The sequence below is a fragment of the Apium graveolens genome, chromosome 1, assembly GCF_009905375.1.
Source record: "Apium graveolens cultivar Ventura chromosome 1, ASM990537v1, whole genome shotgun sequence".
In the NCBI taxonomy this organism is placed as follows: Eukaryota; Viridiplantae; Streptophyta; class Magnoliopsida; order Apiales; family Apiaceae; genus Apium; species Apium graveolens.
This window is the reverse complement of record NC_133647.1, coordinates 176,849,357-176,921,262: the sequence shown is the minus strand read 5'-3', so window position 1 is coordinate 176,921,262 and position 71,906 is coordinate 176,849,357. Positions and strand designations below refer to the sequence as shown.

Sequence of the window (71,906 nt, the reverse complement as noted above, 5' to 3'; positions counted from 1 at the left end):
TGTGCTTTTTATGCATCATTTTCTTTTTGTGATTTTATGAGATGGGTATCTTTGATTTGTGCTTTTTATGCATCATTTTAATTTTTGAATTTATATGTTATGTTGTGTTTTGCCTGTTTTATTGGTTTAATTGAGGTGCTAATGTGAAAATTGAATTTTGTTTGTTTGAGAATGAAAGATGGGTTGTTTTAATTGTTGTCGAAAGATCTGTATATGAATTTATGTTTTTATTTAAGCTAGATCTTGTTATGTTTTTAATTTTTGACGAACAGCTTGTAAGATGTTTTTTTGCTTGTGTTACTATAGATTTATGTTGTTTGTCATGTTGTAGATTTTGTTTTTTTATAATTATGTGGGTAATCGACAGAAACTAATTTTGATGGCTTAATCGTCTGTACTTAAAGATAAAATTTTAGGAAAACAAATAGATTAAGACCTAAGAAGCCGGTTGTTCACCCCCGAAGCTCAGTTAAGCTCTTAGTTTGTGCTTTGTTTTAGAAAAAAAGGGAGTTTAACCTTGACTTGAAGGGAGTTGCTAATATGTTTAATGCATTAATGTCAATATTAATTAACAAAAGTTATAGCATACCGATGTAAGAAGGATCTCAAGAATCTGGTAAAAGACGGTGGTTGACTAAAGAACCAAAATCGATATAATTAGAATTTATCTTTCTTCATTATTATGAAAACGAGTAGTGTATTGTTGACTACTATCTACTGGAGCTTTAATACCTTTGGATTATGTTACTTTCCTACGAGATATGATAATATGTATGATTTATCTATTGCATAATAATTTTGTATATATATGTGTGTGTGTGTGTGTGTACAAACATGTGTTTGTTTCATCAAGTGCACTTCTCTTCAGTAGTGTGCACTCTCTTTGTGTTTAATCTCTGCAGGCTCCTTTTTTTTTCATTTTAGCAACTATGTTTTTTAGCTTGGTGGTTTTTGTGGTATTTTTAGCTGCTGCCTCCTTAGATGTCCCTTCTTAGCGGTTGACTAATCTTTTTATTTTTTGTCATCTAGCTGGACTTATTTTACCATTTTCTATGAATGTTAAAGTGTTCTTACATAATTACATTTACTTGTGTTTAATCAGTGGACATGGACCCCATGCCTGAAGAGCAGTTAGATTATGAAGAGGAGGAATATGGAGCACCACAGAAGATGCAGTATCATGGAGGTGGTGCAATATCTGCACTTGCAGAGGATGAGAATATAGGAGAAGATGATGAGTATGATGATCTTTATAATGATGTTAATGTTGGAGATGGTTTCCTTCAGTTTCAGAGGTCTGAGGCATCAGCTCCATCTGCTGGCGGTGCTGTGAATGGGGGATTTCAGACTCAAAAAACTACTGTTCCTGAACCTAGACAAGAGAATCCGCTGCCGAAAGAGGTAAACATCCATGGAGCACCGAATGATGGAAAGTTTACGAACTCTGGAGTGCCGTTTACGGACCCAAAGGAAAGGCTAATCACTGATATGGTACCAAACGTTGGGGGAAACAATACTTCTCAAAAAGCAATGCCTCCAGGTTCGATTCATGATGCTCAAGCATCGAACATGGGTTTTCGTGGCCCCACACCTGTGGCACAGAATACTGGCATCGACCCTGCTGACATGTCAGGTAAAGTTACCAATGAGCCTCAGCCTTTGCTTAATCCCAACACAGGTGTCCCAAGAGGTGTTTCACAGGTGCCTGCTAATCATTCAAATGTTAATGTGAATTTGAACCGCCAAATTGCTAATGATAACCCAGTTAGGCCAGCTGGAGATAATGGCGCGACTATGCTCTTTGTGGGGGAACTCCATTGGTGGACTACCGATGCGGAAATCGAGAGTGTCTCGTCTCAGTATGGGCCGGTTAAAGAAATTAAGTTCTTTGATGAAAAAGCTAGTGGCAAATCCAAGGGATATTGTCAGGTCGAGTTCTATGACTCTGCTGCTGCAGCTGCCTGTAAAGAAGGGATGAATGGCTATGTTTTCAATGGGAGACCTTGTGTAGTGGCATTTGCTTCTCCACAAACTATTAAGCAGATGGGGGCTTCTTATATGAATAAATCACAAGTCCAACCCCAATCTCAGCAACAGGGAAGGAGGCCTATGAACGAGAATGCAGGAAGAGGAGGCGGGACAAATTATCCCAGTGGAGATTCAGGTAGAGGGTATGGAAGAGGTGGTTGGGGGAGAGGACAGGGAGTTGGTAACAGAGGGGGTGGGCATATGAGAGGAATGGGTGGCTCTATGGGACCAAAAAACATGCCAAATGCCCCTGGAGTTGGAGCTGGTGGAAATGCTGGAGGTTATGGGCAAGGAATGGGAGGTCCAGCATTTGGTGGTCCACCTGGTGGTTTCATGCATCCTCAGGGTATGATGGGTGGTGGGTTTGACCCAACCTATATGGGTCGAGGATCTGGTTATGGAGGTTTTCCAGGTCCTGCTTTTCCTGGGATGATGCCTCCTTTCCCTAACGTTAATGCGATGGGAATTGCTGGTGTGTCTCCTCATGTCAATCCAGCATTTTTTGGAAGGGGAATGGCCGGTAATGGAATGGGGATGATGGGCAATGCTGGGATGGATGGACCCCATCAAGGAATGTGGAATGATAATAACATGGGTGGATGGGGAGGGGAGGAACATGGGCAAAGGACGAGAGAGTCAAGTTATGTCGGCGAAGACGGTGGTTCTGAGTACGGCTATGGAGACCAAGGTAATGACAAAGGTGCGAGGTCAAATGCTGCTTCACGCGAGAAGGAACGGGGGTCGGAGCGTGACTGGTCTGGGAATTCTGAGAAGAGACATCGTGATGAGAGAGATCCGGAGAGGGACAGGTATGATAGGGATCACCGGTACCGGGAGGAGAAGGATGATTATCGCGAACATAGGCAAAAAGATCGTGACTCGTACAAGGATGATGGGGATCGTGGACAAGCTTCTTCAAGATCTAGGAGCAGATCCCGTGTTGCGCCAGAGGATGATCACAGGTCTCGTTCTAGAGATGCAGACTATGGGAAGAGGAGACGTCTACCATCGGACTGATGTAGTCTGCATTCTTCTTATCAGGGGATCTATGAGACCGACATTTCTGTTTCCTGGTGCCCATCAGATTCCTGGATGCACCTGCAGCTGGTTTTTTGATGGTGATGCATGCAGAATGCTTCCCCATTTAGAAAGTAAGTTTTGGCAGGATGCTTTGGAGGCAAGAATAGTTCTTAATTTCTTTCTTCAGCTTTTATAGACTGCATCACTTAAAAACTTGTGCTTGCTAAAATACATTTTTAATGCGGTAGTGTATCGTAATATTTGCTTTGGGATATTAAGTGTTAATGCCCTTCTGCTGGCTTTTTAATAGTTTATTACCTATCCTCTGTTATACTCTCTTTTGAGGTCGTGACTTATGGGACCGGGAAGATTGAGATTCTCTGACTCCTTAATTGAATGACTATGCATGTTTGTCTTTGATTTTCATGATCATTACTTGTTTAATTTATTCCAGTTGGTTTTGCTGCAGTATGTTCTAAGTCTGCCCTGATAATTGTTTTTCCTTGTTTGTCTATGTCACGAGAATTCACACTGATATTTTGAAGTGCTTCTTTCATACCAACTTATATTGTTATATTCTTCTATACTGTAATTCTGCAAGTGTGATTGATCGTACGTCGGTTAATTGATTTAAAAATGAGCTATCCGAGCTAGTGGTTCGTCCCTGTTTATCCATATTCATTTGGTTATGCATATAGGTTACTTGCTAAACTGAAACATAGGCCGAGGTGAATATTGTATATAAAACATTGCTCTTTGTAAAGAAGCAATTTTTGAAGTAGAAGTTGGGTGATGAAAGAAATAGGTCTATTGATGCATTGCACAAGTCTGTTAATATAATTATAAAATATCACTTAATATAGAAGTCTATTTTTGGCAAGAATAATTTAGCAATCAGATCTGTTCTAATGAGAAAGAGAGACATTCATTATTTAGTGCCGTGACCAGTCATTTAACTTCTCTTTTTGTGTTAAACTATAGCTATTGGTAGACAAGTATTATAGGTATGCATGGATATCAGATTTATCAATTGTTGGAGTGGTTAGAACTTGTCCACTACAACTTATATTTTCCGGTTTGCAGACAATTATATCTTTGTGTGTCTGCTATTTTATTATGACTAGTACTACTACTTGCTAGATTTGATGTTCGTACAGAGTTAAGTGTTAATATTTATCTATTACTAGTACATATTCAGAGGTCTGTATCTTTATTATGTAACCTAAGGGACTACATTATTATCCCTGAAGTTTCAGCTTATTAGTTAGTAGTTGCCGTGCAACTTTGCATTGCTTACTCTAAAGTTGGTGAGGGTGCATCGTTCTATATTGCGGTATCTTGTTCTACCGGTGCTTGTTTTTAGAAAAAAAGTTATGCGGGATATACTTTTCCTTGATGGCTGTGCGTAGTTAGGTAACTGTAGACAAATTATACTATATATTCCAATTGAGCTGGATATCTAGCGCGATTATATACTATTACTACCTTCTATAATTTTTTGGGTATAGATATATTTTGGTATTTTTCATCTTTCTTTAAATTAAAATAACATGAGTTCAGCGTGGGTAACCTTTTGTTTTGTTACTGAATCAGCCCATGTGGTTATCTGGAGAAAGATGTGCAAAATTTGCTGCTTTCATTGGACTCCTCTGAAAACGGTTGTGGTCTGCCAAAGCAGCATTTATGAGATTGACCATCATTGTAGACTTGTAGTTATATGGTGGGAACTCTATATTTTATAATTGTATTCCTGCAAAAAAGATGTTTAGAAAGAGGCTCTGTTAATTTGTGTTTGTTGTTGATTGTAATGTAGTAGTTTCAAAATTGTAACACATCTCACATAGCGAGCTTGTATAGTCTGGTCACCATATTTAAGGCTCCGGTTTTGTTCTGTTAATACGGTTATCATGTTCTTTTGTGGAGTTTATGTTGTAAAATGGTAACCATACATGTAAACCTGCTAAAGTTGTAATAGGGGATAATGGTGTTGTGTAGCGCTCTCATCCTGTAAGCTTAAAATTTTCAGATGTAATCCGCCATAAGAATGTAAATCCATGAGTAGTTTTGTTTAGTTTTCTTGCTTGTCCATATGTTTGTATATCAAGGTGCCTGAAGCCAGAAGTCTTATAGTCCTTGATGAATGGAGGCCTCCAAGGTGCTGTATTTGACTCTGTTCATCTATCAGTAGGAGTAGGAGTTTTGCTCCATGTGTATATCTCAAATTTTTATTTCTATATAGCATCATCAATGTATGTAGACAGCCTAGTTTCCTGTAAACTTAGTTGAATTCAGATTTACATCTATTCTAGCTTTTGTATCATGAGGTTTTTTACAGATTTTTTTAAACGAACCGCTATACAGCATGGTTGTAGTTGAGAGGATTATATAATCTTCTGCTTTATCTGGAGTGGTAAAGCTTGATACTTGATAGTTTGAGCTCACTTGTAGATTTATTGTGTTGGAAGCTGTTGGGCAGCTCATTTTTGCGTGTGTAAGAGTATTGATTTGAAGTGGCCTGGTTGTTGCTCCTTGGCCCTAATTTTGAATGTCAGAAATATACATTTGCACATAACTACACAAGGAGGCTAGCTCTGGAAAGTGTGTAGTGATTTAAGCTGCGTAGTTATGTACAAGAAAATTTGCTGGTCAAATGTAAAATTGTCAATGAGGATGTTATGGTTACATTTAATTTTTTGTTTGCTAATCCAAATATTTAAAGCACTGGTGTGTGGTGTATTTTGTTTTCTTTTGTGGTAGGAGTAAGATGCATGATGCATTGCTTAGGAGTAAGATGTGTGATGCATTGCTTAGGAGTAAGATGTGTGATGCATTGCCATTTGCTTGGGCATCATAATGGTAATCGTAGAGATCTGAAGTGTTACGGATCGTATACTAATTTGGTTATACCAATTACATTCAGCCGGGTTGATAAACTTAGGATTAACCAAGTTTATACATAAACTTGGTTGATGTTCATGATATGAATGCGTATTTTGGTGTTCTGTGACGTTCTTTTGTGTTGTCATAATGTGATTCCCCCTGTTTGATGTTCCCACAGGGTTTAATATATGTATAATTTTAAAAAAAATTGTGTGTTTTATGTTTTGATGTGACACTGTTTATAAATATTTTTCATGCGTCTGTACATTTAATTTATGTATGTTCTTAAGCTCTTTTATGGGTTTGTTCTTTCTCCGAAAATTTGTCGGGTTCTTGCTTCTGTTGTGTTTTTTTTGTTAGTGATGAAGGTAGGATCACAGCGTTGTATACTTGTTGCATATTTCTTGTGCATTCAATACTCAATAGTAGCCATTTGAACAAACAAGCTAAGAACAGAAAGACTAATGTAAGAGCTTCTCTTGCTATGGCACAATCAAGCAGGTGAGTTAATGTTTCTATTTAAAGGACCTGCTACCATGGTTATAGAAATTGGCCTATTCTTCGAAAATTGCCCATAAATCCTTTAAATCAGAACCTCGATCAATTAGTTAGGAATTCTGAAATCTGTAAATTAAAGAAAACTTTTTAATTTAGTACTCCATAACAATTTTATAACTTGGCAGTTTTTAGACTTGTTAAATTAATATGAAAAACTCTCGAGGAACATTACAATATTCGTTAAAAATAGTTCATGAGTCCAATTTAACCAGAGAAAAACTGATGGTTTCTGATGATAATAAACAAGTCAATTGATTGTCTTAGCAAAAAACATGGGCTAATGCCAAAACTTGTACATACTTGCAGCAATTTAGCGATGTTCACGCTTCAACACAAGCCAAAACATGTCAAACGTTTTATATTTCTAGCATTCATTTCACTTGTCTGATTTATTCTTGGCTGCAGTTTTAATTCTCTACCCTATCAAGAGAATTTTTGCTGCATTCAACAAAATTATTCAGGCTTCGTACGAATAATAAAATGGCTAGTCGAATCATCGTCCTTGGACTCGTCCTTTTTGTCATCATTGGCATGGCCTCTGCTGCTAAACCTGCGGAACATTCTGACCATGGTAAAGAAGCGGCTGGCGGGCCTTCTGATCATGATGTTGGCGAAGTGGCTGAAGGACCTTCTGACGATATTGGAACTACGGATGCAAATGATGATGCAGCACCAGTTGGAGGACCAGTACCAGCTGGAGCTTTCCCTCAGAGCTCTACCGATGTTCAATCGAATACACCTGGTTCTAGCGCTGCCTCTGCCTTGGATATCTCCACCATTGCTGGCATTGCTACCACTGCCGCTGGTGCAGCCTTCTTCTTTTGAAACTGACTAGATGAATTTTACATCTAGCTAAAGAAAGAAGAGTCGAAGATAGCTATATAAAAAAGCATATGCCTTGTTGTGACAGATGTTGCATTGTTTAATTATCGTAGCTTTGGAGGGGGGGAAAAGAAAATATTTGATTGCTTTCTATTAACTGCTTCTCATGATTCACTAATCACATATATAATTTACACCTTATCTGTACTAAATATGCAGAAGATCATCTTTAACCAAGTTTCAAGTTATAAACTTTTACCTGCGAAGGCAAAGTAATTACATGGAAAAGATCGTTTATGTTCTCTTTTAAGCGCTTCATCCTATAAAATTAATAAAAATAGAACGAGTAATGCTACATTCACATCAATGGATACAGAACTAGTTACTGTACAGAAATGAGCCGGACGTTGCATTAATGCTTGTCAGCTATTTATACGTTATAAGCTAAAATGTGCCTGAAATCGCTTGATGTGTACTAGTGCTCTTGGTTAAATGTGCCGGTTGTAGCTTAATTAGCGGCTATGCTAGATTTTTAGCGATGTGTATCCCCTTTTCTTACTCGTTCACATGCACATTATTGTGCATAAGTTAGTAGTGGTGTAACATCATCTGCATTATTATTGTGCATAAGTTAGTACTGGTGTCTGCATTATTTTCTTAAATCAAATGGTGACTTAAGTCCTTGTCCACTAACTAATGGTTAGGATCTAAAATTTATTATTCCTTCCATAATTTATTTTCACTAAAGGGCATGTCTTTGATAAGTGGCATTTTATATTACTTAGAACGTCTTAAAATGGCTTAAATTTGTGTCTTGAAATCAAGTATTTTGTGTATTTGATGCGCTTTTCTAGTGTTTGTACATTTCAGGGTATAAATTGCATTTCGGAGGAGTAATCATCAAGAATAAGCTTTGGCATGTGTTAAGCATTGTGAGAGGAAAGAAAGGGGCAGATTGCAGCGAAGAAACGGAGCAAACTCAGGAATTTTCTAGTAGGGTCCTGAGCGCCCGCTCAGCTATGCTGAGCGGCCGCCCAGAAGGCTGAGGGCTGCTCAGTAATAATCTGTTTTAGACTTCTACTTCTATTTGGCTTCCAACTTCTATGTAATCTGAGTTTTATGGGACTATTATATAAGTAGATTTGGAGACGTTTTCACAAGGTTGGATCGTTGTATTAAGCAAGGGGCGAAGGAGATAAGGAAGAAGACCGTTTTAGCACACCGCAACGAAGAGGAAGCATATTTTCTTGTGATTCTTATTTAGTTGTAACGTTGGATGCTAGTTTTCTTGCTTTTGAACCTAATTACTCTTGTGACGTACTCTGGTTTAATATAATTAGTTTAGTTATTATTTTCTTGTGTTTATTTATCATGTTTTCATATAAACCCATGATGACGATAAGTGCTATCATGGGCTAATCGTGATCATGGGGTCGTAACGGATTTGCTATGGAATTCTTTAGTTAATTGTTTAATACCTTAGTATGTGATGATTGTATGATATCTAGTATTGGTTGTGCGTATTCGTCTTATGTGCGTCACGAACATATAAGATAGGGTGTTAATCTCTTGTGAAGCGACGGTGGAACTTGAGATTTAGAACTTGCCATGCTAGCATAGGTTCATGTATGATGTGCATGATTAGTGGGTAACTCTAACCGTTTTATTCGCCCTGTGTAATCAAAAGGGAATAACTTGCGCTTAAATCATTATGTTGTCAATTTCTGTAGAAATATAGGGACTCAACATAATTGATGCCTATTCAACTTCTATCTTAATTGTGGATGTTTGGTAAAATGGTATTAGTACAATAAGAGTTGGCTTTTATCAGTTTCGTGTTATTCGATTAATATCATCACTGTTGCATGCTAAGGGTAATAACAATAACTATTGAAGGAAGTAGTAATGAAGTTGTGATCTCATGAGTGTTTTAATATTGTTAATTCAAAGTGTTAATTATGTGATTAATTAAGTAGTTAATTGTAGTTAATATTTAGTCAATAATTCTAAGTGTTAGTGTCTTAATATTGAGAAGTAATCATAAATTGGTGAGTGAGTTTAATTGAACAATAATTAGTCTGAGTCTCTGTGGGAACGAACTAGAAAGTATTTTATATTACTTGTGAACGCGTATACTTGCGTGTATTATTAGCGCGTGTTTTCGCCCTAACAAGTTTTTGGCGCCGCTGCCGGGGACTCGGCGTATTTGTTTAGTTTATATACTTACCATCATTGGTCGTTAGGACTCAGTGATTAAGACGTATTAGTTACTTATTGTTTCTGGTTGTGTTTCAGGTACTTTAGTGAGCGTTTATGCAAACTCGTTCTTGTACTCGCAAGAGGACTTTAGATACAGCTGAGGAGACAGACGAAGTTCTTGATATTCCGGAGAAGATAGATTTTGAAGATTCGGATTCAGGAAGTGTGCAGAAAGAACCAGTAATCATGGGTGATCGTATTGTTCAGACCGATCCAGCTCTTATGTACTTTTCTCGGCCTAAAATTGATGACATTCAGTCAAGCATTTTTCATCCGGCTATTCAAGCTAACACCTTTGAAATCAAGCCGGGCACCATTCAGATGGTGCATAATTCTGTTTCTTTTGGAGGTGCTGCGACTGAAGACCCCAACATGCACATAAGAAATTTTGTCCAGATCTGCAGTACTTTCAAGTATAATGGCGTGACTGATGAGGCTATCAAACTGAGGCTTTTCCTATTCTCACTAAGGGACAAAGCTAAGGACTGGTTACATTCTGAACCAGCTGGGTCCATCACTACTTGGCAAGATCTTGCGCAAAAGTTTCTGGTGAAGTTTTATCCGATGGCAAAGACTGCTGCTATGAGGAGTGCTCTTACTCAGTTTGCGCAGCAACCTACAGTATCTATGTGCGAAGCTTGGGAACGCTACAAGGAAATGTTGAGAAAGTGTCTACATCATGGAATGCCCGATTGGATGGTGATCACTGGTTTCTATAATGGTTTGGGGGCCCAATCTCGGCCCATGCTCGATGCAGCAGCTGGAGGCGCCTTGTGGGCCAAAAGCTATACAGAGGCGTATAATCTTATCGAGACTATGGCTGCAAATGAGCATCAAAACCCAACTCAGAGGATGATGCATGGGAAGGTAGCAGGTATTCTGGAAGTCGATACAGCCACTGCTATTGCAGCGCAGCTCCAAGCGTTGTCTATGAAAGTCGATTTCATATCCTCAACAGGGAAGTGTAGCTGTACCTACTAGTGCTGATTTTGAGGAACTTAAGCTGTTATGCAAGAGTCAGGTGGTTTCTATCAAGACCTTGGAAAATCAAATCGGTCAAATAGCCAATGCAGTGCTCAATCATCAACCGGGAACACTTCCCAGTGACACGGAAGTGCCAGGCAGGAAGGAAGCTAAAGAGCAAGTCAAGGCTATTACCTTAAGGTCTGGGAAAGTTGCTGATGCTGAAAAGGTAAAAGAAGGAGAAGCTGAAGTTAGAGATGAAGAAGCTAAGCAAAAGGAGAAAGCGGCGGAACCAAGGAAGACTACTGTTGAACACACTCTGCCTGAGGGTAATACAGGGGAGAAACAGCTCTATCCTCCACCACCTTTCCCTAAGAGATTGCAACAACAAAAGCTGGATAAGCAGTTCGGTAAGTTTCTGGAGGTGTTCAAGAAACTTCACATCAATATACCTTTCGCTGAGGCTCTGGAGCAAATGCCTAGTTATGTGAAGTTTATGAAGAGTATTCTTTCAAGGAAGGTAAAACTGGATGACCTTGAGACCGTTGCTCTAACGGAAGAATGCAGCGCTGTTCTGCAACAAAAGTTACCTCCAAAGCTTAAAGATCCAGGTAGCTTCACCATTCCTTGCACCATTGGCAAGTTGTCGTTTGACAAGTGCCTTTGTGATTTGGGAGCAAGCATCAATCTGATGCCGTTGTCGATCTTTAAAAAATTGGATTTGCCTGATCCAAAACCCACCTTCATGTCTCTACAATTGGCTGATCGTTCTATTACTTACCCAAGGGGCATAGTGGAGGATGTGGTAGTCAAGGTGGATAAGCTCTTCTTTCCTGCAGACTTTGTTATTCTGGATTTCGAGGAAGATAAGAAGATTCCCATAATCTTGGGAAGACCTTTTTTGGCTACTGGTCGTACCTTGATAGATTTGCAGAAAGGTGAACTTACTATGCGGGTGCAGGAGTAGGATGTGACCTTCAATGTATTCAAAGCAATGAAATTCCCTACAGAAGATGAGGAGTGCTTAAAAGTGGATGTGATTGATTCTGCAGTTACGTCAGAACTCGATCATATGCTAATGTCTGATGTATTAGAAAAGGCCTTAGTGGGGGATTTTGACAGTGATGATGAAGATGGCAATGAGCAATTACAATTTTTTAATGCTTCTCCCTGGAGGCGAAAGCTGGACATGCCGTTTGAATTTCTTGGTACTTCTAACCTCAAAAATGCTGAAGAAAAGCTCAAACCATCAATTGAGGAAGCACCTACCTTAGAGCTCAAGCCATTACCTGAACACTTGAGGTATGCTTTTTTAGGTGATGCATCTACTTTACCTGTTATTATTGCATCTGACCTTTCAGGTAGTGAGGAAGACAAGCTCTTAAGGATTTTGAGAGAATTCAAATCAGCTATTGGATGGACCATAGCAGACATCAAGGGGATCAACCCTTCATATTATATGCATAAAATTCTGCTAGAGGATGGTAGTAAGCCAACTGTTGAGCAACAGCGCAGACTGAATCCTATCATGAAGGAGGTGGTGAAGAAAGAAATTCTGAAATGGCTGGATGCAAGCATCATTTATCCTATTTCTGACAGTTCTTGGGTGAGCCCCGTACAATGTGTGCCTAAGAAAGGAGGTATCACTGTGGTAGCAAATGAGAAGAATGAGCTCATCCCCACTCGAACAGTTACAGGATGGAGAGTATGAATGGATTACCGAAAGCTGAACAAGGCCACGAGGAAGGATCACTTCCCTCTTCCATTTATTGATCAGATGCTTGACAGGTTGGCTGGTCATGAGTATTATTATCTTCTGGATGGCTACTCAGGGTATAATCAGATTTGTATTGCACCAGAGGATCAGGAAAGGACTACCTTCACTTGTCCATTTGGCACGTTTGCTTTTCGCAGAGTTTCGTTTGGGTTATGTGGCGCACCGGCCACTTTTCAGAGATGTATGATGGCTATATTCTCTGACATGATTGGGAATAATGTTGAGGTGTTCATGGACGACTTCTCCGTCTTTGGACATTCGTATGATGAATGTTTGAATAATCTTCGTGCGGTGCTCAAAAGGTGTGTGGAAACTAATTTGGTGCTCAATTGGGAGAAATGTCATTTTATGGTGCGTGAAGGCATTATTCTGGGGCATAAGGTCCCTAGCAAGGGTCTTGAGGTGGATAAAGCCAAGGTGAGAGTCATTGAAAATCTTCCACCACCTATTTCTATGAAAGGAATCCGTAGTTTTCTTGGTCATGCGGGTTTTTATAGGCGGTTCATCAAGGACTTTTCAAAGATATCTAAGCCGTTGTGCAACTTGCTTGAGAAAGATGTGCCTTTCAAATTTGATGATAAATGTTTGACGGCATTCGAGACTCTCAAGAAGAGTTTAATCACTGCACCAGTTATTACAGCACCGGATTGGACAAAGCCTTTTGAGATGATGTGTGATGCGAGTGATTATGCGGTAGGTGCAGTTCTTGGGCAGCGTAAGAATAATCTCTTTCATGTGGTCTACTATGCTAGTAAGACCTTAAATGGGGGCCAGATGAACTACACCACTACTGAGAATGAGCTCTTGACTATAGTCTTTGGTTTCGAGAAATTTCGATCTTATCTGCTTGGGACAAAAGTGACAGGATTCACGGATCATGCGACCATTCGCTATTTGGTTTCCAAGAAGGATTCGATGCCGAGACTCATTCGTTGGGTGCTCTTACTTCAGGAATTTGAGTTAGAGATCAAGGATCGAAAAGGTACTGAGAATCAAGTAGCTGACCATCTCTCTAGATTGGAGAATCCCGAGTCTACTTCACAGGATAAGTGATTGATCAACGAATCTTTTCCGGATGAGCAGTTGTTCGCAGTTCAGGAGGAAGAGCCATGGTTTGCCGATATTGTAAACTATCTTGTCAGCAATATAATGCCTCCTAATTTGACCTCAGCTCAAAAGAAAAAGTTTCTGCATGAGATGAAGTGGTATATGTGGGATGAACCATATTTGTTTAGACAGGTTGCTGACCAGATCATCAGGAGATGTATCCCGTCCTGTGAGACGGAGGGGATATTACGAGACTGCCACTCCACAGTTTATGGTGGACACTATGGTGGTGAGAAGACGTCAGCTCGTATTCTGTAAGCAGGTTTTTTCTGGCCTACTTTGTTTAAGGACGCTCATCAGTTTGTTTTAAGGTGTGCTCGTTGCCAAAGAGTGGAAAATTTGACGAGAAAAGATGAGATGCCGTTAAATGTGATGCTTGAAGTCGAGGTCTTTGATGTTTGGGGAATCGATTTATGGGGCCTTTTGTCTCGTCCTGCAATAATCAGTACATCTTGCTGGCAGTCGATTATGTCTCAAATGGGTAGAAGTCAAAGCTCTACCAACAAATGATGCAAAGACAGTGTTGAATTTTCTTCATAAGCAGATTTTCACAAGGTTTGGAACGCCTCGGGTAATCATAAGTGATGAAGGGTCGCATTTCTGCAACCGTAAGTTCACTTGTATGATGCAGCGTTATAATGTGAATCATCGAGTTGCTACTGCCTATCATCCGCAAATAAATGGTCAAGCGGAAGTGTCTAACAGAGAGATCAAGCGCATCCTAGAGAAGGTTGTTTGTCCGTCAAGGAAGGATTGGTCTTTAAAGCTCGATGAAACTGTTTGGGCTTACAGAACAGCATATAAAACTCCACTTGGTATGTCCCCGTTTCAACTGGTGTATGGTAAGGGATGTCATTTATCTGCGGAGCTTGAGCATAAGGCTTATTGGGCGTTGAAAAAGTTGAACCTGGATTTAGATGCAGCTGGTAAGAAGAGAATGCTTCAGCTTAATGAACTTGATGAATTTCGACTTCAAGCGTACGAGAATAACAAAATGTACAAGGAAAAGGTGAAGAGGTGGCACGATAGGAAGCTACATCCTAAGTTATTCATGCCGGGGCAACAAGTTCTCTTATTCAACTCTCGTCTCCGACTTTTTCCTGGGAAGTTGAAATCAAGGTGGTCTGGAACTTTTATTGTCAAAACTGTGTTTCCACATGGAGCGGTGGAGATTTTTGAGAACGATCCGGACCAAGCATTCAAGATTAATGGTCAGCGTTTGAAGCACTACTATGGGGATACGGCAAACCGAGAAGTGGTTAGTGCCGTTTTATTGTCAACTTGAGGAAGGTACGCAACGTCAAGCTAATGACGAAAAAGAAGCGCTGTGTGGGAGGCAACCCATGATTTGTTGCTACAGGAACCCTTAGAAGTTAATAACCTATCCAAAACCACAAAAAAATCAGAAAAACCGGGCTCGAAATTTTTTTTTCCAGAGACCCCCTGAGCGCCCGCTCAGCTCTGCTGAGCGACCGCTCAGCAAGCTGAGCGTCCGCTCAGGTTTGCTGAGCGACCGCTCAGGGGTCGGCTGCCAAAAATTTTTTTTAGTTCAAAAAAAATCCAAAAAAAATCAAAAAATCAAAAAATAATTTACAGCCCCATTACCCACGATTTCTTTTCCCTATTACCTCATGATTTTATCCCTCAAACCCACTCCTAATCTTATTTTAACCTAATCCATACCCTATATATACATACACCTATCCCATACATCTCCCACACACTTTCTACACTCAAACTCTCTCCCAAACACAAAAACACTATTCTCAAGCACTTTCATTCAGATTCAATGGCACCCAAGAGAGCAAGGACTATTAATAGCAGCAGCACAGTCCCTACTGCTGATTCATCGAGGGGTACTGTTGCGAGGCCTCGGTTGAATGACAGAGCTGCGGAGGAGGAGTACACTAGGCTTTTGGGGAAGCCGATTCTGAAAGAGAGGGGGGTTTTTACCATCGGGGAGGGATGGTGAGTTGGTACCTATGATTGCAGAGAAGGGGTGGATAGCTTTCTGTGAGTCGCCTGAAGCAGTGCCGATGAGCGTGGTTCGCGAGTTCTATGTGAACGCGAAGGCCGAGAAGAATGGGTTTTCTGTGGTCCGAGGGCTGACGGTTGATTATCACGCAGCGGCGATTCGCCGTGTGATTGGGCAGCGAGAGAGGAAGCCCGAGGAGGAGAACTGGAATGAGAAGACTGCTGAGGATTTCGACTTGGATTTGATTTGTGCTACTCTCTGTAGGTCGGGCACAGTTTGGACCTTCAGGACATGAACTAATGAGTATCGTCACTTCCCGGTGATCGCTATGAACAGGTATGCCCGTGCATGGAATGCGTTTATTTGTGCTAATATTCTGCCTTCTTCGTATGCACATGAGGTCACAGTTGAGAGAGCAAAGTTGTTGTGGGGAATTTTGAATGAGGAGTACTATGTGGACCTTGGTGAGTTCATCTACCAAGGGATTCTGAAGTTTTTGAGGGGAGCTAAGCACATGAACATCCCTTATGCATCCACGGTCATGAAGCTTTGCCGAGCAGTGGGAGTGAACTGACCGTCTCATGAGCAGTTGCAGTTGCCGGCCGCTCCGATTAATTCTGGGACTCTGAATGGGATGCAGGAGTGGACCGGTGGTGAGCCCGAGGAGCATGGGCTGGGTTATCGTCTTCCAGGAGGGCGTCTAGCACGAGATGCTACTATGGCTAGGCCTAGGCGTGATGAGGCTGGTTCTTCGAGAGCTCAGGAGGGTGCTGGGATGGCAGATACCCAATATAGGAGGCTGTCACGGCGGATGGATGCCATGTACGAGACGCAGAGCATGTTTGCTCAGGAGCTCACCCTTGCGTTAGGGACTGCTTTTCGGGGCCTTGGAGCTGACATCCAGTGGCCAGTTTTTGGTGAGGACTCTGCATACCCGCCGCCTGATACTCCACCCACTGAGGGTGATGATGACGATGACTCCGAGTAGGTATACCCTGTGTTCCTTTCTACTACCTTCACTGGGGACAGTGAAGATTTTAAGTTTGGGGGTGGTAGTTAAGGAATATTTTGTGTGTGTGTCATATAGCTGCATATTCATGATAGTTTAGTTCATATAGTTGCATAATTTTTGCCATATAGTTTTATTTATTTATTTATAGCTTTATTTGTTTATCATATCGTATAGCTCATGTATATGCCATGATCCCTTTTGCGATGATTTATCGACTAATTTGTGATGTTGATACGAGTGTAGTGATGGCATTAAAGTGATGATTGAGTCGTGTAAGTTGATATGCATGCTAGAAGCACTTGTATTTTCACTAAGTCTTAGAGAATACTTAAGGACTAGATTGTTGTTATGATCTGATTGTTTTCGAGGTTAATCTAGTTATTATGCTTAAAATTTGATAATAGGTTCTTAGTGATAAAGGCATGAAAAAGAAAAAATGGAGTAAAAATGGAATTTGTTGCTAGTTGTGGCTAGGCATCAATTGGCTAGTAGCCGGCTCGCATGTTATGCGAGTAGTCTAGGGTTGAGCAAGATGGAGCGAAACACACTTGCTCAGAAATTTTGAAAAAAAAAGGAAAAAAAAACAGAAAAAGAAAAAAAAAAGAAGTATGTGTTTATGCATAATTGATCACGAGTGGGCTCTTTGGTATTCGAGTTATTAAGTTCTTAGGGGACTTTGTGCCTAGTGACCTAAGTTTTTTAGAGTCTGGGATCCGCATGTGTTAAGCATTGCGAGAGGAAAGAAATGGGCAGATTGCAGCGAAGAAACGGAGCAAACTCAGGAATTTTCTAGTAGGGTCCTGAGCGCCCGCTCAGCTGCTCAGCCGCCCAGAAGGCTGAGGGCCGCTCAGTAATAATCTGTTTTAGACTTCTACTTCTGTTTGGCTTCCAACTTCTATCTGAGTTTTATGGGACTATTATATAAGTAGATTTGGAGACGTTTTCACAAGGTTGGATCGTTGTATTAAGCAAGGAGCGAAGGAGATAAGGAAGAAGACCGTTTTAGCACACCGCAACGAAGAGGAAGCATATTTTCTTGTGATTCTTATTTAGTTGTAACGTTGGAAGCTAGTTTTCTTGCTTTTGAACCTAATTACTCTTGTGACGTACTCTGGTTTAATATAATTAGTTTGGTTATTATTTTCTTGTGTTTATTTATCATGTTTTCATATGAACCCATGATGACGATAAGTGCTATCATGGGCTAATCGTGATCATGGGGTCGTAACGGATTTGCTATGGAATTCTTTAGTTAATTGTTTAATACCTTAGTATGTGATGATTGTATGATATCTAGTATTGGTTGTGCGTATTCGTCTTATGTGTGTCGCGAACATATAAGATACGGGTGTTAATCTCTTGTGAAGCGACGGTGGAACTTGAGATTTAGAACTTGTCATGCTAGCATAGGTTCATGTATGATGTGCATGATTAGTGGGTAACTCTAACCGTTTTATTCGCCCTGTGTAATCAAAAGGGAATAACTTGCGCTTAAATCATTATGTTGTCAATTTCTGTAGAAATATAGGGACTCAACATAATTGATACCTATTCAACTTCTATCTTAATTGTGGATGTTTGGTAGAATGGTATTAGTACAATGAGAGTTGGCTTTTATCAGTTTCGTGTTATTCGATTAATATCATCACTGTTGCATGTTAAGGGTAATAACAATAACTATTGAAGGAAGTAGTAATGAAGTTGTGATCTCATGAGTGTTTTAATATTGTTAATTCGAAGTGTTAATTAGGTGATTAATTAAGTAGTTAATTGTAGTTAATATTTAGTCAATAATTCTAAGTGTTAGTGTATTAACATTGAGAAGTAATCATACATTGGTGAGTGAGTTTAATTGAACAATAATTAGTCTGAGTCTCTGTGGGAACGAACTAGAAAGTATTCTATATTACTTGCGAACGCGTATACTTGCGTGTATTATTAGCGCGTGTTTTCGCCCTAACAGTATTGCTCGAAGAAGACTACTGTTTGTTTTGCGTGGCCAAAGTAACTAATTTTAGGACAGTGCTTGGTATTGAGATGTTTACTGGTAATATCTTGTTTGTTTAGATCGGTGGCTTAGGCGTTTCCTATGTTATCGTTATGATGTGGATGGTTAGTTGTATTGGTAGATTGTGGACATCGAAATTTCTTCTCAGTGGGGAATGCCCTAATCGTTAACGCATTTTGATATAATTATTCAATTAGCAGAAAATAAATACTGAAATTTTCGAATCTTTGAGTAACAGAGCGCTACAGAATAAGTAAGCAAATAAAGCACTCTTTAGGCTCTGATATGTTTATGATAGGAATGTGTATTTGCATGAATATTTACATGGTAATCTCTATTCATATCTTCTTCACCTTATTGCTACACCTAACAAAAGGTTCTGTACTTTCTTTCCTTTCGATTTTTAACCAACGGAAAAATGGCCTAATAAGTTTGCACGAATGCATGCCAAAACTGCAAAGCTACGAGTGAGTGAGTGATCATTTAGAACTATAGAATGGTTGCAATTTGAAAGACGTACGTAATCCCTTGGTTCATGAAATGTGGACAGAATTAGTTATATAGTTTGGTGAAGTAGTACTCCTAACAGCTGCAAGTGGTAGTTTGATAAAATTCGAAGTGCAGTGCTTAGGAAGGATTCTGAATGTATGAAATGTTTTTATGAAACTGTTGGCAGGATAGACAGACAGCAGCATAAGCGTAAGATGAATGCATGTTAAGTTCCTTTTACTTTTGCACATGAGTCAGGTTAAATCTGAAACCAACCAGATCCCAGCATTATTTATACTTTAGTGCAACTTTGACATTTAGTTGTGGCCCTTTAAGCTGTTTACCTCTTGTCGGGAGAGCATTGTCCTACAATTGTTTTGTAAAAGACTCGAGGTGTTCTGCTCTTCGTAATCCCCATGTGATTGTGTGTGATCGAGCCCAAGCGAACACTTAAAAGCTCCAGCCACTGATGCCAACACTTACATGCTCAAGCTCGGCTCTTTGCATAAGTTTTAAACCCAAGTTCTACATCAATCAAAGTCATAAGCAGTGCAGTGGTGGGATCAAAATAATTTTTGAGTGAGCTAGATTGTCCTTTAAGTTCAAAGTTCGTGTCGCCTTAATTAGTTTAATATACTCGGGTTCGACTTGATTAAATACATAAAATTTCAATTAGTTATGAATACATATGCCATTGATGAATTAAAAAAAAAACGTTATTAGATCGTAAACTTGGGTTGATAAACAATTTGGAATTGAACTTGCTTAATTTATTAGAGTCGATTATTTAACGAGTAGATGTAGATGTGGAGTTGCTCTCAAATAATTCGACTCTTGTCTCACTTTATACTATTCTGGCCTATGTCAGTTGTGCATGTAATACTATATGCGTGGGAGCTTTTGTAATACTCCGGACACAAGTAGAAACTAGATATATGTGGGAGGCCTAGTGTAATTGTTGAACTCCTACTCAGGTTCAAGATAATAACAGTTTATTGTCTATAATTTACAACTTCACAAAATTACTACATTGGAACTTACAAGTTGAACAATTCTACATTTGTTACTCAGGAAAGACGAGTAAATTGAACAATTCGAACAAGACGACTATATAGAACGTATTAGCTGAACTGTGGAGTACATACAGTGGACTTGCTTATGGTTTCACCATAGACATTTTTGCAAACAACAATCAACATTTGGAACCTTTCCTGCATATAAGAGCACCTGCTCCCCCTGTTAATGAGCTCACCAACGAAGATGGTCTTGCACCAAGGCTAGAAGCTCTGGCGTAGCTGCTAGAAGATGCACCTGCCCCTGAAGGCGTGAAAAAGGCTCCGTTGAGCATTAAGTCTCCTTCAGACCTCCAGTTCCATCCACGCCATTCGTCCTCTGGTGCATCCTCGTGTTTAGTAACCTGAAAAACAAGTTACTTCCCCTGTTAGTAGTTTAAATTCATTAAAAGACTATTTTATACTCAGTATCTCATGCTTCTCACCTCTTTGTCGAATTGACCGTTGGGAGCAAGAAACCTATTTCCTTGACTGTTGATAGTAGGAGCTGCACTTCCCCCAATTGCATACATTTCCCAATGAGTATAGTCATTATTCACCACATGAAAGTACCCATGTCTACACCTGCAATAGATCGAATATTTGATTAAACATCTTCCAGAAAATATAAACAGAATTCAATAAAAAGTGAAACTCCATCAGTTAAGAATGTTTTTTCACGCACACATTGCTTTAATAATCACCTTGGCATCCTTTGAACAAGGCCTTCTCCAAAGTGGTTAAAGGCAATAGTCACTTGCATGTTCTTGTCTTGTGTATAAGTATCACTGTGACCCAATAACATAACCTTGTTATGGTGTGTCATATAGTTGTTAGATATTGTGATTGCTGTTGACCCTCTAATGGCATCAATCAAACCATCATTACAATTCGACAAAGAACAATGATCAACCCAAACATGACTTCCTCCAAAAATCGAAACCCCATCACCATCAGAAATTGTTCTGTATCCAAAATGGCTGGGAGAGTCTCTCACATCTGTGTTTCCTCCTTGCTTGCAATCATGTATATTCACACCATGAATTATAATATTAGTCACATATTGAATCGTAATGCATGGCCCTCCAGCAATATGTACACTCGCGCCACGCCCATCTATAGTCTTAAATGAGTTCATCATCAATTCTTCTCGCAGTTGAATCACCATATCGCGTTCAAAAATGATCCATAAAGGCTCATCTTGGATGACACCATACCTTAATGTCCCTGGCTTCGGATTGACAGGATCATCATCTTTAGAGTCAGTAACAACATATATATCCCCATTTCTTCCTCCAATAGCATTTTTGCCAAATCCTATCGCGCAATCTGCTAAACGCTGACGATTCTTTTCCCAGTTCTTGTCACACCGCCAGCAATCATCGATGGGATTTCCTGTACCACATGACAGAAAACTCAACTTCCTTCTAGATGCATTGATACTCCTGTAAAACAAAGATTACCGCGATATTGAGTAAGCACATTTATAGTTACACTGCAACATTTAACAAGGGAATAAGGTGTAATAAAAAGAAAAGCTTTGTAGTATTTCCTTACTTGTGTACTTCATGTACTACTAGCTCAGGATCTTGAACAGGTGAAGACAGAGTAAAGCTTGGACCTACAAGAAGAACGACAAATAAACAAAAGAGAAATACTAAATCCATCTTTAATATCGAGCTTCTTTTTCTCGTAGAAGGAGATAGTAATGTGTGAGGAACTTGAGAAGGAGAATGATATTAATATAGAGGATGGGAAGTTGATGAACAATACTTTTGAAAGACCTGTAGCAGTGTACCCATCTTGCTCCCTAATTATTTTTATTTTCCTATCTGATTTACATATATTAAGTTTTATAACTTTATTTGAGTAATTAGTATAACCAACTTAATAATCCTCAAGTATATTATGTTTCTAACTTGTAATGATGTTATGCAGACAGAAAATGAAAGAAAGATATGACCAGAAAGTAGTAGATTAAGGTTAGTTGATGTTAATAATGTATTAAGACTAATCAGGTTTCAACCGACACTTGTTTGAAATATCTGTCGGTAGTGTTGGATATGAAGTCCATATATATATATATTATTGGAGTAGACATGTATTATAGAGTGTGACATTACAGTGTTCTGTTGCATTTGGTTAAGTTAGTTATAATTGGTTTCAATTAATATACCTTATTTGTTAAAATCTTCATCAACATTGTTATGTGTCTGTTTCATAACAAAGCCTGTTTTGAAGGCGCTTTAATTCCATGTACCTTTAATGGCATTCTTTCTTATACTTTGGCTTTAATATTTCTACCCTTTTGGCCTATATTTATAACTATATAAACCATAAGGTCCGCAACGTCTGCAAGGTTTTGATGAATCGAGAGAATTTGAGGACGTACGCAGGGTACTACGTTCCCACAAAACTGACTTTTAGTCCCTCTGCCACATGCAATGTCTGGCCTGTCTCTACTGCATACTCGTCTACCACGCATGTTTCAAATGTCTATTTGCCATCCACTGAGGCGTTTGAATTCCTGAAAACGGACTCATTATGAAATACAAGGGTAAAACTGTGTACACCGTGAGTTTACATGCTTTCTGCAAAAGGTGATATGTGGTTAGAACATTCTCATGTACCAAAATGCTGGTGTGAAATAGCCCAGGATTCTGATTCAACTATAAAATCTAGGTGGGATGCACTGTTGTGTTTGAATATAAGTCGGCCCTATAAATTTCCCGGCTACATGGAATACAAAGGCATGTTCTCCCATGTGATGTAGGCCCTGTTTTCTTTCAGGATTCTGGTTGTTCCGCATCATATACCTATCTGCTAAGAATGACATTCGATCATCACATATAATTATACAAATAATAATTGTTTAAAACTAGCCCCCCCGCGTTCCGGACTAAATATAACTCCCTATTAGCTAATTTATTACTTGGTCGCTTACATAGTTTATCCCTGCTTATTTTATCTCTTCCGTCAACAGGTAGTAACCCACTGGCCACTCGGAGATCTATGTAGTCTGTACAGACAAACTCATAGATCATCATCTGTTTTTCACAGTGACCATGTTTTTGTCCTGGCAGTGACCCAATAACATTGTCTTTCTTTCTAGGCAACAGGAAAGATTGTAGCATATGTTGCTATTAATTTTCTGAATGTTGAGTACCAAATAGTGTCTGAGAACCTTGGAACAGATGTGAGATAATTGACAAAGTTGTTAAATTGTTCATGGGATTGACCTGAAACAAATGTGTTTCAACTATTTGGTGAGACCCCTGTGCTACATCCTTACAATCCTTGTATTTTTTAATGTACACGCTGATAGAGATATTATTACGGAGTTAAGAGCTTTCTACACAAAAAACGCACAAGAATCATTACATATTTTTATTGATTACAAAAAATTCACTTTTAAAACATTTGTAAATATATTTTAATTATCGTATTAATATAGCAATTACATGAAATTATATATATTTACAAAAGTACCCTTACAATTTCATACTAAAATACAATATAAAAAGTTATAGTGTATTTACAAAAACACCCTTAAATAGTAAAAAATTGTTCATAAGATTATCTACTTTCCTGTGGTAGCGTATTTTAGTATAAAATAGTGAGGGTGTTTTTTAAATATATATAATTTCAGTAAATTTGAGGGAGTATTTATGAGACAAACTCAGGAATATCAATCTCTTAATAATTAATAATGACTAATTTGCACTTTGCACCCCATAACTTTCGCTGAATCTCACTTTGGTATCCGAACTTTGGGACCTTACAGTTTGCACCCTAGACTTAGGAAACGCTGACAGTTAACATCCCTTTGACAGATTAAATGTTAACCCAGACGTTAACGTTATCTTCCACAGGGGTATTACTGGAATTTTAAATTTCAACGAATATAATTGTAAAATGGGTGTATATGTACCTCAAAACTGATCTATTCTTTTACTCTTGCATATTCAGCCATTTTATTTCATTTCTGTTAGTAAAAAAATGTCAATTAAGTGCAGCTGTAATCAATGGACGGTAGAGAGGACGGCTTGGACTGATGCAAATGCGGGGCGTCGTTTTCTTGGTTGTGCTACATATACCTGTAACTTTTTCCGGTGGGTGGATGCTCCTCTATGTGGACGTGCAAGAGCTATCATCCCGGGTCTAATTCGACGAATCAAGGCACTTGAAGGTGAACAAAGGTATCTGGAGGCTTATAATGTCAAGTTACAAAATGAATTGCAGAAGAAAAGGGGCAGCAAATTGGTTTATGTGTTGCTAATATTGTCATGGGCAATTCTGTTGATCTTGAATTTACCCGGAGGTGGGGATAACCAAGACAGGGTTGGGGACAAGCAAGGACATGAAGATGTTTAATATGTAATGTTAATGGATGGAGTAATATGTAATGTTAGTAGTTGACAAGCACATTGAATGTATTACTTGAATTTGGCTACTGATTAATGCATTACTTTAATGTTAATCTTGTTGTTTGATGTTAGTTGATTTGAAAAACAAATGATCATAAAATGACAAACAAAAGTTATGCATTCGATCACAAATCATGTTTTACATAAGTTTTGCATCAGATGGTTACAATCAAGTTTCAAAGATGGTTCATAGTGACTTGATTGAAACACCAACATGTGATTTGTAGCAATCATATTGTTGGACCAAAAACAGAAGTTCAGTTTTGCAAAATAAGTCGCAAAAAAAAACATCAACATCCACAGTTAGACTACTTTGGCTGCTTTCCCATGGTCTTTTGTTTTTTCATGTTTGGAGCTTCTAGTTTTGTGGAAGAGGTGCACTGCTTCTTTGTGGCTTCTTTCACTGTCTGACCTCCAAGTGAAGAACCAACCTTTCCTGAGGGTATGAATGGCTTAATTGTGCCACCATGTGTACCCGTGGCCGGATTGGGTTTTGTTGAGTGCCTTTTGACAGTAACAGCTTTCTTTCCAGCTTTCTTAGCTGCCAACTCTGTATCCTCAGCAATTCTTTTCTCCAAATCATGTTGTATGTCCCTAGCTGCTTGTTCTTCTTGTTCTTCTCTAACCTTTTCAGCTGCTGCAGCCTTCTCTTTTTTCTATTCAGTAAGTGATAACACAAGTAAATAACTTAACTTTCATCTAAGTTGACATCTAACTTAACTTTCAAGTACCTTTTTAGGGCATCCTCTGATATTGTGACCCAACTTCTGGCAATGAGAGCATGTAACATGTTTTTTAGTAGCAACATTGATTGTGTCCAACTCTTCTTGTAAATCCAAATCTATACCACCCTCTTCCTCAACCTTTTTCTTCATATCAACTTTCTGCGTATGAAAAAAACAAGAAAATGGTACTATAAAAGGTAAATTATTTACAAGAAAATAAGAAAACCCAATTTATACCTTTGATTTGCAGCTTCTTTGGTTGTGCCCCCATTCATTGCAGTGTGAACATCTCAATGAAGTTCCACTCCTCTTTAGCATATATGGATTAGAGGGTCTTGTCTCAATGATATCAGTCCTTGTATCTCTCTTTTTCTTTGGCCTTCCAGGGGCTACTTTAATGACTGGGGGTAAAGGTGGGAGTTCTGTAGTATCTTCCCAGAATTCCTCTCCATTGGCTGGGTCTAACACATGATTATAGACTTGCAAGTACCTTTCTTTGGAATAACATTCATGCATGTAATCCACAGGGGACTGTTTTTGGAAAAAAATACAGGCACATGCATGGAAGCATGGAATACCAGTCAACTGCCACTTCCTACATGCACAGTGTTTTTAACTCAAGTCCACAACAATTTGGTGGCCTCCATCTGTCATTGTGACAGAGTATTTATCTCCACCATTCCAAACCGGTCTAGCATTTGCAGCCATCTGCATGGCTCTAGTATAATAGATGTATGTATTAGCATGTAATATACTATTGACAAGAAAATAACATATAAAATAGGGTGTAGCATTTATTAGAGAACATACTTGTGCAATTTTTTCATTGGTCTGGTACAGAAAACATTAGTACTAGCTTCCATTTTTATTTTCCTTCTTTGAATTCTTTCCATGCAGCTGAGGTGAATTGACTTGAACATGGTAATAATACCCATTTCTATGAAATTGTTAATTGCATGGTTGAATACCTCGCAATTATTATTTACAAACATATCTGACTTGCAAAGTTCTCTAAAACCTGTCCTAGTCCATTGAGACCTAGGTTTTTCACTTAACCAATTGTATGCTTTGTTTGATATCTAGTATAAAATAGATTGTTAGAGCATGTTCAACATAATACATGTTTTTACAAGAAGTTCTATGTCCATAGAAATACTCATTTTAGAATGTCCATATGCTTCTTAAAAGTGAACTCAGTAGTTGACCTAGCAGCAAACCATGATGCTTTTCTGATTCCAATCCCTCTATTTCCATGCCATAAATTCCTGTAAAGGTGCATGACACAGAACCTATGTTCTGATGAAGGCACCTGTTTCTCAAGAGCATTAACCAAACCCTGCACAAGTCAGAAGCATTATATACTATATAAAGACACATAGTCTATTAACCTACTACATAAATACATTAAAGACTTACTTTTTGCCTATCAGATATGAAAGTGAAGGATCCTGAATTTTCAATTCTCAAGTCAGTTTTAAGTAGTGACAGAAACCAATCCCAGCTGTCATTATTTTCAGCCTCCACCTGTGCCCATGCCACAGGATAAATGCCATCATTAGGGTCAGTAGCAACTGCAGTTAACAAAATTCCACCAAAAGGCCCTCTAAGATGACACCCATCTAACCCTATTAATGGCCTACACCCTTCTCCAAATCCTTCTTTCAGTGGTTCTAGACACACATAAAACCTTTTAAACCTTCTCCTATTTGTTCCTGTCTCTGGGGGGTCAGTCATGAGTTTGATGGTACTAAGAGGCATTGATCTCTTTAGCTCATTGGCATACAAATACAACTTACCAAACTCTTCCTCATGCTTACCAAGTATATTATCCTTTGCCTTCTTCATGGCTCTGTAGATCATTGACTGATTAATGTTGCACTTGAGATCATTAACTACTCTTGAATGAAAAGCCTTCACTGGACAAGTGGGATTCATACGAATTTCATTCTCATACGCCTCGGCAATCCATGTCGAATTTACTTGTTTTTGGATCCATGTGGGATTGCAAGTGTGGTGGTTATACAATGTCTTTATTTGGAAACTGGTACTCCTTTGTTGCTGAATGCCATAGCACTTCCAACTACATCCATCAGCACAAATCCATTTTATCTTTTCCTTCAAATTTTTTTTCAATCTTATGCCCCTCTGATGAAGAATGGCATGTTGTCTGACAGCTTTCCTAAAAATTGCACCACTGGAAAATAGCATACCAAGGGAAAATTGAGGATCTTTCATGTATGTTACCTCATTAAATTCAGGATATTGCATCTCCTCCTCATCACATGAACTCCATGCCATTCTTTCATCTGCACTGTCAAACCCATCAGAACTACTATCACCATCTTCTACATTATTTGGGAAATGTACCTTCTTGGCTTCTTTAGCATCTTGTCTCTCAAATTCTTCTTCCATTTTCTTCTTTTCTTTTTTCTTGCAAATCCTTAAGCATATCAGGCACTTCATTATCATCATATATATCATCATGATCAACATCTTCACCCTCTCTTTCATCATCTGCATAATCATTTCCTACTGATATATCAGTTTGAGAGGGAGGAGGAGCTTCATTGTCATCATTGTCCAAGATAACAGGAGTTTCTTCAGTATTTTTGAACAAACCCTGCAAATACAAAATATTAACCACACAATATAGAAAGTTCAGAATAATATGAAATTAAGCTCAGTGGCATTCTTACTCTTAGCATAGAATATCTCCCTCTTCTCCTTGTTCTGTAGGGAGGGTTGGGAGGTGAAATTCTTTTAACTCTTCTAGGTGGTGCAGTCACCTCAATCTCACTCGAGTCTAAATTAGAGCTATCTCCATGGAAGCTAGCTTCATCAACATCATCCTCCCTTTCTCCCTCACTATCATTACCAAGAATTATCCTCTCCTCAATTTCTTCCCTTATGTCATCAATCCTAACTTCTTTCTCATCCAATAACATTTGAGTGAAGGAGAAATCATTGTAGTCAATATCACCACCATAACCACCAGGACAACAGTAAATAACTTGCAATCTACTATATGCAACAAGCTCTAGCATCATATCAACATCACCATCTACTGTAATTGGAAGTAAAGCATCGGGCAATTCAGAATCTGGTATATGCATATACAAGTCAAATGTCCCTTTTTGTATCCCTAATTCTGATAACATTGCTTCCAACTCAAACATACTAAGCTCACTCTGACTACACATATCAAAATAACTCAGCACACCTCCTACATACTCTGTACTGGTTTCATTTAGGGAACCACCATGATAGATTTTAACACTGAAATATGGAGAATCATCTGTATAATAGACAACAGTCAATATAATTGCTATAATACCAATAAACAATTGTAGAAGGTGACAATCAGGGGACCACAACCATATTTTACTATACAAAATATTCATATACATGTATCAAAATCACATAAACAAATAAACCAAGTAACATGCATGCAACAATAACCTTAAACATATTCCTCATCTATTAAACTCATCACAGGAGGTAGTATCAAATAAATAAAACACATGTATCAAACACATACTAATAGATATGTATATTATAGAACCTGGATATGGCGGTATTTGGTCCCCTTCATCAGCGGTAACAACATCCCTTAAACGACCTCTCATCTTCGATCACAGATTTTAGTATTTAATCAAGAACTTAAAAGCAGCAATTAGGGTTTTTGTGTTATTAGGGTCTGTAAAATTGGGGGAGAGGACGCAGATGTTATTTTAGCGCCATTTTGATGTAAATGGGTGAATTACATATAACGTCCCTGTCAGATAACGTTAACGTCTGACTTAACGTTTAATCTGCCAAAGGGATGTCAAATGTAAGCGTTTCCTAAGTTTAGGGTGCAAATTGAAATGTCCCAGAATTCTAATACCAAAGTGAGATTCAACAAAAGTTATGGGATGCAAAGTGCAAATTAGTCATTATTAATAGACAAAAATTTTAAGAAACACGTGTTTTTCTGAATTTATTAAGAAAAGTTATATAATCTTAAAGTAAGATTGTTGTGATCTATTTTAGGATGCCTATGTTATATTCAATCACCTCAACGCATGAATTACAAGATTGTGATCATTAAGTGGAACCCTTCGGAATGCAAAAAGGAGCAAAAAGCAATGACAAACTTCATAATATGCTCCGTAAATAGAGTAAATTGTATAGGTTTGGCCGTACTTTACATTCAATTTTAAAAAAATTACCATAGTCACAAATTTTCAAAATAGATGCCCAACTTCATTTCCGTCTTTTAGAATAGTGTCTTCCGTTAACTCCCGACTAACTGGACTAACAAAACGGGGGTAAAATCAGTTTTTTTTATAAAAAACAACAGTCATATTGTGTCTATATATATGTATAACTTATATGCAGAGCCGTGCCTGAAATTTTAAGTGCCCTGTTCAAAATCTAAAAAAGTGCCCTACTAAATTTTTTTTAAAAAATTTACATAAAATAATAAAAAACTAAAGTTTATAAATAAAATATAATAATTAAAGTACAAAAAGTAATTTTATTACATAACAAAAATTACTAAAAACAGTTATACATGTAATTTTTAATATGTTATACTATATTTTAGAAGTTAAATATTTATCTTAAAGAGATAAGTTATACATGTGACTTATGATATACTATTTTTATAAAAAAGTAAGATATAATATTGATAAACAAAAAAGATAGTCAAATAAAAACTAATTTAAACATTAACTTGTAATTTAGATCTTCTAAACCCATTATTTAATTTATTTTATATAAAATTGACTTATTTTTTTATATAATATATACATTAAATATGGATATATTTAAGATGAATAATATACCTTAAATTTGAATCATTATTTGAATGACATAATAATGTATATATTGTCACCAATAGAAAATAAGTATATATAATTATATTAGTTAACTATAATTTTTCATTAAAAGTAGTATTTTACCTCATCATACTAGAGCATTAATGGTGATTTACAATGCAATTTTCAATTTTAAATGATTTTTATATTAGTATTTTTAGAAGTAATATGATTTATTCAAGATAATAATTTAAAATTATTTAAATGTATAATACTTTCCAATTATTTTTCATTTACAAATTTTTAATATTGAAAAAAAAATTACTAAACATTCTTAATCATATTTTAGTATACATATGTATACACACCTGTATATAGAAAACTGTGCCCTGTCATATTTTAGGGCCCTGCGCGGTGGCACCAGTTGCACACCCTCAGGCACGGCTCTGCCTATATGTTAGTGTTTTCTAAAGCTACAGACTACATCTTCAACCTAGAGAGTCTAAAAAAATGGCTTATTGTTATTGCAGGAGGTTTGCAGCTGAGAGATGTGCTTGGACGAATTTAAGAGTTGTTCCCATGGGCAAGCCGGCTATAGATTTTTTCAATGGGTGGATGCTCCTCTATGTAATCAAGCTAAAATTGTGATTCCGGGTCTTGTGAAAAGGTTGAGAACCATGAAAGATGAGCATTTGGTTCAGTTACAAGAAGTTCAGGATAAGGAAAAAAAGAAATGGATGTTTAGATTTGTGTTTGTGTCTGTCATTTTGTGCATCTTTTATTTGTTGAATAACATAAAGGTGCATGTGTAGGTGCAGATCTAAAGTAGGTGGAGTTGTAATGAATTATGGGTGGGGGAGTTGAGATGTAATGAATTGTGCTTCCTGCATTTTTTTTTGTAATGGATTATGTATGGCTTTGATGGTAAACTGCTAGTACTTGGTTGCTACATGCCTTTATTACACTTTTTTTTTATGTACAGCAGATACAATAGATTAAAAAACAACCATGGCATTATAAAAGGATCTCCAAATCAAAAGATTATCCATTACAAAAGGCTGTTTAAATTATATCTCAAAAGTTGTTATACTAATCAAAAGAACATATGACCAACAGTTAGAACTAGTTCTCAATTGGTACCAAAAACAACAGTCAAATTGTGAAATAGTAGGTATGTCTTCAACTAAATAGGATCAATCTTGATATCTCTTGTTAGCCTTCTTCTCTCTAACACTCCTTGCCCTGAGGATCTTGGCTCTTGTTATCACAGTCTTTTGCTTCTTCTGCCATGCTTTTGGTGCAACACCACATGCACCAGTTGGTTGTGTAGCAGAAGTTTGCCCAAAAATTCCTCCCTGCCTATCATTAACTTCATTTGTTGGCTGAGATTCACCAGGTGTGAACTCAGTTGCATTGTTAACCTCTTCAGCCTCTTGCTCAATAAATACGCCTTCCTCTTTGACATTGTCTTCAGCATGTTCAACTCATTCCTCCTCCAGCTGCGCTTGATAATCTCCTTCTTCGGTTGCAATGTTAATATGTCCATCCCCTTGCTCAGTTGTCTACATATGACATGATAACATTCTTGTTCAAACATGGACTGTGTTAGCATAAGCTTATGGGAGGTGAATTTTTATACCTTATTCTTGCAGGTCCTTCGATTGTGATCCCATTGCTGATATTTTCCACATCTCAAGCTTGTTTTCATTCTTTTCAAGGAGATTGCACCAGGTGGAGCAGGTGTGTCATTCTTCTTGTTTCTTTTCATTTTGGGCCTACCTGTGCTAGGCTTCTTATTAGGAGGAAGGGGCTGTGTGTATGCAGTTTTTGCCCAAGCTTCTTTACCATTCATTGGTTCAACATGATGAGAGTAGACCTAAATGTATGATTCAAAATTAGACAATACTAGGATAGTAGTTGACATGAAACTAATGTATGAGTAAGAATCTCTACCTTTTTAAATATGTCAATAGTATAACACTTGTGCAACCCACTCTCTAGACTAATTCCCCTAGAATTCATACATGTTACTGCATGAAAATATGGCACTCCAGTAAGCTGCCACTTCCTACAATGACATGTTTTTGCTTCCATGTCAACTAAAAGTTCTTAACCTCCTGAAGAGGTTTGAACTAGAAACCTTGGGCCTCCTGACCAAGTGACATGGCAACCAGCAGCCTTCTTATTTGCCCTATCACAAGCATAAAATGTTAAAAAAAATTTACATGCTCTAAATTTTATGTGAAAATAATTTACTTACTCATTTAGCTTGTCCAATGAGTTGAGAGTAAATGTCCCATCCCAAGCTTCAGCCTCTAACATTCTTCTCTGAACCCTACGCATAACAGCTGAGTGTATACTTTTAAGCATTGTGATGATTGACAGATGTCTGATTTTGTTAATGCTTGAATTGAAGACTTCGCAATGATTATTAACAAATAAATCACTTTTGCAAGTGGTTCTAAAACCAGATCTACTCCAATGCTCCTTTGGCTTTCCAGCTAGCCATTCATAACATTTCAAATTTAACTGCAGCCATGTTTAATAGCAGCCATGTTTAATAGCAACACAAATGCATTGAAATTAGCATATTAAGCTTGACTGTGTTACCTTTTTAATTGCAGCCATATTTTTCTCAAAGTGATAGTCTGTTGTAGACCTTGCAGCACTCCACATCAGCCCTCTAAGTCCAATTCCCTTGTGCAACTTGCTCATGTTGTTGTACAAATACATTGCACAGAACCTGTGCTCTGTATTTGGACATAACTCCTCCAAAGATCTTACAAGACCCTGCATACAAAATGATAGTTATTCTACTATGGTGAGATGAATTTATGCACACTCAAAGATTAAAAGAGTGAAAAGATGCATACCTTTTGTTTGTCAGAGATAAAAGTCCAAGATCCATCATTGTTCATGTTTAAATCATCTTTTAGCTTACTTATAAACCACATCCAGTTGGCAGTGTTCTCTGCATCCACTATAGACCAAGCTATAGGATACATTCCATCATCTGGGTCCATTCCAACTGCTGTCAACATTTGACCACCATATGGGCCTCTCAAATGACACTCATCCAAGCCCACAATAGGCCTACATCCTGCAATATAACCTTTCTTATGAGGCCCAAGATATATGTATATTCTCTTAAATCTACCTCTATCCTGTCCAGGTTTAACATCATCCAACTCAATTGCCACAGTGGAGTCCGGCATCACCCTTTTTAGCTCATTTCCATAATCCCAAATCATTGCATAAGAATCTTCATGTGTTCCATTAATCACCTTCAAAGCAATATTTTTAGCCCTGTACAACATGGACTTGTTAACATTACACCCCAAATAATTTACCACCTTCTTCAATGCATCACATTCCTAGGTAGGGTTCATCTGTATATCATTCTCGTACTTTTTTGCAATCCAATCTGCAGTTACTTGTTTCTGTTGCCAAGTTTGCTGACATGTGTGCTTTGAAAAATATGTCCTGATCTGGTAAGTGTCACTTTTTTGACATTTATTTGCATATATTTTCCAGCTACAAGGGGGTGTGCATTTATACTGAACCTTGTAACCCATATTTGGACACTTAAGTACATGCCTTCTTTCAACAATAGCATGACTTCTAATAGCTCTCCTCAGGACATCTGCACCACTAAAGAGCATGTCAATCTCAAATTTTGGGTTCATCATATCAATACGCTCATTAAATTCTGAGAAAATAGCATCAACCTCATCTTCACTATTGACAGCCATCTTTTCATCTTCACTACTGACAGCCATCTTTTCATCTTCACTACCACCATTTGTCTCATCATTAAACTCAACCTGATTTACATCACACTCTTCACTTATGTAATCAGTCTCATTTACATCATCTTCTACATCAAATTCCATCTCATCTTGTGTGGAGTTTCCATCATTTGAGCTATCAGGATGCCAATCTGTGTCTCCTTCACTATCTTCATTCCCTACTCTTATTTTCAATCCCCCTTCATTCACTTTTCTTTCTCCATCCGCATTCTCTTCATTTTCCTCATCATTCACTTCATTTTCCCCATTTTGATCATCCACAAAGATTGATCTTTTCACCCTTTTTTTCTTAAGCTTAGGCGTTTTTTCTCTATCAATACTCCCTTCCCAACTAGAACTATCAGTACTTTCCTCTTCACAACTCACATTATCATCAACTTCTATAATTGATGGACTTGAGAGTGGTGCAGTTGGCGTGGCTCTAATTGGCAAACCTTCAATACTAACAGGTTCTATAATGACAGCAAATACTTCTACATACTGAACTTCCTCAGATACAAGAACAGTCATGACCAATATATCACTATCAGTTTCTAATTTTCCTAACTGATCCATGCCCTCATTCGGGGCTTTAAAATACAATTCAGCCCCTGCAGAAATACGACCAGTAGACTCGGACACCATTGCACCAATTTCAAACATTGACATCAAATCGACATTACAAAAATCAAAGTAATCTATCTTATAATCCACAAACTTGGAGTTCATATTCTCAAAATGACCGCCATAATACATTTTTATAGTAAAAAAAAATAGGGGTAATCTGCAACATACAAGAAACATGCAAACAATGATCTTTTATACAATTACAGCCAAAAGGGAGACACAATGGACCATTCTAAACATTATCAAATGAAAAAGCAACATTTTTGGGACCACTCGATGAGTATAAAATTATAAATCGAATCTCACTTGAAAAAATAAGGGTTCGAAAATGTTACCTCTATAGTCAGGGCACTCAACAACTCCATATTTGTGTATCTCCTTCCTGGGTCGCATGAACCACTCCATCTCCAGTCCACTATTAAGGTTTCTTTACCAACCGTTTCGTCTTCACTTTATAATTAGGGTAAGTTTTTGTAAAAGAATTGAGATAATTTTACTTTACTCTTTACAAATATCCAACAACCCTTATGTATAAAATAATAAAAGTAAATTATCTATAATACCCTTAAGAATATTAGAAAAAGTTGATTTAACGGCTCCTACTTAACGGGAGTTAACGGGAGACACTATTCTAAAAGGCGAAAATGAAGTCGGGCATCTTTTTTAAAAATTTGCAACTATAGCAACTTTTGTGAAATTGAGTATAAAGTACGGCCAAACCTATGCAATTTACTCCCCCAAATATTCAATGGGTATGTATATAACTACATAATCAAACTTCAAAACAAGGACAATACACTACTCTAATGCATGCTCCGTAAAAATATATAGAACATGTAGCATAGAAGCAAGTAGTTACAAGAATCTCACAACTCAACTCTCCATTTTTACCTTACCAAATCATCATCAAAATACTAAACTGGTCCCTGAAATTACAACTATCATAGAAGCGACCAAAACTGTACTTCGTGACAGGTCATTAAACCTTAGATATAAATCCAGTAATATGGTCATTAAAATTTGTTACATATTACTCAACTGAGCTACGGTACCATTCAAAATTTTACTGTTTTCTTCACCAAACTTATAACCTTCATACCCTTCAAGAAGCACATCCCTGCAGGGGACAATAACTCCAAGCTTGATACAGGAAAGGAAGGTACCGAAAAGTTTTCGATGAAAGCTGTAAGCTTTATCAGGAGGGGGTGTCCACCTATGCTTCAGCATTGTTGCCTCAAGGCTTGTGATGCTTCCTAGTAGATCCAACCTTTAAATTTGGTAGAGCGAAAATCATAACCACCACAACCACCACTACCAGGCTTTGAAAATGGCAATTCAATTATAAATCCAGCTTGAACATGTGCCTCTAACATTATGTCTGCTATCATTCCTAAGAGAAAACCGAGCCTTTGGGTGTCTCTTTACAGATTCTCTGTCATTATTCGCACATGTGACAACCTGCCCAGACAATGCATATAAACTCTCAGATTATAAAGAAAGGGCTTTAAAGGAGTACTGGGTTTTCTCATGAGCAGAGAATCATTACTTAGTTTCCTACCTTCTGCACCAAAAATGCATACATCTTAGAAACTAATTTTACAAGTTCTATGAAAATCGAGTAAAAGTAAGGCATTAAATAGCAGCATTTTAGTTTCAAGCGTCTCTTCATTATGAATTCTTAAACCTGATAAAATAGAAATAGATATACTTCTACTGTAGAATCAAAATACAGATTTATTTATATTCTATTGTAGAATCAAATATCTCCAAATACAAAAATTGAAGAAAATCTACATGCATGTGAATTTATGTCAAAGAGATATATATATATATATATATTACAAGAATTATTAATATATTTAATAGTAGTTGAACCCATATTATATTAAGTACCCTTGAATATTAAATATTACAATTAATTAAAAGATCCAGATTATTACATAATGAACTTGTTTAACTGATAATTTATTAAATTATTAAATTATTTACCTATTACATATATGCACATATTTTTCTTAATTATTCAAACGAAAAATAACCAACTCGAACCGTTATAATTTAGATGATTATGATTTTAAATTATCGATTACAGTTACGGTTACAATAATTGAAAAAATCGATACTCGATAATCACCCTGTTGAAATCGAGATCCTCACTTGTATAGTGTTCGTGTTCCCCCTCTCTAGCTGAGTGGCTGCTTTTATCTAATTATCCATGAGTCTTTTCAGTCTTTCTGTAAATGGGCTTTTATTATAATGAGCCCAATATTGAGGCCCAACATTTGTCCCCCGAACTAGTGTGAAGTCCTTCAGGACTTCTTCAGTGTTTGACTCTTCGACTAGCGAATTTGATAGTAAGCAAAGAAAGTCATTTATTAGTAGGTGTTGTAGAATTGTAGCATTTACCTTGGTCATACAACCGATCAAATAAGAAGTTATCTTCCCGTGCCTTGAAATGTTAAATTTGAAGATATGTAAGGTGAGTTCTTGCCGCTAAACCTGTTATACTCAGATGGGATGGAGGAACATTGTTGAGCCAAACGCTTGATCAGTCAATATAACGGGTAGATATTGTCTTCTACAAATTAGATCATGAAACCAGCAATGGAATATATTATCTTCTACAAATTAGATCATGAAACCAACAACCTTTTCAAAATAATTCACAGTAAAATCTATCATATGCATACATAGATTGTAAAAATTAAAATTCAACACTTACTTTAAGTCCAGAACAAAATTTTAAAATCACTCGGAACATGTACATGAGATCGAAGAATATGAATCTCACAATCATACTCATCTGTTGGACTCATCTAACCTTTATAATAAATTCTTTGCATATCAGCAAGGCATTGGTGGCTATGGTTTATATGCAGTTGCGGAAAAATATCTTTAATATAGAAGATGATTGCGAAGCACGGAAAAATGATCATTCTGAATGTGCAGAATTCCCTGCAACAAGTCTAGACAATGAAGAATACATGAGTAACGAATCAACTGATGATCAAGACTCATGCATGAGAGAGCCTGAGATTAGATTAATGTAATTCAATCATGTAAATATATCGGTCTCAACAACACCTGCATGCTCCGTTTGCGAACCCGCATCATTTAACTCTTCCCCGTATTTTGATGGCAATAACCATAAAAGTAAAGCAAGCAGTTGTTTCTTGAAAAAGCTAAAATCATGTAATTTGTAACCTTGAAGAAATTTGTAGCCCGATCCTGCTTTTAAATTATAAGAATGACTTCATATTCGCAACTCAACATTTGTGATGCAGTTGATACACACGATGTCAACAAATTCAAGCATTTACATGCCTTTTTCTATATAGGTTCTTACTGATCAATAAAACACTGACATTATTTTTTAAATGTATATCTGGGGAACCTCAATATACCGTATGAAAATCATATTAAAGAGCAATATTGAAAAATATTCCCAAAAGAAGCTGACCAAATCGGCCCATCAAAATAGAAAATCTTCTTAAGTACACACATGGATCATCTGAGCTGAAGATAGAGAAATGGTTGGGTAATTTTAACACGCATTTTCAGCCACATGAACAGGGAAACTGGACAATAACATTATAAATTTAGTATTATTAGATGTCACCTTCTGAATGTGAGCTTAAAAATTAGTAATCCCTATATTGATGAATACATAATCGAGGAGATGTATCAAATGATTGTGATTTGTGAGATGTATATTTGGGCTCGTGTCTAGCACATAATTCTCAAGCTTTTAAGCTTGTACTTTCAGTCTTGAGCTTGACCATATTGAGTACGGAGCTCATATGTGACGATGTTTAAAACATTATTAGGTTACCTAATGTGGCTGCCTTCAAGGACTAGTACTCTAAAGTTTTGGATTCGTTCAAGTCGAGTCTGAAGATTTACTTTTGGCGATTTTTGAATGTGTCGTCAAGTTTAAAAAACAGTTGTGATCATTTTTATCAGGCCTCGTAGGATTTTGTTTAATTTGGAGAATTAACCACATATTGGGTTTTTGGAGACATAAGTAATACTTGGCGAGTTATAGCTTTTAAGGGAGAATCGATCTCCTTTAAGGGCTCTTGGAAGATTTAGAGCCCCCCTAGTCAACAATCTGGGCCTTGATTTTTGGCGAATTCTGACATTCACTTGGCAATTTGTACTCGAAAAATATTTGTCAAATATTCGTCAATCTTTTGAGTTATTTCTGTCGAGCTTTTACTCTACATTCGAGCTTTGGATTTCGCTTTTGTCAGCTTTTGTAACAGTCTAGGCGAGTTACAGAATTCGTAATTGTTAGAATTCTATGAGCTTTTTAGCTCATATACGTCGACATTCATGATACCAAATTTGTCAAGCATTTGAGCTTGTATTTGTGAAGATTGGAGAATCCACCTCATACGGAGGCCCTTTCTAGATTCGCAACTCGTTTTTGTTGGACTAAATATTGTCATAGAGAAAAATATATATGTTAAAATATAATGTTATGACCATATAGCTTAAACCAGGTTGGAATTAGGTTCAATTTACAAATTTTTTTGTTAGTTAGATATGGTGATCAAATTTTTGGACTACAAATTGTGCACGTAATAGACAGCATCTAGAGCAAGTGAAATGTATATGCATTTACCGCTATTGCAGAAATGTCTACATAATGAATCATCACGGACTATTATGTCCTAAAGATCTAAATAATCGCATATGAAAATTTGAGATATTGGAATCACCCGGCGTGTAATACTACTCAAAACAATCCTAGTTATATGAATAAAAATTAGCCTATTTAGCAATTCTCATCAATATGATTAACTAAATCAATTGATTTTGACAATTTTACTACTAATCAACGTATAAAAATCGTACCAGTCAAGTCAACTGAGATTATACAAAGAAGAACTATGTAGTTTAGTACAGAAATCAAGTACCTAGTTTGTGACTCATGACGCGTTGAATATCGAAGTGGCGTGCTTCGGCACAGCCATAGATCTAGATCGGAGGCGATAAGCAAGCTCGAGAGAGGCATAATTTCGAGTAGTAACAGATATTTCACTATCAAACACCAATCACATCACAAACAAAATCGATCTGAAGTACAATCGGCCATTGAGAACAACTTAATCGATAATTAAGAACAAAATAAAAATCGAAGGTGTATAAAAATGGATAACATCGATCGAGAAAACATGAACACCCCCTTTTTCTAGCGGCAAATGTGGGAATCGAGATCCTCACTTGTATAGTGTTCGTGTTCCCCCTCTCTAACTGAGGGGCTGTTTTTATCTTATTATTCATGAGTGTTTTTCGGTCTTTCTGTAAATGGGCTTTTATTATAATGAGCCCAATATTGAGGCCCAACACACCCCTAACTATAAGATTCAAAAATCGTGTTCGGAGGATGTGTTTTTGGGAAAAGCATTGTTGAAATTCATGATTTTTTTAATTATATTTATACATATTGACATCCAGCAATGTCAAAGACAATCTAAGTTACAAAATACTTGATTAAACTCATGCTTGAACAATTGCATTTTTGGATATCCAGTAATGTCAAAGCCAATCCAAGTTGCAAAGTACTTGATTAATTTGAACTAAACCCATGCTTGAACGATTGCATGATTACGAGTCTTTTTGGCTTAACTTAATTTAAGTGATTTTTAATTTTAAGATACAAGATTTAATTTTTTATAGTTTATAAATAATTTTTAAGTTTAGGCGATCTCTTGTTTGAAGTATCTGCATACCTAGGTAGTAGGTATTCTGGCCTCAAACATTTGGTTTTATCTTCTCCAAAACCCAACATGGAGGAACAACTCTAGAAGTCCTAACCAAAGGCCCATAACTCATTAGGCCATGACACAAAAAACTTTCACTTTCCTGTTGCATTCCTAGCAAATAGCCAAATACTAGCAACTAGCCACTGCTAAAACATACAAATCAAATACAAATATGAACGGTGAGTGGCTAGGAAGTGATAAGAAAAGGTTGAGTAGGGTATGAGATAAGAGGACACCATTTCACTCTCCATATTCTTTAGATAAGAGAACAATCTAGACTTTCTCATACTTCACAATTTCTATCGCCTCTTCACCATCTTGCTCTTTTCACAACTTAAACCAAAACTCAGAGCTATCAAGTAAAACACTCACTCACAACAAAATCTTCAATGGCTGCCACCACCGTTTCAACCATGGCCATGCTCAATGCCAAGTGCATTCTCAATTCTTCTTCCTCATCATCATCTCCAAAACCCAACTTGATCACTCTTCCTTACAGGCCAACTAAAACTGTTCTCCAGAGCCTCCCCAAATCACTCACAGGGACTGCCATAGCAGGCGCTGTTTTCTCGACTCTCAGCTCATGTGACCCTGCTCTGGCTGCTCAACAGCTAGCCGTCCTAGCTGACGGTGCTGCTGCGGGAGACAACCGTGGTTTAGCTCTTTTGCTACCAATTGTCCCAGCCATTGCATGGGTCCTCTACAACATTCTCCAACCAACTCTCAACCAGATCAACAAAATGTCTGCTAAAGGTGTCATCATTGGACTTGGGCTCGGTGGTGGCTTGGCTGCCTCAGGTGGCTTTCTGTCAACCCCGCATGCGGTTGCAGCAGCTGACCAGATTGCTACTCTGGCAGAGGAGGCAGCGGCAGCAAGCGATAACAGAGGTCAGCTTCTGTTGATAGTGGTGGCTCCGGCTATACTGTGGGTGTTGTACAATATTCTACAACCAGCCCTAAACCAGATTAACAAGATGAGATCTTGATTATTATTAGCTTCTTTAATCAGTCATTATAGACTGATTATAATATACCACATGTAATTGAACCTTCTTCATGGCCAATGAACAAACTTTTGTTATTTGTGATTCAATCTTTTTTCTACATTCTTTTGTGAAATTGTGATATACTCTACATATATTGTCACATCACTTGTATAAATTATCATCAAAACCACAAAACTTTTTTCACCAAACTGATAAAGTAGCATTCTACAAAAGAGAGCAAGAATAAACACTTGGAATAGGAGAGACAGGTGAAAGGAAACAGCTTATAGGCGATGATCAAAATCATACAATTTAATATTTATTGAATAGCTACAATGTAATCTGACAGAAAATTTATATATGAATGATGTAGAAGATATACATATCTGCACAATGAATGGTATGGATTGGAGCCTAACTATATAAAATAAACAGATATCCTAGTGTAGAATTTTAGCTATACCAATCATCAACTTTATCTATATTACAGGTTGCTAGTAGACAACTGGGATTTGATTCTATGGCAGGGTAATTGTAAGCCATGTTACAAAATATAGCTTAGCAGCCATATATTTAAAAAGAGCCAATATGCAATTACTCCTATTCTTGCCCTTGGACGACCCATAAGAGCTCGATCACCGGCTACCCTGAATTTAATAAGAAAAATCATGTTAATACTTCAGTTGTTATAGAAGTAAGACTCTAACAGTCTAACAAACATAAGGTCTATACGGGAGAGCTGAGTATGATTGTGCATCACTAAACAACTCCACTCAACAGCTTCTTCACGATTTCATTGCATCTTTTATTAGTCAAGTCATTTTTGGTAAAGTTTTCTCAAGTCGGCTTCGTCATAAAATCACTATATAAAACAAAGGAAAAAAGAACAAAAAATTAAACAGTAAACTACTAGCAACAGAGCAGAGGCATAAGCACTTTACCAAATTCCATCTATTCTATCTGCAATTGTCCTCCCTTGTTTTGGAACCAAACCTGACGTATTTAGTGACTTAAACACATGACCTGCAATATGACGAAGCTTAATGCATTTCTTCAATAACTAGACAGAGAGAAATCTAACAATCTAAAAAAGCAAACCTTTATCTTCAGCCGTATTCTTCTTACTGATCAAACGATCAGATTCCGAGTCTATATTAATTGCTAGTTGGTCACTTGATCCCTTTCTTAAACTTCTTACATGAGCATTAGATGGGCCTGCTGGGGGTATGTTTACCAGTGGCCCCTGCATGAGAACAAACATACACATTCATGTTAAATTTACATATATTGTGCCAACAGATACTAACGGAGTTACTTCAGTAACTTATACTAAACCGTCTCCCTTTTTGCCTCCATTCATATACTATTTCTCAAAAAATGGAGGGTAAACAGTGACGTATACTGCAACATATACTCACATACTGCAAATATCTGGCAGCTCTAAGACTAAAAACAGACTCTGATACAAAACAAGGTGAAGATGTAAACAGACATTTTTGGTTATTAATCATGCAATCATTAGTATGCAACTATTTAGGTTTCTTTTCCATTTTCAACTCAGAACAGATATCTATAAAACCATTATTAGCTAGTAAAATTAGATGAAGGCGACTAAATGAACATTTTAATTAAGGATATGGCGAAGTGATTGACTAGCGCCAAAGTTTTATGGTATAATACAGGTATCGAAAATTACCACATCATCGATTTCAGATATTTCTGACCGAGGCAATAAATGAGCTTCAAAGCCTCCACGTTCTTGAATAGAGCTTGCTGAAGCTTCCCTTCCTTGCTTAGATTCTTCAAAGAATTTGACCTTACTTGATAGCTCATCAACAACCTCTTGAGTCTTCAAAATTTTACTGTCTAGCTCTTGGACTTTGGATTTTGAATTTTCAGATTCCAAAATAATGGCTGTAACGAGCTTCTCCAGTAACGTCAATTGTTCCATAACATTAGCAGTTTTCTGGGTTCCAACCACCTCATTACCTGCTAATTTCTTCATGATGTTCTCTAATCCTTTTGCAAGATCGTGTTTCAAATTCTCGTAGTCCTGCTTGTACATAATGTATTCTGAAGCTTCATCTTTCAGATGTTCAATTTCAAGAGCTTGATCCTTAATAAGTGATTGCTGTAGTTCATTGTTGCGTGATACGGAGGACATCTCACGCTGCATTCCACCAACACAATCAACAATGTAAAATAGCTTTTTTACATGGTCAGGATCCCCGGCCTCTAATTCACCTACTTCAAACTCAGCGAGCGGGATTTTGATTCCATCTATTTTCTTGAAGAGAGATTTTAACTGGAATGCTGATAGGAGAGGGTCTTCAGTCTCTGAAAGAACAATATGAAGCAAAAGCATAAAGAAATAAGTTCATAGTTACGAAAATTTTTAAGTTTTTATAGTTTACATGCTTTTTCAAATCAAACAGAAATGATACCTCTTTGATGTTTTGTAAGTTCCATTTCTCTCTCCTGCCACTTTCTTTCCTCTGCTTGATGCTCCCCTACTTTATGCCTCATCTCACTGCATAGGATTTCTAATGCTTCTAGATCAGCTTCCAACTTGCACACTCTGCTCTGGTAGATATTCCTTTCTTCCACGGCTTTTTCAAAAGCAGTTCTGCTTTCTTTCAAATTGTTCTGTAAGTTTTCAACCATTGTACCCATATAATGCTCTTGTGCTTGTTTATCCATTTCCATTTCGTTCATGTGCTTCTTTAGAGCTTTCATTTGCCCCGATACAACTAGGAATTCATCTCTTGTTGCCACCAGTTTTTTCGATAAAGAAGCAATCAAATTATCCATGAATGAAGAACTTCTAACACATACATCTGCTAGAATTTTGTGTTTCAATTGGAGATTATTCACTGTTTTCTCAATAGATGAGGTAAAATTTTCATCATCTGCAGTTAACTCTCCATCCATTTCAATGTTCTCAATATTGTGAATGTCATCTGGGAATCGATTCAGAGCAAACAAATCTTCCTGCGAGGTAAACAAAGAATTGATATGTATACAACTCTTAGAATAATTAAACCCTGAATAAAAATTTTAAAAAAATATTATGTAGACTATGAAGAACTTTTCTGTGGTTTATAGCTCTGGAGTAAACTGTGCACACATGTTGTGTTCATGCGTGTGTATAAAAAAGGGGAAAAGAATATAATATGTGATACTGAAGATCTCAATATTTTATGGCTTTTCTCAAATTCTGCACAGTAGGTATTGAAGAGGAATACGAGCATAGGAGATGATGGTTGTTATTGGATGTCGTGCCCTTTTTGCTTACAAATATAATTCAAGCAGGGGCCTCTTCTACCCTTCTTGCTTACAAGAATAATTCAAGCAAGGGCCTTTTCTGCTTATGAACTTCAATGTTCAAGAAGGCGTTGGGAATAAATTTCAAGTGTCTTTTATTGAAGTCCAAAAACTTTGACAAAACAAATCCTGAGGAAGATTGGGTAGAAAGTGCATCTTAATAGAGTTACTGATCAGGAGAGCATATATATAGAGTAAGAATGTACCTCAGAAATAGGTAATGTCTGCTGAGCATTCAGATCCATATCATTAAAGTGGTCATTTATGTCATTAAGGATGTGATCAATATTTTTCAGGCCGTCAATTTTTTTTTCAAAGCATTGTCTTAGCAAGGGCAATGTCGACTCCTCTTTCATAAGCGACTGAAGACTACTGAGGTGACCATACAGTTCAGGAGACCCAATCCCTTTGGCACTGCCGGTTGCAGCCAATTCTTGCATACATGCATTTAACTGTGACTTCAGATTTGAAATTTCTTGCTCAGAATTTTGCCTATCCCCCAACTCTTGCATACATGTGTTCAATCGAGATTTAAGATTCTCAATCTCATGTGCAGCATTTTCCTTCTCACCCTGTAGATCGGACATAGTATTTTCTACTTTATGGATTGCTTCCTCGTATGATTTTAAATTAGAGGAGGCATCTGCAAGCTCGCGGGCTTGCATTCCAGCTACTTGTTTGAGCTTTTCTATCTCACTCTCCAAATTAGTCCTGCCTAGTTGACCCAAGTTATTTTCCTCAGCCAACAGAGACAAATTTGTTTGTGCTTGAGACATTGCATCTTCAAGGGATTTTATAGTTTTGCGGGCCTCAGCTAGCTCGCTGTTAAGATAAGATGATGCCTCCTTGACTTTCTGGAGTTCCGCTTCTGTGGCAAATTTAATAACTTGAGCATCTTCTTTCTCATTAACTAGCATATGAATTTTGGTGTCGGCAAGTGCTAACTCATTGAACTTGGTAGCAATTTCCTCTTTTACTAGTTCCAACTCATGTTGTGCCTGTTCCTTTGCAGCTTCACACTCATTAATGTACCCAACAAGCCTTTGAACCTTTTCTGCAGGCTCTTCAACAGATGTACCATCCAGAAATGTAATACTCTCAATTGATCCGATTAATCTTTGTAACATTCTATTGCTCTTGGCCAAGAATTGCTCCAGCTGATTCCTTTCTTCTTTGATAGCATTGAGATCAAATTCCAACTTTGGGACACAATCAGCTACACTTGACAATTTATGGACCTCAGTCTTGTAGCCGGTTAAAGAAAGTTCTTGTTGCTCCAGTTCAAGCTTTAAATTTTCAATTGATGCATTCCTTTCATCCAGAAGTTGTTTTAGGTTTTCCCGCTCTTGAACTAGCCCCTTGCCTTTCTTAACTGCCAGGGATAACTTTTCCCTAAGAAGAGAAGCCTTTTCTTCGGAACGTGAAAGATCATTCCGCAAAGAGCTTTTCTCATCTTTCAGAACCTGTAGTTCTTCAGAAATCACTGCCATCTTATTTGTCAGGTGGTTCACCTCTGATTTATTTAGCATCTCTTCTTCTAGAAGTGTTTCAAACAACATAGCCTCAAAATCTCTAATGTACAAGAGACACTGAATTTTTTTGACGATTTTGTTTTCAACCTGACAACACTCGACAGGAAATTGAGTTTTTTCTTTTAATTTTACTAAGCATTGGTCAATAACACTGTCCATGCCAGAATGTAACTCTTCTGGATCATTCAAGGCCATACCTGATGCCTCCTGCAACTTTCTGACAACTCGGTCCCTTTCCATTGAAATCTGATGCTCCTTCTCTAAGATCCCTCCATACTTGTATCTCAAATCTTCAAATACTTCTTCAAAATAATGCTTTTCCTGTGTTTCTGCCAAAACTGCTAAAGTAAGCCGATCAATCTCAATTTGCGCCGCTTCTCTTGTATTATCTACAAGCTGTTTAATGTCTTCCTGATCTTGAACAAGTTCTGTTCTTTCTCTACATGCTGAAGATAAGTCTTCCCTCAAAATAATGGTCTTCTCTTCAGAATGTGAGAGGAGATTCTGTAGAGTATCTTTTTCATCTTTCAGATCATGCAGTTCTTGAGAGAGCACTGATATCTTATTTGTTAGGTCATTAAACTGAGACCTATCCAGCATATCATCCTCCAAAACTATTTCAAAGAGCATGGCCTCCAGATCCCTTGTGTACAAGAGATTCTGAATCCTTTCAAGTAGTTTCCAGTCCACCTGAACAGATTCAGTAGACACTCTGTTTTGTTCTCTTAATTTTCCAAAGCAACGGTCAACGCTGTTGTCCATGTCAGAGTGTGGTTCTTCTGGATTATTCATTGCAATTCCAGATGCCTCGTGTAACATTTTAACAAGCCGATTCTTTTCCAAAGACACTTGACGCTCTCTCCCCACAATTTCCTTGTATTTGTATCTTAGATCTTCAAGCTCGTCCAGGAGATAATTATTTTTTTGTGTTTCTGTTAAGATTGATGCAGTAAGTCGATCAATGTCATTATGTGCAATTTCTTTAGTTCTATCCAAAAGCTGTTTCAAATTTTCCCGCTCCTGAACCAATCCTTTGCCCTTTTTAACTGCCATAGACAATTTCTCCCTCAGGACAGTAGCTTTCTCTTCTGAGCGTGAAAGAGTACAACGAAGTGAGTCATTCTCGTCTCTTGACTCACTTAATTCTTGAGAAACTACGGCTACTTTATTCACCAACTGGTTCACCTCTGATCTTTTCAGTCTTTCCTCCTCCAATATTTCCTCAAACAGCATAGCTTCCTGATCCCTCGTGTACAAGAGGCTTTGCATTTTTTCAAATACTTCTCCTTCCAAATGAGATGATTCAATAGAAGCACTGGTTTGATCTTTTAATTTTCCAAAGCATTGTTCAATCATATTGCCTATGTCAGAAGGCGAGCCTTCTGCACTGTACATTGCTATTCCAGATACATCGTGTAACAACCTTACCACTCGATCCTTCTCCAATGAATTTTGATATTCCTTTTGAACAATCTGATCATATTGGTATCTTAAATCTTCAAGCTCTTCTTGGAGATAATGTTTCTCCTGTGTTTCTACCAATATCAATGCAGTAAGTCGATCAATCTCCTTATTAGCAGCTTCTCTTGTTATGATCGTCACATCTTGCAAGGTGCCCATGAGTTTGTTCTTCTCGTTTGCAAGCCACTGAACTTTCCCTAGAATATCTATTGACTGAAGTTCTTGTGGCAGATTACTCTCAAGTAAAACTCTTTCACAGCTTTCAATGACACTGTTCCTTTCTGAACGTTCTTCATCCAGTGAAGCAGCCAAAATTTCACTTTTAATCAACTCTTTCTTGCATAACTCAGCAGCTTCTAGTGCACTAGTCTTTTCCTTGATTTCAATACGACATCTCTCAAGCTCGTTTGTCTTGTCAGCAAGTGACTGCTTTAATGAATCACGGTGCTGAACCAGCGCCTTTCCTTTTGTTACAGCTAAACTAAGCTTTTCTTTGGTATTATTAAACCTTGCCCTCTCATGTTCAAGCTCCACTTTGGTTTTTTGAATTTCTGTATTTGCCATATCAATGGTTTCTCTACCTTTTAGGAGTTCTTCCATCTGTTTCAGGTTTTTCTCTTCCATCTCCTTTACTTTTTGTGCCAACTCGAATTCTTTTCTTCTTACCTCTATCAGCTCTTCGCGTGCATTAAAAAAAATTGCCTCCACGTCATCTGGCACAACGTGATCTGACCTTACATTTGTTATGCATTGCCTAAGTAAATCAGTTTCATAAAGAAAACTAGTATACTTTTCAATCAAAAATAAACTGGCACTTTCAATATGACACATTTTTTGGGCGAAGGATTCATTCGATAGTTCTTCTTGAGTAAATGCTGATGCAAGACAACTCAAAACCCTATTTGCAATGGCCTCCGTTTCTTGTTGCACTGAAGACTTAGATACTCTAGCACTGAGCTCCTGAATTTCTTGATCTTTCTTGTGCAGCATCGAATGAATTTCACTGATTGTCCCTTGAGTCTTTGAGCGATCATCTACTGCATGCTTGACTAACTTGGAACAATCATTTATCATGTCCTGCAGCGGAGTATCATCTGAAACCACAGACTTTTCGCCCATCCAATTTTCTGAGTCATAATGGTCAACATACCCACTATCATTTTCAGTGACCAAATACCCTTGTGTGCTCAGAGCACGGAGCTGATGATGAAGATTAGCAAGTCCTTGCGCCAAAGTTCTTCTTTCTGCCTGCAAAGACTTGAAATTAGAACTTTATTAAAAGACACAAAAACTATCAAAAGTTAGCTCATCAACCTCGGATTCCCGTGCAAAGCTTTCTTTCTCACCAACAGTTTTTTCAAGCATAGCCCGCAGATGTTCCAGCTCACTCGTCAGATCATCCACAGCCCTCCCCTTGTCCAACATATCAAAACTGGCATTATACCCCACAAACCCTAGTCGGGATTCAGAGGTGTCCGTTGCTTCAATGTTATCAACAACACCGATCCTCCCATCATAGGAAACCAGCTCATCAGGACAATCCACAAACATGTCATCTTTTCCCCCATCCTCTACAACTTTTTCTTCATTTTGTTCATCTTGTATAGTATCAACTCCCATCACCAAAACTCCATCATCCTGATCTATACGTTCAATCTGCACAAATTTAGGTATGCAAAACTTTTACTACAGTCTACACACATATCATAAATCCAATAAAAAAAACTCCCTACATGTCAAACCTATCATCAGAAACACTAAGCTAAAAATCACTCTAACAAACCATAATACCCTAAAACCAAAAACAATCAAAAGTACTAACAGCTAAAAGGAACTAAACTACACATTATGCACTACAGTAGAATCCCGCATATCAAATGATTAAACATACAAAATAGGTAACTAGTTTCGAACAAGATCATCTTAGTACCAAATTTGTACTTGAAGTACATTAAACGTTACGAATAGCACCTGATTAGGGGAGTCAACCGAGTTAACAAGCACCGAACCATCTTCGCCTTCAGCTGATCCTTCAGCTGAACTGGCTTCCCTAGAACCATCTAACAACTCCTCCGAATCATAATTTCCCGACATTCTAATCCTTCATAACCTATAACAAAAATCCAATAAAAACAGATCCAAATAGAAACAATTAAATCACCACCGACAATTCATTTCAATCAACAATCATATCCACAATTCATAAATTACTCTATGCAACACAATACATACATATAAACTCACATAGTTACGAGTATTTGTGTGTGTATTTGTGTGGGTGTAATAACTAATAAGTAACAAATGAAACCCTAAAATAAGGACAAGAGGGATTGTAAGAAAACGAGACAGGAACAAAAATTACCTCGAGAAAATCAAAAGGATGAGGGAGATGAGTAAGATGCCGATTGTGTTTGGTTTTGTTGGAGAAAGACAATATATGTATGTGTTTTGTCTGTGTGTGTATATGTATGTGTAACAGCAGCTGTAAATTTTGCCTCGTTTTTCAATTACTTGCCTATGGTGATTGTTACGTTGTCGTTTTGTTTTGTGTGAATCTCAGCTGAAACTGAAAGTGAACGATATGGGTTAAAACTTAAGGATTTTAAAGGTAAATTTAAGGATTTTACTTGTGTAGAGTTAAAACTTGGGTGACTAAGATTTTATTTTTGAATATGTGATTGCATTTTATGGGATTTTATTTATTTATTTATTTTAAAGGATTTTGTTTATTTTATAAGAAAGATTGTTGTTATATATGTCGAAAGATATGATAAAATGTAACGGCACTTTAAGGATTTTATTTGTGTATAGTTAAAACTTGGGTGATGTTTGATGAAGATTTTATTTCAGAATATGTGATTGCATTTTATGGGATTTTATTTATTTATTTATTTTAAAGGATTTTGTTTATTTATAAGAAAGATTATTGTTATATATGTCGAAAGAGATGGTAAAATGTAACAATCCGCACTTATGTACTATTAATTCTAAATCAAAAATAGTACAAAATACAATTATTAATCCAAAATTCTATTACAAAGATGACTATTACGAAAGCGCAGTTAAAAGCTGAAGTCCAAAAGTCAATCTACTCCAAAACTAAGTCCTCGAACTTCAATGCTATCTAACTCGAACTCTTATGCCGAACCTGAAATATTAAAAGGATGAGTTGCGAAACCCAGCAAGCAACTACTGTCCTACGGCTTAAAATAATATTTTTAAGTTTTTCGAAAACATAATTTAAATATTTTTGACACATAACACAGATCACACAAAATCACACATATATTCGATAACAAGGTGAACAAAGATGCACACGATATAATCAATAACCATTATTAAAGCGAAGCACATGACACATTTTATAATCCACATTTTATAATCCACATTATCAAAATTCTTAATCAATCAATAAATCTTAATAACAAATTCTTATCTTTAGTCCCACGGTCCTAAATCACACCTTATGCAATACTGTGTCAGTGACCGACATCTTATACTTTATGCCACACTTCCCAAGTGACCGGGTTCTTATTCTTATTTGAAGGGGCGCTAGTTTACGTCCCTCGTCAAGTGAAACCGAAGCTTGACAATGTATCGATGTGTTCCGGAACGTGCGCAAACTAGTTCTAAGTTTTATATATCACACTATCCAGTGATCAGAATCTTATTCTTATACATGACTAAGACTGGGGATTTTTGAAAATTTGTTATCTTATTAATCACACATAATATGAAACGTTTCACAATACATACGGAGTAATAAAGACTCACTTACGTAATCAAACAGATAATTCATTTTTCAAAGTATACGGAGGAATGAATAGTCACTTAAAAAACATGTAGGCAAACAAATAATACAGAAAGTTACTCACAAAACACGTAAGCAAGCAATAATACGGAGCAACGGAAAGTTACTTACAAAATACGTAGACAAACAAATAATACGGAGCAACGAAAAGTTACTTGCAAAACACGTAGGCAAAACACATAATACATAGTAACGAAAAGTTATTTGCCTCAGTTGCGCAAACAAATAATCCACGTTATGACACATATCGAATACTCAACAACTCATCAAACACGAAACATCTAAAATTTCGAACATCTCCACGATTTCAATTCTGATCAGATCTGAATTTACTCTTTTTGACCATCTAAACGATGTTTTCTTGGAAAATACAAAACACGGAGGTTGTAGAGAACGAAAAGATCTTTCCGAAAAGTCCATAATCAACGAATTCTGACTTACGATGAATTTTCTACGAATTTTACAAGACTGCTGATTTTTATGGTTTTTTATCGTACGAATTTTATGAATAAAAACAAGGAAGACGAATAGGGTGTATTTATAACGATACAAAACCCTATTTCTTAACTTACAAGTTATCCATATTAGAATATGATCCAAATTTTAGTCCAATTACTCTAATTCAATTTTAAATCCTAGTCTTTATCTAATTTTAATACTTTTTATTCTATTATTCTATTATTAATCGAATTCTAAAAATTACGGGATATTACATAAAATATTCTCAAATAATACATGATACTTTTTATGCATCTTATATACATTGATTTTTTTATAAATATCAAAAATTACAATTATTTTATATTCTGCTAAATATATTATCATCATTCATAATATTCTTATAAAGTTTTACAACATCTTACATTAAAATTTTTAAAATCAATTTATCATCATAATATACTCTTAAAATTTCTACTTTCTATTTAAATAAACTTACCATCTTGATAATTTGTTAAATTTATTTTTTAAATCATTTATTCTATTTATTTTAAAATTACTAAATATTTTTCTAAAATTTTCTTTTAATTTTAAGCTTATGAAATATTACAAAGACAAGTATTATAAATATTTATCATTATTCCTAATATTCTTTCAAGGTATCTGCAACATCTTCCATACATATTTTAAATCAACCTACCATTGTAATTGGTATGGATAAAAAATACATCCTAAAGACACGTTAAATGTCACATTAATTACACTTGGGCTTTTTGTCTGAAATCCAGTATAGACATATCTGGTCCAAGCTCGTTGAATACTAAAGACGGCCCATGTAGTCAAGGCCCACCAGTAGAGGTCGTATATAAGCTATTCACAGACTAGGCCCTATACAGCTGGAAGAGCAGAGACATGTGTCCTAAACGGACTCAAAGTCCTACACAAAAGGTTCTGGAGTTCCTTCCTTTATAGGATTCCTAATAACCATCTAAGTTGGACACTTTTCCACCAAGTCTCCCAACACAAGTCTAACCCTACACTCACATTTATATAAAGGGATCTACCCTTCAACCTAGAATTACAGTTTTGGCTTCATTCTCTACTACACCGAGTTACGTAGGCATCTTGCATAGTCCCAAACGCGAGAGCAACCATTAAAACTCAAAACTCACAAACCCTAGCATTAATTACTAATGTACTTTAGTTTTTATTCCACAATATTTGACACCGTCTGTGGGAAGACTACAACAACCATGGTGAACAAACGGAGCAGAAATAATAGTGAAACAGGCACTCATGTCCCATCGCGAACAATCACATCAGTGGTAGAGGTACCACCACACTCAATCTACGCATCCACCCAAGGAGGAACCCCGGTAGGGGCAACCGAGGTTCATCCACAAGGGACGAATCCCCCGGCTCCTCAAGGGAAAAATCCCCAATATCAGCAGTTACATGCACATGTGAACCCTCAACCCGTTGGGTATGAGTACTCAACGATCGTGACCACTAACCCCCTTTGTGGGATGCCTCTATACCCTAAGGTTGGAGGAAATGGACACTGTAATCAGAGTGAAGCACAAGGGCGGACACCCCAATACATATGTGGCTTGGCTCCTATTCTAGAGGATCGAGAATTCTTTGGACCCTATTCTAATAGAGACTCTGAATCATCGAACGACGAGGTCGCTCCAAAAAGGAGGCGTGCTGGTAAGGAGTCGATGCCTCATACCAACCAGTGGCCCAGGAGCGCTCAAGGGACGAATCCCCAAGATGTCCATGTTAGGTCACACAACACTATAGAAGGGGGTTGAATATAGTGTTTATACAATCAAATCGATTTAGAACACAAGTATGTAACATTAATCAAGTTTATTCAATATAATAAGCTCTGTTACAAAGTAGGTTAAACTACTCTCTCAGTGATGAACAATATCACTAAGAGCTGCTAGGGTTACAATGAATAATATTCTCTCGTGAATGATAACACATATAGTGTAAACCCTAACATGTGTTTATATAGTACACAGTTACAAGATATCTTCTAATTGATATGGAATATAATTCTATCTCCTAAAATACATCAATCAGATTTTATCTTCTATAGTCCTGTAGTCCTCCAACTCTAAAGCATATCTTCCAGTGTTTTAGTCATGATCCTTTCCTGTAAATCAGCCGCATTCCTTATCCGAAGTACCCGCACTTAAGTCCTGATATAAATCCTGACAGCCTTAAGTTCTGATTTAAGTTCTGACTTCAGTAAGTTCTGATTTCCAGTAAGTCCTGATAAGTCCTGATATTAAGATCTGAAACTAAACACATCAGATTAGACATGACATCACAAATATATCTAACAATCTCCCCCAACTTGTAAATTATGAAAAATATACAAGTTAATAGATTTGATGATGTCAAAAACATTTAAGTACAAATGCAATTATAGTTTATTTAGACAACTAACTATAACTTACAGTCCTTGCAGCTTTTACCAATCTTACTGAATCAATCTGAATCCGAAGTGATTCTTGACAAAGTTTGATATCAGCTTATCTTCTGTATTTCTCAGGACTTGAGCTAATGTAGCTTTGACTTGCTTCATTTCTTCATCTTGACTTCCAATCTGGTAGATTACAGTCCTAAATGCTGAGATGTGATTTCTTTCTACACCATCACCAAGTCTGATTACCCTTGGATGATATGAGTCTTCATTATAGCACATACATTTCTCTTTCAGAATAACTTCAAGTTTAACATGACTCTTCTTCATTGGAATTTCACTTACATCATCTTCAACTATATTTGGAACAAATTCTGTAACCCTTGATCCAAAGATTCTGGCTTTATCCCTTATGGTCTTCATGAAGAAATTTGACCATCTTCTGGTAATCTCAGACTTTATCTCCAAAAGATAATGAAAGAATTGAAGTTCTTTCAGTGCTTTGTTCAGCACATCTGATTCTGACATTCTTTATGTCCTTCCATCTTCAAGAAATAGAATCAGATTTTCTTTGACATTACTCTTATCATGAGCATCCAGTACCACTGGACAGATAAAACCTTATCAAGGTGTTTCTGTGTAACTTCCTCAAGTGGTTTGTCAGTTAATAAGAATGGATCTCTGGTAATTACTTCAACTCCTGTTTTGATCTTGGCTTCTTCAGAACCTAATCCAGCTCTATCTCTTGCTTCTCTGGCTTTCAATCCAACAGTCATGAAATCAGATAGCAGTTGACTTTTGTTAGGATCTGATGGTTTAACATTCTTCCATATGAGTTTCTTCTTATCAGTAATTGTTATCTTGAGCTCTGTCATAGGTTGATGTCTTGATGACTTGATCAGAATTTGCAACTTGAGCAGATAGCTTTTCAGGATTTGATAAACCCTGAGCTTCCAGAGTTTGAGTAGATTGAGCAATATCAGTAGTTAACTCTGTTTCTTTCAGTTTCTTCCTTCTCTTCAAAGATTCAACTTCCTCTTCTATCATAGAATCATCATCATGCATTGTAGCTTGATAGGCAGGATCTATTAGAACTGAAGGAATTTTCTTCTTCTGAATCTTTGTTGGTTCATCAACATTTTCTTTCCCTTGTGCTTTGGGATCAATTTCAACTTGTGATCTTGTCTTGGGCTTTGAAGCCTCAGAAGTTGACTTCTCCTTGATCACAATGTCTTTTTCCTTAGGCCTAGGAGGTTTCTTTGTATTAGAAGCTTTAGACTTAAGATTTGTCTTTTCAGCTGCAAATCTAACTTCTTCCTCCTTTAGAGTCTCTAAATCTATTCCAGGATTATGCTTGAGAAATAATCTTCTAGCAATCTCTTCATCAAGTGTCTGAATCTTGGGATCTTTATAGTAGACAGTAGTCTCCCTTCCCTTAAGCTTCAGAGTTTGTAAAAACTTCTGAGAGTCTTGACTTTCAGCTTGAATCAGAATATCAGAACTTGATTTCAGAACTTGATTATCAGCTTTCAGAACTTGAGCATTCACAGCTTTAGAACTTGTATTCTTCTGTATAGAAGATTTGCTAGAATCAGAGATTAGTTTCTGTGAAGAAACTTTGCTGCTTTGCCCTTGATCTTGACCTTTTCCCTTTCTAGGGTTTCCCTGATCATCTTCTGTATCATCCTTCTTTTTCAGTACTTGACTAGTTGAGAATTTGTATTTAACTACCTTCTCCCCCTTTTTGGCATCATCTAATAGGAGTAGAGATAAAAGGAGTTCTACTGAAGATTGAATTTCATTCAGTTGAGTCTGTTGAGAGGCTTGATTCTGCAGGACCTCAGTCAGTTGGGCCTGTTGCTTTTCTTGAACTTTCTTAATAGCCTCTACTTTTTCATGAATAGGTCTGATAAACCTGTTCTTGTCTAGCTTGAGCATCAGGTCCAGCTTATCAGCATTTTCCTGTAGTTTATCAAACTTGGCATGAGTAATTGAGTGTTGACCTTGAAGACTTTTAGTACTGAGAGCTGTGACTTTAAGTTGAGCTTTGAAGTCAGAATTTGTCAATAACTCATCATCTTTTGCAATATGATCTGACAGAACTTTTGAGCTAGGAATGAAGTCAGATTCATTCCACTTCTTGGTCCATTCAACTCCTCTGTGAGTTTCTTCCCAAGGAACAGGAGTATCTTCTTCAACAAAATTTTTAAGCAGTGCTTCCTTTCCAAGAATTGGAGCATTTACTGGAGCACTGTCTCCAGAACTTGAGAGAAGCTCATCATCTTCTGACAGTAATAAAGTGTGTGTCACTGAAGGTGATTCTGGTACAACTTTATCTGTTTCCACATCCAGAATTGGTGTGGTAAGAACTTCAACATTTAGTGGAGAAATAGGTGGAGTTGTCTCCTTTGCTGGTGCTTCCAGATACAAGACAGATGGAATTGTTAGGTCACACACACTGTAGAAGGGGGTTGAATACAGTGTTTATCACAATCAAATTGAATATAAGAACACAAGTAACAGAAAATGGATTTTATTCAACACAATAAACTTTGTTACAATATGGAACTGTCCTCTCTCAGTGATGAACAAATTATCACGAGAGCTGCTAGGGTTACAATAAATAATAACTTCGATTATGATAACACATATATTGTAAACCCTATGTCTGTGTTTATATACTACACAGTTATAAGATAATCTCTAATTGATATTGAATATGATTCTGTATCCTAAAATATATCAATTAGATATCTTATTTTCCAAGTCTTCTATTTTCCATAGAAATCTTCTCCATGCATATCTCTTCTTTATTTAGTCTTTCTTGATCTTCTTTCCTTTCAATCAACCTTTCCTTAACTGTTCGTCCTCCCACACTTAAGTTCTGATATCCATCTTCTGATAATTATCTCCTGATAATTTAAGTACTGATATCCTTAAGTTCTGACTTCCAGTAAGTGCTGATTTCAGTAAGTACTGATATTTCCTGTTTGTTAAGATCTGAAAACTAAACATGAAACACATTAGACATGACATCTCAAATATATCTAACAATCTCCCCCAACTTGTAAATTAGCATAATATACAAGTTCAATATATATTTGATGATGTCAAAAACATTAAGTACAAATACACATGAGAATTTGACTAAGAAACTACAACTTATAGTACTTGTAGCTTTTACCATCCTTAAAGTCTAATATCAGCTTTAGCCTGTATGTTCTTCAGAATTTAGCAGTTGCAGTCCCTGACTTGGCTTCATTATGTGATCTCTTTAATATCAGGAGTTGTCCGGAGATAATTCCTCAAAAGACATCTCTCAGCATATGCAAGTTCATTCAACATCCTCCTTTTGGCTTCTTTTAGCTCAGCTGTATCTTCACTTATCTGAAAGATAGCAGCTCTGAGATCATTGATCTTTGCCTTTCTTATATTCTCATTAAGTCTGATATAATAAGTTTTGTCTGATTTTATATTGAATTCAACAGCCCTATAACCCAGAAAGGTAGTAACAATCTTTGCAGTATTAGGCTTCATTTCAACAATTTTTCCATCATGAGCTCTGTACTTAGGATAGTATGAGCTGTCAGACTTTATCCTGTAAAGTTTCTTCTGTCTCTCAATATTAGACCTTAAGAATTTGGCAGCATTATCTGTAGACTTGTTCTTTACTTGAAGCAAATATAGCACATGTTCCAGTTCTTCATAGTACTTCAAGTTAATAGCATCCTGTCTAATATGGAATACCCTCCCATCTATCATGAAATATAACATAACCCGTTCTTTCAGTGCAGAGTGGTAAACCATCTGTACAGACTCCAATTGATCCAATCTTTCAGGAGTTGTGCCTATTCCTGGTTCAGACAGAGATGTAGGATCTAGAGTTGTGTTGCTTACTCTTCTTTCATCAGCATTTCCCAAACCAGTTTTATCTCTTGCCTCCTTTCCTAGAAGCAATCTACTCTGAAAACCTCTTGATGTACTCTTCAGAGTTTGAGCAGATTGTTTAGCTTGGGTGAATCCTGGTAGAGTAGTTGAATGTTTAACATTAGCAATATCAGAGGTTATTCCCTTATCTCCTGATGTCAAGCTAACTTGAGTTGTGTCAGAGGTTGCTTGCTTCCTTGTAGCATCTGAATTTACTAACTCCTGACTTTGAACAACTTGAGCTCTGTCAGAGATTGTTTGAGAATCTTTCTTGTTCTTCAAAATCAGATCAGTATCTTCATCAGCATCTATTTGTTCATCCATAGTTGGCATGTAAACCCTTACAGGTTCATCAACTTTACCTTTGCCCTTAAACTTTGGATCATACTCCACTTGTGATTTGACTTTAGATGCCTCAACACTTGTTCTTTCTTTAATCACAATGCCTTTAGCCTGTGGAGATTTCTTTGCTGTTGCAGAAGCTTTAGACTTAGATTGTGACTTATCAATTGCAGTTTTTGGTCTAGCTTCTTCTTCCAGCATTTCAAGATCCATCCCTGGATTTTCTTTAAGAAACAGCTTCTTTTAGATCTCTTCATCAAGATCTTCAGGATTGACTAGAACTTGTTTACCTGAGCTTGATTTCTTGCCAGCATCAGAACTTAGCCTTTGACTTGTAGTTCTGTCTTTCTGTAATGAAGAGCCTTTGCTTTTTCTTTGACCTCCACCCTTTTCAGAGTTTCCCTGATCTTCATTTTCATCATCTTTTTCTTTCTGTGATTTAGTAGACTTGCATTTGGACTTAATTACTTTCTCCCCCTTTTTGGCATCATCAGGAAGAAGCAGGGAGACAAGCAATTCCATAGAATTTTGAAGTTCATTAAGCTGAACTTGTTGAGCAGCTTGATTTTGTAAAAGATCAGAAATTTGAACTTGCTGCTTGTCTTGATACTTTTCAATATTTGCTAAACGATCAAAGTTAGGCTTGAAAAACCTCTGCTTCTCTACTTTGATCTTCTCCGCTTCCTCTTGCAATTTATTTCGAATTTTGTCCAGTTGGTCGTGAGTTGCTGAGTATTGACCTTGAAGGTGCCTTGTACTCAATGCTGTAACTCTAAGATGTGTCTTGAAATCATCATTGGTAAAAATCTCACCAGCCTTTGTCAGATGTTCAGAAAGAACAGCTGCATTAGGGAAAAATTCAACATTATTCCAGTCTTTGATCCACTCTTGCCCTCTTTGAGTCTCACTCCAAGGAACTGGAGGAGCCCTTTCTACAAACTTCTCGATAAAAGCAACCTTAGAAGCTGGTGGTAGAGGAGCATGTCCAGAAGGACCAGCTGTATCAGCATCTACATTAACATTAGCCTCATCAGAGTTTGCAGCAGGCAGTGCAACAGAAGTGGCAGAATCTTCACTATCATCATCTTATGATAAAATGATTGTATGAGAAGCAATTTGAGATCCATCTCCATGATCATCAGAATTTAGCACTGGAGTGGCTGGAGAAGTGTGTTGAGAAAGTTGTGTAGTTGGTGGAGCTTCCAGATACAAAACCTGAGGCACTTCCAAGTTATGGATGTCAATTTCATCACTTGGCCCCTGGTTATCAGCATTGACTGGAGATACTGGAGGTGTGGGAATATGTGTTGTTTCTGGCTCATGAAGTGGAGAGTGATGAGTTGCATGAAGGTCTGGATCAGCACTTGGAGAATTGTAAGCTTCAACAGGGTCTTGTGAGATCAGAGATTCCTGACCTCCTTCCTTAGTTGCTGCTTCCATTTCTTTACCAGAATCTGCAGGCCTTTTTGCTAATGTTTTAAATCTTTTTGCTTTTGAAGAGATTGTAGGAGCTGCATCATCAGAATTAATTGTTCAAGGCCGTTTCAGGGACCTAGAACTCTCAGTCTTTGTATCTTTCTGAGAAGAGACTTTCTCAGCTGCAGGAACAACAGGTTCTGTAGGTTGAACCTGTGCCTCATCATCTGATTCATCTCTCAAGATGATCCTCCTTCTTTTCTGCTGTGAGACTTTCTTAGATCTTGATGTTGTTGCTCTAGCAGAAGAAGGTTGCATTGTAGTATGTGCTGATGGGTAATGAGCATATTCTGATGTTTGTGTTTGAGGAGGAATAGGAGTAGGTTCTGATGGTTGTGGTTGTGGTACATCAGGATAAATTACAGAGTATTTGGAAGCATCAGCATTTACCAGGGCTTGTTTGACAACTAAGGGAATTCTAAGAGGTCTCAAAATTGCCTTTTTGTTATCAGCATTTAGTAAATCAGTAAAAGCCCTTTTGGCTAGCTTAAAGGATTCTAACAGGTCACTGTCTAAGATAGATTCATCTTTTGTACAGTGACTATAAATTAATTGACAGAATCTAGCAAAATAGACAATATTCATATCCTCTTTCATTCTGTCACCAATAAAGCATAGCACAGTTCTAGCAAAATCAAAATGAGACTGATGGAGAAGAGCATACCCAATTTGTTGAGACAAGATTGTAATGGCATCAAAATTTGTACATTTGTTACCAAATGCCTTTGTGATGCAGTCAAAGAAAAAGCACCATTCTCGGCGCATGTGTGCACGTTTGAGTTGACCCATTTTTGCTAAACTTTCTTCATAGCCCAAATCATCCATCATTTCCTGAAGCAGTGGTTTCTCAACAGCAACACTAAATTGAACATTTTCTGGTAAATGGAGAGCCCTGCGAACCACTGTCGGAGTAACAACATAATCCTCCTCATTTGCTGTAAAGACAATACTAGGAGATCCACGCTTACCACCATCATCATAAACCCCTGTTCTCCAGAAATTCAGCACTTGTGATCCAGAAAAACTTGATGGCTGAGTCAAAGCGTATCCGATTTCACTATTAGCTAAGAAGTCCTAAACAAAGTGAAGTTCAGATGGAGCTTCTTGCGTGGTAAGAATGGCAGCATAGTTATTGGGAACAAACTTTGCTCCATTAAAGATAATATCTTTAGGTGCCATTGAGAAATCAGTGAAAAATTTGAGTGCCTGAAAGGTGTTCGAGAAAATGCATGTGTGATAAATCGTCAGAAAATAGGGAGAGTATAAGAGTAAAAAGAGAGAGATAGAGTATAAAAGTGAAAAAAAGATTTGACAATCTTTTCTCTCTTTTACTGATACATGGTAAAAGATAACCGTTGAGACGAATATGAAAGGTCTTTGGACACCTGTCAGGCATGCATCAGTAAAAAATAATTAATGGGCACGGGTATTCAGTAATCATTACTTATCATATGCAGTTTTTCAAGGAGAAAAACCGTCCCACTAATCAAGTAATCCCATTCAAACATTTATTCTGATAAAACAATCCCATTTAAGAATAACCAAAAATAAACCAAGCAAATAAAAACTACCACGTGAGCAGCACAACTTGATTATTATCAGAAATGTAAAGGGTTATCAGAATATGAAACGACTCAGAGCCAAAATCTTGCAATAAAGTAAAATTTCATTAATATATCAAACGAATACATTTCATGAAACTTAAATTACATGTAAAAAATTACAAGATTGCCCTAGTCGAGAATCCCTAACATCAATAGCCTTAGTCCTAGTCTAAAAGACTGACAAAGCTGATAGTGAAGAGAAACATGAGGATAACAATTAATTCTTCTTCCTATCTTCAATAAAAAGAATAGCAAGACGAATGATTCTCTCCTGCTGACGAAAAGAACGGAGATGAAGATCTCTTTGAACAGTCAACAAATCATTTTTAATGATTTCTGGAAATTGAATCCAGAGATTATAAGGAATGTTGTTGATAGGATAACGAGTTGGAACTCCATTGTTCCAAATAGTCATGTCTGAGCCATAACAATAAAACCAACCAAACTGAGTCATTGTTTGAAAAAAAATTGGTTTTTACTGAAGGATTATCCGTCAGTTATATAGACAAGGGAAGACCACGGGATGCAGGGAATGTGAAACGAAGAGAAGTAAAGCCTCGTCTCCCTAGACCGATGAGTAATTATGACAGCCATTAGAAGCTTAAAACATGAGTTAATGAGCACACGAAACAAGCAAAAATTGCTGTGCATATACGAGTACCACTAACCCAAATTAATTTGACTGTTTATATCTCACCCAAACATATTCTGATTTTAAATATGACTGTTTCAAATTTAACCATAAATAAGTCAAATAAAGAATCAAGAGTTAATATCAGAACTTAGACTTATATCAGAATTTAACAGTCATCAGAACATGGCTCCTTAACTCTAAAAGTGAATGTTTTATTCCTGTAATTCTTCACACAAGAACTGATATGGTTTCATCAGAACTTAATCATCAGAACTTCCATCAGAACTTGTCCTCATAATTTATGCAACTGACACTTAAACTGTTCATCTAAAATAACATTTATCACCACAGTAATTGTCATCATTCATATGGAGTGCATGTGTGTACAGTAAGCTAAATACCAGATAAAGATAAAAGTCTAATTCACTTCAGTACATCTTAGAAATAAGGCATAACTAAGAACTTTGCTCAAAATCTGTCATTATTCTGAACTCTACTATAGAATGAGTTCATGCATGAGTCCACCTCAACTGTTTTGTGCTCATTTTATACATCTTTTGAAATTCCATTTGACAGTGGCTTCTCAGTGTAAGTGAGTCACGACTGCTTATCAGAATTTATGCTATTATCAGAGTATTTCTCCAGTAATCAGAGAATGTGAAAAGTCACCAAGAAAATTTTATTTTGCTTTTCTAATTCATATAACTTAATACCAGCAATGCACTTGGGTCTTCCCTTCCACATTTTTACTCTAGATCTCAAAGGAGTACCTGATTTTTATTTCTTTTCTTTTCTTTTTCTTTTGATAAGTGAGGCTAATCAGCACTTAGTACATCCATCAGATTTACCAACATCAGAACTTAACAGATAAGAAGCACTATTCTAGTTTTTGACTTAGTAATAAGATACACAAAGTAAATTTTAACTAAGCTCAATATCAGAATTTGCTTGTGTTAAAAGATTTCCACATAAACAATTACTTCATACATGGGATCTTTAGTATATTAAAGACTACTAGGTCAACATCTAGCACAGTTATCCTCATTGGATTGAATAGTCACAGAAAAAGTCATATCACTATCAGACTTTAGAAATTCACATCAGACAACAATCAGCACTTAGAAAATTTCTAATTAAGTACAGAATACACAAAGATAGTAATATCTGTAAATACTGATCATAAAGTCTGATGTATGAGAACATAAACTAAGCAGATTTAGAGAAAGAACCTGAAACCATTCCAAGTTCATTTACCAATCTTGTAAAAGTAGCTTCACACAGTGGTTTTGTGAAGATATCTGCTAGTTGTTGATCTGTTGGAACAAAATGCAATTCCACTGTACCTTCATCCACATGTTCCCTTATGAAGTGGTACATAATGCTGATGTGCTTTGTCATTGAGTGTTGAACTGGATTACCTGTCATAGCAATAGCACTTTGATTGTCACAGTAAATAGGAATTTTAGAGAATTATAACCCATAATCCAGTAACTGATTCTTCATCCAAAGAATCTGTGCACAACAGCTTCCTGCAATAATGTATTATGCTTCTGCAGTTGTTGTGGAAATTGACTTCTGTTTCTTGCTAAACCAAGAAACTAATCTGCCTCCAAGAAATTGGCAGCTTCCACTTGTGCTTTTCCTGTCAATTTTGCATCCTGCAAAATCTACATCTGAGTAACCTCTTAGCTTAAATTCTGATTCTCTAGGATACCACAAGCCTAGGTCAGTTGTACCCTTAAGATACTTGAAAATTCTTTTCACATCTGTTAAGTGAGGTTCTCTTGGATCTGCTTGAAATCTTGCACAAAGACAGGTAGCATACATGATATCAGGTCTACTTGCAGTTAGATAGAGTAATGAGCCAATCATACCTCTGTAATCAGTAATATCTACTGATTTACCAGTATCCTATTCCAATATTATTGCAATGGCCATATGAGTGGATGCACTTGAACAATCTTGCATTCCAAATTTCTTTAATAAATTTCTGGTGTACTTAGATTGACAAATAAAAGTTCCTTCTTCATTCTGCTTGACTTGAAGGCCCAGAAAATAGCTGAGTTCTCCCATCATACTCATTTGATATCTTGACTGCATCAGCTTGGCAAACTTTTTACAAAGTCTGTCATTTGTAGAACCAAAAATGATATCATCAACATATATCTGCACCAAAAGTAAGTCATTTCCATGGTTGAGATAAAACAATGTTTTGTCAATAGTTCATCTGTTAAATCCACTTTTCAGAAGAAACTGAGCTAGTGTCTCATACCATGCTCTTGGAGCTTGCTTAAGGCCATAAAGTGCTTTGTCAAGTCTGTAGACATGATTAGGAAATTTTGAATCTACAAAACCCGGAGGTTGTTCAACATATACTTCCTCTGCCAATTCTCCATTGAGAAAAGCACTTTTCACATCCATTTGAAAGACTGTAAACTTTTTGTGAGTAGCATAAGCCAAAAATATCCTTATGGCTTCCAATCTAGCAACTGGTGCAAATGTTTCATCATAATAAATTCCCTCCTGTTGAGAATATCCTTATACAACCAGCCTTGCTTTATTCCTTGTAATTATGCCATCACTATCAGTTTTGTTTCTGAACACCCACTTTGTACCAACAACAGATCTGTTCTTTGGTCTTGGCACTAGGGTCCAGACTTTATTTCTTTCAAATTCATTTAACTCATCCTACATTGCTTGCACCCAATCAGCATCTTGAAGAGCTTTTTCCACTTTCTTTGGTTCAGTCTGAGAGAGAAAAGAGTGATGAAGACATTCATTTGATGTAGTTGTTCTAGTTTTGACACCTGCATCAGGATTTCCAATAATTAAGTCAGGTGTATGTGCTTTAGTACACTTCCTTGTGGATGGAAGATTTTCTCTAGAACTGAATGCTCCCCCATGATCCATGCTGTCTTCGTCAACATTTTCTGATGCTCCCCCTGAAATTATGCTCTCTGAGTTGGATCCTTCAGAATTTGAGTTTCCAGAATTATCAGAACTTGGCCCATCAGAACTTGATGAATCAGAACTTGAAGAGCCTGTTGTAGGTTCTGATGCTTCTTGAGATGTGGTTGTATCTTCAATATACTCCCCCTGCACAGGTGCATCTTCCTTTGGCGTAGTCACCACAGTTTCAATAACATCAGAGTTTAATCCATCAGAGTTTGCAGTATCAGGATTTAGACTGTCAGGATTTATAGTATCAGAATTTAAAACTTCATTCTCAAATCTCAGCTGATCATGATCATTGAAATCTTCAAGTCCTGTAATCTTCTTATCATCAAAAGAGACATTGATAGATTCCATGACAACCCTTGTTCTTAAATTGTAGACTCTGAAGGGTTTTGTGGAAAGTGGATATCCAACAAAAATTCCTTCATAAGCTTTTAGATCAAATTTGGATAGCCGTTCAGGATGAGTCTTAAGAACAAAATACTTGTGTAATAACCCCAAAATTTTGGACTTTTTGTAACCCTTATGAATAGTGATTTTGCTGATTATGCTGAATAAGAAAACTTTTCATACCACACTTTGTAGGGGTTCTTTTATTGTTATTCTGAGATCTTATTAGTACTCTATATGGTATATAAGTGTATGTAAAGATCGTCAGAATCTAAATTCGAACACTTTGATTTTTCCCGAAAATCCACCAGATACCGAAAGAATTGAGTATAAGGTAACTGGATAAAAAGGATTTAAATTCAAGGATTATAAGAGAGGATCATAAAAGGAATATAATGTATTGAGAAAGGTTAAGGGAACCCAAGTAATAAGATCTCGGATATGATCCCTCAAACGATAAACGAAAACGAAAGTTAAGCGAACCGTATAACAGATCAACGATCATTAGCCAAGTAATTAGGAGCTAATCAAAGAGGTTAGTGATGATGATGTCATCACACCAACAAGAAGAAGACAAGTGTGGAAAGATGACATAAGAGGATGACATAAGCATGACACAATGGGAAGGAATTGTTGGTTGATTATAAGCCACACAAATTTTACCATGGTAAAAGGTTAATTAACAACAAAAACAAAGCAACCAAGCAAACATATTCATTTCTCTTCCCCCCATCTCCTTGCTCACGGTTTTTTGAAGAAAAACAAGAAGAAAAATTTCCAAACCCAAGCTCCACTCAATCATAATTCAAGAGGTTTGTTTCTTTGGATCCTATATTTCATAACTAAGAAGAGCAAGTAGTTTGAGAGTTTGAATCAAAGGTTTTCTATCTCAAACAAATCATTTTAGTTTAGGGTGAATAGTAACTTTGAAGAACAAATTTTTGATTCTTGATTTTATTTGTAAGGTCAAGGCATTCCAAGGATCTTTCATGGATTAAAAGCTTCAAGGAAGGTATAAAACTTCAAACCTTAGTTTTACTTTGAATATTTAGGAGTGGTTTTGATTAATATAGTTCATGAGAAGCATGATGCTTGTGTGTTTAAAGTTTGGTTGGGTTTGTAGCAATTTGGATGATTGAATCTTGTTTATAGTTAATGAAACTTAAGTATAAGCTTTTAGTTCATGATTGAGAGTAGTATAAATTGGAAATCTTGAGATGTTGGGGCTGTTGTAGTAGAGTATGGATGGAGTTTGGTTGTAAGAATGATTGTGGGATTGATTGTGGATTGATTTGGAGTTGTACAAATTTGGTAATCGCGTAAACATAACTGTCGTAATGCCCGATTTACCTTAGACTGCTTTTGTTCTTAACATCAGGACCCGTTAACTCACTGTTAGGTTTTGACCATTGCCATGATTAGATATTTCATGTTACGAGCTTCGTTTTGATATGTGGTTCACTTAAATCCGATGTACGGTTTAGGAGAAACGACCGTTTTAAGTAACGGCGTTTCGCGACCGAACCATTACCCCTCGCCTTACTTTGAAACCTTGGTTAAGGCCCTTAAATGACTAATTGGAATATGAAACAATTATGTAAAGTGGATTAGGAAGTTGGTAGGGTACTTGCGAAAGAATCGCCTTAAAATTACTAATGGTTAATTTATTAAAAATGGTGGAGCCGAGGGTACTCGAGCGACTTAAGTGAATCGTTAAGCGCGAAAGCGAACGTTAGGGTCTAATTGGTTAAAGTATAGATTCTTAAGCGACTTTGGTTTAATTCCAACTTATATGTTGTTTATAGGTTACCAGACTCATCCCAGGACTTTTACCACCCCCAGTCGCTCAGGCAAGTTTTCTACCCGTTATACTGTTGTTGTGATGTAAATATATGTATATGCATTATCTTGTGATAAGTGCATGATTGTTATTAGCAAATCTTGCGATATATTGGAGCATGCTGATATGGTATATATGCATGTCTGTTTCATAATCTTGATATCTCTTTGTTGATTCAAATGCTTATAAGTTGCATAATACCTATGCTAGAGATAAGCAGTAGTTGCGTATACCCTTAGTATAGGGGATCCAAAGGTGAACATTTTCTAAACCGGGAGTCGATGTTCCCGAGTATAATATATATATATATTTATATATATATATATATAGTTTTCAAAACTATTAATCGAATAAGGTTTATTCGATAACTTTATTTTATTTAATGAATATTATTTTGAATATTCATTCGAGGACTTATGACTCCACTTATTTTATTAAATGAATATTATTTTGAATATTCATTCGAGGACTTATGACTCCGCTTCTTTTATTAAATAATATTATTTATTTTATTAAAGAATAATGTTTCGATAATCAAACTTATTTTCGATTATTGAAATTAAGATCGTACTTCGTATAAGTATATCTTTGGTTATTTATTATTCATTTAAAGTATAAGTTTTAAAACTTCTACTTCATTTATTTTTATAAGGATTATCCTTATGGGAATATTATTTAAATAATAATATTCAGATATTTTCTAATATATCGGGACTGATTTATTTCATTAAATCAGCATTACTCCAAACATTCTTAAAAATGTTTTCGAGTCTTCAAAATGATTTTAAAAGTTAGAGCGGATCCCAAAACTCGTTTTCAAATTTAAGATCTTCCTTTTTAAGGGGATTTAAATACTCGCTTAAAAATTGAGGGATCCGGCTCTATGGTGTATTTTATATTCGCAACGAGGTTGCTGTTTTGATAAATGAATTGATTACTTACCCAACATTCGGGAAGTAAGTCCATCTAATTGAGTCGGCATAAGCGACAGGCCGGGGTACGGTCTATCAAAGTGTAAGTAGCTGGGTGGCAGTCCATCAACGCGTAATAGGCCGGGTGGCGGTCCAGCACAAGGTCCTAATGAGGCCAGGGTGATGACCGGTGGGGGATTCATCCATCTACTAGTAGAAAAGGTTACTTATTGGTATCTTTGCCTGATCAGCAAGATATCAGGTTTATGCCAAAATTCTTTTCTTTCCAAAATTCATTGGATATTGCAACTCTGTTCATACGTTACATGACAGAGGTTTTCAGGAAATGTATGAGAGATATATATGGATATATATATATATATCGGGACTTAATGAAGTATCTCGTAACTTCATTTCATTCAATAATATTTCAAAGATCGAATCTATGCAAGTCTTATCTTGTAGTCTCATCTATGTGATGAACTTTTGAAACTGGTTATAACTTGAACGGTGGTAGTTCAAGTAGTATTTGGAAAAGATATAAGTATATTGGAATATCTTGTAACTTCATCTTTTCAACTTATATCTGGTTAATGATTATCTTATGCATGGCAAAGATTTTCAGAAAAACGTTGAGACAAGGTTAGATATATAATATCACCTTGCAACGATATTTTTATACAGTTATAAACTGGAACTCTGTGTATATTATACATGGCAGATGATTTCAAAGATTTTGAAAAGTATATAAGTATATATACTGAATATTTTGTGACTTCGTCGCGTTAAGATATCAAACTTGGTTCATTTCTTCTTGACCAAGACTTTCATAAGTACTATGAGAATGCTCATGTATTGTTAATTATTATACATATTATTTCGGTGGGCTTGTTGCTCACCCTTGCTTTCTTCTTTCATCACACAACAACAGATAGACATGATGAACATGACCAAGCTCCCAATTCGTGAGCGGATAGGAAATGTTCCGCAGTTTCCTGTAGGCGTTGATGCCGTTGTAGTTGAGGTAGGAACTACCAATAGGCTAGGCTTTCAACTTTTGTTGTACCGGACTTATATACATTTATGAATTATAATAATGGCAAATAATATGTAAATTTATTCAGAAACCCTTTTGAGGTGTAATGACTTATAATTGTGGAATAAAATGACTTGTGTTATTTTTGGTATTCATCTCTGAGACTATAACTTGTGGCGTGTGTGTATATTGTGGGGTCACAGTACGCAGTAGATGATTGTTTATTAAGAATTAGGTGTTATTAAGGGAAATGGAACTCGTGACAACCCGGATCCCCGACCCCGGATTTGGGGGTGTTACAGAAATGGTATCAGAGCTAAGCGTTATAAACCTCAGAGATGAAGTGACGTTAAAATAATAAGTTCACTAAGATAAATAAGACCTCTTGCCAAGTTCATAGTCGGACTAGCTAACATAGTACTGACAGTTAAAACCCTTAGGGGAACCCTTATAAATATCGTGATAGAGGCGTAGTTCGTTATCGTATATGGTAGCGGGACTCCGAACCCTGAGGTTGAGGAGCAACAACGCGTGATATTTTATTAGGTATTGGAGATCAGATTGTGGATCCGATAGAGCGTCCTAACACGGGACCGGATGATGTTCATATTGAGGATGTAGCGGTTGAGGATGTTGTCCTAGAAGGGATTATTGCTGAGAAGGATCCTGTGAAGGATGATGTTCAGATTGCAGAACCATCAGTACTTGTTGAAAGCTTGGCTTTATAAATGTTACCATGCCTGTATCCTTTCAGAACAACTTTGCCTGTAGATTTGCTTACAACTTCACAGTGTTCTTCAAACAAATCCACATGATAACCTATGTCACAGATTTGACTAACACTCAGCAAATTGTGTTTAAGTCCTGAGACTAGAGCTACTTTTGCAATGATGACATTCCCCAAATTTATATTGCCATATCCCAAGGTTTTTCCCATGTTGCCATCTCCATAAGAAACACTTGGGCCAGCTTTCTCCACAAAGTCTAATAGCAGGGCTTTATTTCCAGTCATATGTCCTGAACAACCACTGTCCAGAACTAGGATATTTTTCCTGTTGCCCTGCAATCACAAAGACCACTAATGATTAGTTTTAAGGACCCAGACTTGCTTGGATCCTTTGGCCTTATCAAGTTTGTTAACATTTGCAGCGGATTTAGCATCAGAATTTATGTTAACAGTTTTCTTATTAGCATTTACAGTATCAGACTTTGCATCAGAACTTACACTAGAAGGAATAAAGTTGACTTTCTTTAAAGAAGGTTTTATTTGATAATAATCATAGTACAAACTATGATATTCCTTACAAGTATAAATGGAATGCCATAAACTGCCACAATGAAAATAAGGATTTTATGGCCTATATCTAACAGACTGACTCTTAACTCCTGACTTTGAAGGTAAGGAGTTTATGTTCTTATTTTTCCTGCAAAAAAGAAGCCAAATGGTTAGAATTTCCACAGTTATGACATTTCTTTCTAGGAGCATTAGGAACAGGCTTATAATCATTACTTTTATTCACACATTCCTTTACATTCCTATTTTTCCTAGGTGGCTTTACCTTGTTTACATTCTTAACATCTTTCAGCTTATGCTTAAGCTGCTTCTTTGTCATTAAGCCTATGTTTACTTCACTTGGCTTACCCTGTTTTGGTTTGTCAGAAGTTAATTTCTCTTTAACTTCTGATTTATCAATATCAGACTTTACAGCTACAAACTTAACAGGATTTACCTTTGGCTTTTGTTTAACAACTATAGGCTCAATCTCTACAGTTCCCTTATCATTCTTATCATCTCCATAACCTAAGCCCTCTTTCCAGTTTCCACTACTAAGAATATCTTGAGTTGCTTTACCAGAGTTAGTCCAAGTTCTGATAATCTCTCTTTCCTTTTCTAACTCTGTTTTTAGAGATTCATTCATTTTAAGTACTTCATCCCTAACATAGAAGGCATCATCTCTATCTTTCTGAGTTTGATGGAACATGACTAACTCTTTTTCTAAATAGTAATTCCTCTTTTTATAAGCAAGATTTTCAGAATTTAATCTTTCACATGTTAAAGTTTAATCTCTATAGCTAATAAACATGGTTTTAAGATATCTTCTCAACTCATTAATATCATCAGTATGAAAGGCATAAGTAGTTTGAGGTACCTTTAACTCAGCAGCATCAGAACTGCTATTAGCATTTGCCATCAAGGCATAGTTCACCTCACTTTCAGAATCTGAAGTGTCTGTCCAGCTTTTCTTCTTTGAGACAAGAGCCTTGCCTTTGTCACTCCTCACTTTTTTGCAATCAGGAGATATGTGTCCTTTCTCACCACAGTTGAAGCACTTGACATTTGAGTAATCTCTTCTGTCAGACTTTCCTCCTTTGTCTTCAGATTTTCTGAAACTCTTCTTATCAGAACTTGCACCTTTCCTGGAAGACTTCTTTCCCTTTCTGAATTTCCCGTATGCAATCCTTGTGATTCCTTTCACCATAAGAGCACACAACTTCATCATCTCTTCATCAGGATCCATCTCAGGTATGCTTTCAGTTTCCGAGTCATCATCAGTATCAGAACTTGATGATTCAGTATCAGACTTTGTGATGAGAGCTTTTCCCTTGACTTTCCTTGATGCAGGTGCTTTGGGGGATTCCTCCTCAGCCTTAAGAGCAACAGTCCTTGACTTTATTCCATTCCTCTTGCTTCTTTGTTCCATCTCAAGTTCA

The 71,906-nt window shown here is 36.8% G+C and overlaps 6 protein-coding genes and 1 long non-coding RNA gene across 8 annotated transcripts in view; 3 read left to right on the top strand and 4 right to left on the bottom strand.

Annotated features, from left to right (window-relative positions):
* Positions 1-5,429, top strand: part of LOC141671811 (uncharacterized) — a 5,678-nt gene extending 249 nt beyond the window's left edge. The window contains exons 2-3 of one of the 2 annotated variants that reach the window (XR_012555255.1): positions 1,103-3,179; positions 4,642-5,429. Coding sequence is in view for 1 of the 2 variants with exons in the window: in XM_074478179.1 (XP_074334280.1) it covers positions 1,108-3,045 (1,938 nt within the window). In the remaining variant the exon portion in view is untranslated. Of the gene's footprint in view, positions 1-1,102; positions 3,380-4,641 lie in introns of those variants that run through there. The other variant, XM_074478179.1, reaches the window with a different exon arrangement.
* Positions 5,430-6,834: 1,405 nt separating this feature from the next.
* LOC141722248 (uncharacterized) lies at positions 6,835-8,667 on the top strand. Its single transcript, XM_074525034.1, has 2 exons — positions 6,835-7,291; positions 8,179-8,667. Exons 1-2 carry the CDS (start codon positions 6,967-6,969, stop codon positions 8,352-8,354), a joined length of 501 nt encoding a protein of 166 aa, XP_074381135.1. The 5' UTR covers positions 6,835-6,966; the 3' UTR covers positions 8,355-8,667.
* An 11,206-nt stretch (positions 8,668-19,873) lies between these two features.
* Positions 19,874-21,670, bottom strand: LOC141671804 (putative pectate lyase 22). The gene is made up of 4 exons (XM_074478161.1): positions 21,508-21,670; positions 20,655-21,395; positions 20,397-20,535; positions 19,874-20,315 (listed from the first exon to the last, which is right to left on the bottom strand). Exons 1-4 carry the CDS (start codon positions 21,615-21,617, stop codon positions 20,091-20,093), a joined length of 1,215 nt encoding a protein of 404 aa, XP_074334262.1. The 5' UTR covers positions 21,618-21,670; the 3' UTR covers positions 19,874-20,090.
* A 4,588-nt stretch (positions 21,671-26,258) lies between these two features.
* Positions 26,259-27,400, bottom strand: LOC141711897 (uncharacterized). Its single transcript, XM_074514602.1, has 2 exons — positions 26,519-27,400; positions 26,259-26,438 (listed from the first exon to the last, which is right to left on the bottom strand). The coding sequence occupies exons 1-2, from the start codon at positions 27,398-27,400 to the stop codon at positions 26,259-26,261; spliced, it is 1,062 nt and encodes a 353-aa protein (XP_074370703.1).
* A 7,847-nt stretch (positions 27,401-35,247) lies between these two features.
* On the bottom strand, positions 35,248-39,556 carry LOC141722237 (uncharacterized). Its single transcript, XR_012575262.1, has 3 exons — positions 39,242-39,556; positions 36,726-37,285; positions 35,248-35,777 (listed from the first exon to the last, which is right to left on the bottom strand). It is a non-coding gene; the product is annotated as an uncharacterized LOC141722237 (long non-coding RNA).
* An 806-nt stretch (positions 39,557-40,362) lies between these two features.
* Positions 40,363-41,183, top strand: LOC141671795 (photosystem II reaction center proteins PsbY, chloroplastic). Its single transcript, XM_074478152.1, has one exon. It carries the CDS (start codon positions 40,480-40,482, stop codon positions 41,074-41,076), a length of 597 nt encoding a protein of 198 aa, XP_074334253.1. The 5' UTR covers positions 40,363-40,479; the 3' UTR covers positions 41,077-41,183.
* Positions 41,184-41,370: 187 nt separating this feature from the next.
* LOC141671787 (trans-Golgi network-localized SYP41-interacting protein 1-like) lies at positions 41,371-49,888 on the bottom strand. Its single transcript, XM_074478144.1, has 9 exons — positions 49,756-49,888; positions 49,365-49,503; positions 48,708-49,049; positions 44,607-48,641; positions 43,521-44,067; positions 42,773-43,413; positions 42,175-42,319; positions 42,018-42,099; positions 41,371-41,723 (listed from the first exon to the last, which is right to left on the bottom strand). Exons 2-9 carry the CDS (start codon positions 49,485-49,487, stop codon positions 41,621-41,623), a joined length of 6,018 nt encoding a protein of 2,005 aa, XP_074334245.1. The 5' UTR covers positions 49,488-49,503; positions 49,756-49,888; the 3' UTR covers positions 41,371-41,620.
* Positions 49,889-71,906: the final 22,018 nt, after the last annotated feature.

Excerpts from the sequence above, each read along its gene's own strand:
- LOC141722248 (XM_074525034.1), top strand. The coding sequence starts at position 6,967 with ATGGCTAGTCGAATCATCGTCCTTGGACTCGTCCTTTTTGTCATCATT. Across the intron at positions 7,292-8,178 it reads CATTGCTACCACTGCCGCTG|GGTATAAATTGCATTTCGGA; the intron begins GTGCAGCCTTCT and ends TGTACATTTCAG.
- LOC141671804 (XM_074478161.1), bottom strand. The coding sequence starts at position 21,617 with ATGGATTTAGTATTTCTCTTTTGTTTATTTGTCGTTCTTCTTGTAGGT. Across the intron at positions 20,536-20,654 it reads CTTGTTCAAAGGATGCCAAG|GTGTAGACATGGGTACTTTC; the intron begins GTGATTATTAAA and ends GATCTATTGCAG. Across the intron at positions 20,316-20,396 it reads ACGGTCAATTCGACAAAGAG|GTTACTAAACACGAGGATGC; the intron begins GTGAGAAGCATG and ends CTTGTTTTTCAG.
- LOC141711897 (XM_074514602.1), bottom strand. The coding sequence starts at position 27,400 with ATGGCATGGAGTTCATGTGATGAGGAGGAGATGCAATATCCTGAATTT. Across the intron at positions 26,439-26,518 it reads TCATATCTGATAGGCAAAAA|GGTTTGGTTAATGCTCTTGA; the intron begins GTAAGTCTTTAA and ends TGACTTGTGCAG.
- LOC141671795 (XM_074478152.1), top strand. The coding sequence starts at position 40,480 with ATGGCTGCCACCACCGTTTCAACCATGGCCATGCTCAATGCCAAGTGC.
- LOC141671787 (XM_074478144.1), bottom strand. The coding sequence starts at position 49,487 with ATGTCGGGAAATTATGATTCGGAGGAGTTGTTAGATGGTTCTAGGGAA. Across the intron at positions 44,068-44,606 it reads AGACATTACCTATTTCTGAG|GAAGATTTGTTTGCTCTGAA; the intron begins GTACATTCTTAC and ends TTTACCTCGCAG. Across the intron at positions 42,100-42,174 it reads GAATACGGCTGAAGATAAAG|GTCATGTGTTTAAGTCACTA; the intron begins GTTTGCTTTTTT and ends GTCATATTGCAG.